Source organism: Meles meles, chromosome 4, assembly GCF_922984935.1.
Source record: "Meles meles chromosome 4, mMelMel3.1 paternal haplotype, whole genome shotgun sequence".
Classification (NCBI taxonomy): Eukaryota; Metazoa; Chordata; class Mammalia; order Carnivora; family Mustelidae; genus Meles; species Meles meles.
Genome location: NC_060069.1, coordinates 44,861,243 through 44,932,122, shown reverse-complemented (window position 1 = coordinate 44,932,122; position 70,880 = coordinate 44,861,243). Strand labels below are relative to the sequence as shown.

The 70,880-nt window shown below is 47.1% G+C and overlaps 1 protein-coding gene across 3 annotated transcripts; it reads left to right on the top strand.

The window, feature by feature from the left end:
• The first annotated feature begins 16,464 nt into the window (after positions 1-16,464).
• Positions 16,465-62,313, top strand: BDH1 (3-hydroxybutyrate dehydrogenase 1). 3 transcript variants are annotated; one of them, XM_046003525.1, is made up of 7 exons: positions 16,465-16,672; positions 30,163-30,289; positions 38,020-38,092; positions 38,763-38,873; positions 54,274-54,415; positions 60,497-60,649; positions 61,798-62,313. In XM_046003525.1, exons 2-7 carry the CDS (start codon positions 30,207-30,209, stop codon positions 62,265-62,267), a joined length of 1,032 nt encoding a protein of 343 aa, XP_045859481.1. In that variant the 5' UTR covers positions 16,465-16,672; positions 30,163-30,206; the 3' UTR covers positions 62,268-62,313. The 3 variants fall into 3 exon arrangements, with proteins under 3 accessions (XP_045859481.1, XP_045859480.1, XP_045859482.1); XM_046003524.1 differs by lacking the exon at positions 16,465-16,672 and adding an exon at positions 20,212-21,903; XM_046003526.1 differs by lacking the exon at positions 16,465-16,672 and adding an exon at positions 22,144-22,397.
• Positions 62,314-70,880: the final 8,567 nt, after the last annotated feature.

Below are 70,880 nucleotides of genomic sequence, written 5' to 3'. Positions count from 1 at the left end.
CAGTGTTACTGCCTTTCCAGGGCTGTCTCAAAGCCCTGTATCCAGCTGGGAGTATCCAAAGGACTTGAGAGATAGAGCAATAGTCAGGAAAGCAAGTTTCTAAACACCCTGTAATTGTTGAGATTGCTGCTGCTTTCAATGCCACTGAGCACTGGGGACCAAAATGATGCATTTTTTAAATGCTAGTTTTGTTAAGGGACTGTGCTATAACTTCATGGTTGTGAAAAAATTTGTTCAACCCCAGATTTGAAAGGAATCTTCCAAAGGCTTATTTTAATTAATTGAAGCCCATTACATTGAATTTCTGAGTGTTTCTGGCCTCAACTAAGTTGTCACACTCAGATTAATTTCTCTTAGAGGAGAAGCAGGCAATTATGATTGTACACATTGTGAGTCACTCATCACTAGTAAAGGCTCTTGATATTTGAAGGACTGTTATTTACCCAACACAGCCAGGAATACACTGTTGAATGATAATATTTAATTAGACCATGAAGTCAACATACAACCGAATTCTTTCTTGACTAAATGGAGAGCTCCACCTCTGGCCAATTGCGGTTTCTCCCAAGTGCTGGAACCCATGCTGGGGAGGGGTGCTGGGCTCTTTTCTGGCTCTCCACCTTGTCTCCTGCTTGAATACCCTGGATCACAGCTCTGAACTTGAAAGGACAGAGAACTTTATGGGGCATCAGGAGGACATCACATTGGATAAAAATAATGGAACCTCAGAACTCTAAGCAATCCTGTGTTACTCAAGCCTACCTTGTCGTTCTATGTACACAGGGATCGACATTCAGGCAGGAGAGGTCTGTTTTTGTCCCCCCTCCCCCCCGTTGTTGTTATTGTTGTTTGTTTGACAGAGAAGAGAGAGAGACAGTGCGCATGCTCGAGTTTGGTGCACATGCAGGGGGGAGGATCAGAGGGAGAGGGAGAAGCAGACTGCTGCTGAGCAGGCTGCCACTTGGATCATGACCTGAGCTGAAGACAGAAGCTTAAGGGACTGAGCCACCCAGGCGAATTTTTTTTTTTTTTGACTTAAGGTTTATATTTTAATTTGGGTATAGTTAATATCCAATGTTATATTAGTTTCAGATGTACAATATAGTGATTCAACAATTCTATACATTACTCAGTGCTCATCATGATAAGTGCACTCTTTAATCCCCGTCACCTGTTTTACCCATCCCCCCTACCTCCCCTCTGGTAACCATTAGTTCCTTCCCTGTAGTTAAGAGTCTGTTTCTTGTTTTTTCTCTCTTTTTTCCCCCTTTGTTCATTTGTTTTTGTTTCTTAAATTCCACATATGAGTGAAATCATATGGTATTTGTCTTTCTCTGACTTATTTTACTTAGCATTATACCATCTAGGTCCGTCCCTCTCAGTGCAAATGGCAAGATTTCCTTATTTTTATGGCTGAGAATATTCCATTATATATATCCATCCATCTATCTATCTATCTATCTATCTATCCCACATCTTCTTTATCCATTCATCCATTGATGGACACTTGGGCTGCTTCCATAATTTAGCCGTTATAAATAATGCTGCAGTAAACACAGAAGAGCATGTATCTCTCTGAATTAGTGTTTTGTATTTTGGGGGGTAGACACCCAGTAATGAAATTATTGGATCCTACGGTAGTTCTATTTTTAACATTTTGAGGAAGCTCCATACTGTTTTCCACAGTGGCTGCACCAGTTTGCATTCCCACCAAGAGTGTGTGAAGGTTCTTTTTCCTCCACATCCTTAACAACACTTGCTGTTTCTTGAGTTTTTGATTTTAGCTATTTTGACAGGTGCAAAATGGTATCTCACTGTGGTTTTGATTTGCATTTCCCTGATGGCAAGTGATGTTGAGCATCTTTTCATGTGTCTGTTGACCATCCAGATATCTTCTTTGGAGAAATGTCTGTTCATGTCTTTTGTCCGTTTTTTAAAATTGGAGTTTTTGGTTTTTGGGTGTTGAGTTATATCGGTTCTTTAAACATTTTGGGTACTAATTCTTTATCGGATATGTCGTTTGTAAATATCTTCTCCCATTCCGTAGGTTGCCTTTTAGTTTTTTTGATTGTTCCTTTTGTTATGCACAAGATTTTTAAGTTGATGTAGTCCTGTAGTTTATTTTTGCTTTTGTTTCCTTTGCCTCAGGAGACGTAACTAGAACAAATGTTGCTACCACCGGTATCAGAGAAATTACTGTTTATGCTCTCATCTAGGATTTTTATGGTTTTAGGTCTCACATTTAGGTCTTTAATCCATTTTTTTTAAACCCAAGAAATAGTCTAATTTCACCAGCAATAAAATGAATTGAAATAAAACATCAGTGTTTAAATTTTATCTGTCATACTAGCAAATATTAAATGATAATACTGCTATCAGCTGGAAAGCAATTTGGTAATATCCTATTTATTAGGAACTTTAAAATATTCATATTGTTTGTCATGGTAAGCCTACTCTTGGAAAATTATATTGACTCCATTAGAGATGTGGTTATAGATGGGGGTACAGGTATATTTATTACATCATTATCAATAAAAAAATTATAAACAACTGAAGTGTCCAATATCAGAACATTTAAGTAAATTATATTCTGTTCATAAAGTGAAATATCATGCTGCTAATGAGTGGTGCTATCATCCTGGAAATTAAAACTCTGATAGCTATAGAAAAGAAATTCAATAGAAGCTTCAGAAGACAAAATGAGGATATTTCTTGGAAAGCAGAAGAAAAGACAAAAATGAGAATGATAAGATCAGAGAGTCTGGTTGGGAAGGCCAACTTCCAACTAATAGGTGTTTCCAAAAAGGAGAATAAATAAGTAAATTAGTGGAAAAGAAAATGATCAGGAGAAAAAAGAAATGCAGGGACATTTCTAGAACTGAAAGACATTTGTTTCTAGAGTGCACAGTCTAACAAGTGTCCAGAATGATGAACATGGAGAAAAACACATCAACATATCATGAAATTTCAGAACACTCTGTAGATCAAAAGTAAGTTATAATGATTCCAGGCAGGGACTCAGGTCTCAGACAAAGGACTGAAACGGGAATGGCAGCAGACTCTCAACAGCAGCAGTGGAAGATAGAAAACAAAGTGCCTTTAAAAATCTAAAGGAAAATGATTTTCAGCTTAGAGTTCCATATCAAACCAACTATCAATCAAGTAGACGAATAAACTAAGGGCATGTTTTGGCAATCAAGAAATGGGGTGCCTGGGTGGCTCAGTGGGTTAAAGCCTCTGCCTTCACCTCAGGTCATGATCCCAGGGTCCTGGGATGGAGCCCTGCATCATCGGACTCTCTGCTCAACAGGGAGCCTGCTTCCCCTCCTCCTCTCTCTGCCTGCCTGTGATCTCTGTCTGTCAAATAAATAAATAAAAATCTTTTAAAAAAACCTCAAAAATATGCCTGCATATAGCCTTGTTCAAATCTTAAGAACCAAAGGAGGATGTTTTCTACCAAAGTGAGAAGTTACAGCGAGAAAGAGGAAAGAATAAGGCTCACTAAGCAAGTGTCTCAAAGAAGAAGGAAGCAAGAGAAACCCAAGTTTGAAAAGCTCAAGGAAAGCTCTGGAGACAGCTGTGCAGGAAGTCTAAAAAGAAGTCCGTCTCAATAAAAGCAGGTGGACAGAGGAGCAGTTGATGGATATCTCCTTTAGTTTACCATAATCTCCACCACTCCTCATAAATCCCCCAGCCCAGAAAGACTACCTGATGGGGTAGATTGTGTGAAAATTTATTAAAAAATGATTTATAGAACTATTGAATGTTTGAAAAAACTGAGAGCCAAAGAAAATGAAGCAAAATTTTTAATGAGACAATATTAACTCTGACGTAAAGAAAAAGTTGAGCAATAATTCTAGCTGAACTTTATTGAGTACTCCTGATATGTCACTTAATATTCTGAGCCCTTTTACACATGTTAACTCCTTTAATTGTTACAAGTACCAAAGCAAGTTGGCACCATTAATATTTCCATTGTAAACTGAGGGGGAAATAGAGCAGTGATTTGTCTATGGTGCCAGAGTGGGGTTCAGACTCCTCTGCCAGGCTCTAACCTACCTCTCTAAGAAAAGAAGTGAAATCACAGCATTTCATTTTGCTCAACAGTGAACAATATATACATAGTTGATATGATAAAGCTACAGAATATAGGTTGACCCCAGAACTGTCATATAACTGTATTGAGAGGACAGGATAGAAGAGTGAGAATAAAAAGGAATGTACAAATAACCAAAGGATAACAAATAACTTCACCTGCAACAATAAAGTCATTAAGTAATTTCTACACATACACACACACACACACACACACACATATATATAGGTGTGTGTGTGTGTGTGTGTGTGTATACGTATGTGTTAAAATATTTATTGACTTGCTGTTATTGCAGGTGGGGTGTATGTGTGCGTGAGTATGTGTGTTTGAAATATATATAGAGAGAAATACTTGGAAAAAAAACAAACAGTTGAGTGATAGCTTCTAGAAGTCCTTTAGTAGCATTTAATTTTTAATTTAAAACTATCTACATGGATTACATGCACATACACATCTATATCTGTGGTAATATATTTTTATGTATATTTGATGCTGATAACGATTTTGAAAGGTATTGGTCATGGTCAATAGCCTGTGCACACAAGAAATATTTACATATTTGTTAATAGTTGCTCTCCAAGAGCCCAAGTGCACTTTTATTCTCCTGCATACTCTGGAACCTCCCCAAATCTCCCAGACCTCCCTGCAGTGAAGCAACTAAGGGCAAAGGCGTGGCAGAGTAGGGAGCTTCAGGACACAACTTCCAGCCCACAGCCAGCTAAGCACTGGCATCATCTGCACTGGGTCTGTGCCTATGTTCTTTCAGTTGTTAAATACTTTAAAAAAATTTTTTTAAATTTATTTTTTGTTTTTTTATAAACATACAATGTATTTTTATCCCCAGGGGTACAGGTCTGTGAATCACCAGGTTTTCACACTTCACAGCACTCACCATAGCACATACCCTCCCCAATGTCTATAACCCCACTCCCCTTCTCCCAATCCCCCCTCCCCCCAGCAACCCTCAGTTTGTTTTGTGAGATTAAGAGTCACTTATGGTTTGTCTCCCTCCCAATCCCATCTGTTTCATTTATTCTTCTCCTATCCCGCAACCCCTCATGTTGCATCTCCACTTCCTCATATCAGGGAGATCATATGATAGTTGTCTTTGTCTGATTGACTTATTTCACTAAGCATGATACCCTCTAGTTCCATCCACGTCGTCGCAAATGGCAAGATTTCATTTCTTTTTTTTTTCTTTTAAATTTTTTTTTTTCTTTTTTACAGATAGAGAGAGAGAGAGATTACAAGTAGGCAGAGCAGCAGCCAGAGAGGGGAGGAAGCAGGCTCCCTGCCAAGCAGAGAGCCCGATACGGGGCTCGATCCCAGAGACCCTGAGATCATGACCTGAGCCGAAGGCAGAGGCTTAACCCACTGAGCCACCCAGGCGCCCCGATTTCATTTCTTTTGATGGCTGCATAGTATTCAATTGTATATATATACCACATCTTCTTTATCCATTCATCTGTTGATGGACATCTAGGTTCTTTCCATAGTTTGGCTATTCTGGACATTGCTGCTATAAACATTCGGGTGCACGTGCCCCTTCGGATCATTACGTTTCTATCTTTGGGGTAAATACCCAGTAGTGCAATTGCTGGATCATAGGCTAGTTCTATTTTCAACATTTTGAGGAACCTCCATGCTGTTTTCCAGAGTGGTTGCACCAGCTTGCATTCCCACCAACAGTGTAGGAGGGTTCCCCTTTCTCCACATCCTCGCCAGCATCTGTCATTTCCTGACTTGTTAATTTTAGCCATTCTGACTGGTGTGAGGTGATATCTCATTGTGGTTTTGATTTGTATTTCCCTGATGCCGAGTGACGTGGAGCACTTTTTCATGTGTCTGTTGGCCATCTGGATGTCTTCTTTGCAGAAATGTGTGTTCATGTCCTCTGCCCATTTCTTGATTGGATTGTTTGTTCTTTGGGTGTTGAGTTTTCTAAGTTCCTTATAGATTTTGGATACTAGCCCTTTATCTGATATGTCATTTGCAAATATCTTCTCCCATTCTGTCAGTTGTCTTTTGGTTTTGTTAACTGTTTCCTTTGCTGTGCAAAAGCTTTTGATCTTGATGAAATCCCAATAGTTCATTTATGCCCTTGCTTCCCTTGCCTTTGGCGATGTTCCTAGGAAGAGAGTGCTGTGGCTGAGGTCGAAGACATTGCTGCCTGTGTTCTCCTCAAGGATTTTGATGGATTCCTTTCTCACATTGAGGTCCTTCATCCATTTTGAGTCTAATTTCGTGTGTGGTGTAAGGAAGTGGTCCAATTTCATTTTTCTGCATGTGGCTGTCCAATTTTCCCAGCACCATTTATTGAAGAGGCTGTCTTTTTTCCATCGGACATTCTTTCCTGCTTTGTCGAAGATGAGTTGACCATAGAGTTGAGGGTCTATTTCTGGGCTCTCTATTCTGTTCCATTGATCTATGTGTCTGTTTTTGTGCCAGTACCATGCTGTCTTGATGATGACAGCTTTGTAATAGAGCTTGAAGTCCGGAATTGTGATGCCACCAACTTTGGCTTTCTTTTTCAATATTCCTTTGGCTATTCGAGGTCTTTTCTGGTTCCATATAAATTTTAGGATTATTTGTTCCATTTCTTTGAAAAAAAAATGGATGGTATTTTGATAGGGATTGCATTAAATGTGTAGATTGCTTTAGGTAGCATAGACATTTTCACAACATTTATTCTTCCAATCCAGGAGCATGGAACATTTTTCCATTTCTTTGTGTCTTCCTCAATTTCTTTCATGAGTACTTTATAGTTTTCTGCATATAGATTCTTAGCCTCTTTGGTTAGGTTTATTTCTAGGTATCTTATAGTTTTGGGTGCAATTGTAAATGGGATTGACTCCTTAATTTCTCTTTCTTCTGTCTTGTTGTTGGTGTAAAGAAATGCAACTGATTTCTGTGCATTGATTTTATATCCTGACACTTTACTGAATTCCTGTACAAGTTCTAGCAGTTTTGGAGTGGAGTCTCTTGGGTTTTCCACATATAGTATCATATCATCTGCAAAGAGTGATAGTTTGGCTTCTTCTTTGCTGATTTGGATGCCTTTAATTTCTTTTTGTTGTCTGATTGATGAGGCTAGGACTTCTAGTACTATGTTGAATAGCAGTGGTGATAATGGACATCCCTGCCGTGTTCCTGACCTTAGCGGAAAAGCTTTCAGTTTTTCTCCATTGAGAATGATATTTGTGGTGGGTTTTTCATAGATGGCTTTGATAATATTGAGGTATGTGCCCTCTATCCCTACACTCTGAAGAGTTTTGATCAGGAAGGGATGCTATACTTTGTCAAATGCTTTTTCAGCATCTATTGAGAGTATCATATGGTTCTTGTTCTTTCTTTTATTAATGTGCTGTATCACATTGATTGATTTGCGGATGTTGAACCAACCTTGCAGCCCTGGAATAAATCCCACTTGGTCGTGGTGAATAATCCTTTTAATGCACTGTTGGATCCTATTGGCTAGTATTTTGGTGAGAATTTTTGCATCTGTGTTCATCAAGGATATTGGTCTGTAGTTCTCTTTTTTGGTGGGATCCTTGTCTGGTTTTGGGATCAAGGTGATGCTTTCCTCATAAAATGAGTTTGGAAGTTTTCCTTCCATTTCCATTTTTTGGAACAGTTTCAGGAGAATAGGAATTAGTTCTTTAAATGTTTGGTAGTATTCCCCTGGTAAGCCGTCTGGCCCTGGGCTTTTGTTTGTTTGGAGATTTTTGATGACTGTTTCAATCTCTTACTGGTTATGGGCCTGTTCAGGGTTTCTATTTCTTCCTGGTTCAGTTGTGGTAGTTTGTATGTCTCTAGGAATGCATCCATTTCTTCCAGATTCTCAAGCTTGTTGGCATAGAGTTGCTCATAGTATGTTCTTATAATTGTCTGTATTTCTTTTTTTTTTTTTAAGATTTTATTTATTTATTTGACAGAGAGAGAGAGAGAGAGATCACAAGTAGGCAGAGAGGCAGGCAGAGAGAGAGGAGGAAGCAGGCTCCCTGCAGAGCAGAGAGCCCAATGCGGGGCTCAATCCCAGGACCCTGAGATCATGACCTGAGCCGAAGGCAGCGGCTTAATCCACTGAGCCACCCAGGCGCCCCTGTCTGTATTTCTTTGGTGTTAGTTGTGATCTCTCCTCTTTCATTCATGATTTTATTTATTTGGGTCCTTTCTCTTTTCTTTTTGATAAGTCTGGCCAGGGGTTTATCAATCTTATTAATTCTTTCAAAGAACCAGCTCCTAGTTTCGTTGATTTGTTCTATTGTTTTTTTGGTTTCTATTTCATTGATTTCTGCTCTGATCTTTATGATTTCTCTTCTCCTGCTGGGTTTAGTATTTCTTTCTTGTTCTTTCTCCAGCTCCTTTACGTGTAGGGTTAGGTTGTGTACTTGAGACCTTTCTTGTTTCTTGAGAAAGGCTTATACCGCTATATATTTTCCTCTCAGGACTGCCTTTGCTGTGTCCCACAGATTTTGAACCATTGTGTTTTCATTATCATTTGTTTCCATGAATTTTTTAAATTCTTCTTTAATTTCCTGGTTGACCCATTCATTCTTTAGAAGGATGCTGTTTAGTCTCCATGTATTTGGGTTCTTTCCAAATTCCCTCTTGTGATTGAGTTCTAACTTCAGAGCATTGTGGTCTGAAAATATGCAGGGAATGATCCCAATCTTTTGATACCGGTTGAGACCTGATTTGTGACCCAGGATGTGATCTATTCTGGAGAATGTTCCATGTGCACTAGAGAAGAATGTGTATTCTGTCGCTTTGGGATGAAATGTTCTGAATATATCCGTGATGTCCATCTGGTCCAGTGTGTCATTTAAGGCCTTTATTTCCTTGTTGATCTTTTGCTTGGATGATCTGTCCATTTCAGTGAGGGGAGTGTTAAAGTCCCCTGCTATTATTGTGTTATTATTGATGTGTTTCTTTAATTTTGTTATTAATTGGTTTATATAGTTGGCTGCTCCCACGTTAGGGGCATAGATATTTAAAATTGTTAGATCTTCTTGTTGGACAGACCCTTTGAGTATGATATAGAGTCCTTCCTCATCCCTTATTATAGTCTTTGGCTTAAAATCTAATTGATCTGATATAAGGATTGCCACCCCAGCTTTCTTCTGATGTCCATTAGTGTGGTAAATTGTTTTCCACCCCCTCACTTTAAATCTGGAGGTGTCTTCGTGTCTAAAATGAGTTTCTTGTAGGCAACATATAGATGGGTTTTGTTTTTTTATCTGTTCTGATACCTTGTGTCTTTTGATTGGGGGAATTTAGCCCATTAACATTCAGGGTAACTATTGAGAGATATGAATTTAGTGCTATTGTATTGCCTGTAAGGTGACTGTTACTGTATATTGTCTCTCTTCCTTTCTGATCTACTACTTTTAGGCTCTTTCTTTGCTTAGAGGACCCCTTTCAATATTTCCTGTAGAGCTGGTTTGGTGTTTGCAAATTCTTTCAGTTTTTGTTTGTCCTGGAAGCTTTTTATCTCTCCTTCTATTTTCAATGATAGCCTAGCTGGATAGAGTATTCTTGGCTGCATGTTTTTCTCGTTTAGTGCTCTGAATATATCATGCCAGCTCTTTCTGGCCTGCCAGGTCTCTATGGATAAGTCTGCTGCCAATCTAATATTTTTACCATTGTATGTTACAGACTTCTTTTCCCGGGCTGCTTTCAGGATTTTCTCTTTGTCACTAAGACTTGTAAATTTTACTATTAGGTGACGGGGTGTGGACCTATTCTTGTTGATTTTGAGGGGGGTTCTCTCCATTTCCTGGATTTTGATGCTTGTTCCCTTTGCCATATTAGGGAAATTCTCTCCAATAATTCTCTCCAATATACCTTCTGCTCCCCTCTCTCTTTCTTCTTCTTCTGGAATCCCAATTATTTTAATGTTGTTTCGTCTTATGGTGTCACTTATCTCTCAAATTCTCCCCTCGTGGTCTGGTAGCTGTTTGTCCCTCTTTTGCTCAGCTTCTTTATTCTCTGTCATTTGGTCTTCTATATCACTAATTCTTTCTTCTGCCTCGTTTATCCTAGCAGTGAGAGCCTCTATTTTTTATTGCACCTCATTAATAGCTTTTTTGATTTCAACTTGGTTAGATTTTAGTTCTTTTATTTCTCCAGAAAGGCCTTTTATATCTCCAGAGAGGGTTTCTCTAATATCTTCCATGCCTTTTTCGAGCCCAGCTAGAATCTTGAGAATCGTCATTCTGAACTCTAGATCTGACATATTACCAATGTCTGCATTGATTAGGTCCCTAGCCTTCGGTACTGCCTCTTGTTCTTTTTTTTTGTGGTGAATTTTTCCGCCTTGTCATTTTGTCCAGATAAGAGTATATGAAGGAGCAAGTAAAATACTAAAATGGTGACAAAGACCCCAGAAAAATGTGCTTTAACCAAATCAGAAGAGACCCCAAATTGTGGGGGGGGGGGGGGGGGAGAAAGGGGATAAAAAGAGGTTCAGAAAAAAAAAGAAAAAATTAAAAAAAGAAAACAAATAAAGAAAAAATATATATATTAGATAAACTAGTTAAAAACATTAAAAAAGAAAAGGGTAAAAGTTAAAAAAATTAGCAGAAGAAAAAAAATTAAAAAAAAAATTAAATTAACCGCAAGACTAAAGAATCATGGGGAGAAAGCCATGAGTTCCATGCTTTGCTTTCTCCTCCTCTGGAATTCCGCTGCCTTCCTTGGTATTGAATCTGCTTTCCCTGGTAGATGAACTTCATCCTGGCTGGATTTTTTGTTGATCTTCTGAGGGAGGGCCCTGTTGTAGTGACTCTCAAGTGTCTTTGCCCAAGGTGGGAATTGCACCGCCCTTACGGGGAGGGGGGGGGCAGACTACGTAATCTGCTTGGGTTTGCTTTTGGGAGCTTTTGTTCCCTGAATGCTTTCTGTAGAGTTCCGGAGGATGGGAATGAAAATGGCGACCTCCCAGTCTCCGGCCCGGAGGAGCCAAGAGCCCGGGGCCCCACTCCTCAGTGCACCCCCAGAGAACAGAGCCCAATCACTCCCGCATCCCCGGCCTCTGGCCTCACTCCTCTGGCTCACCCAGCCTGCGACCGCTTCAAGGTAACCCCAAGCTGAGAGCTCACTCCTTGGCTCTGTCTCTGCAGCCGGCTTCCCGGTTCTAGTACCTGCAACTCTGCGACACTCCGACACCCCCGATCCTTCTGTGACCCTGCGGGTCCTGGGGCCACGCTGACCACCCGTGGGCTTCACCCCGGTTTAGCCACTGAAGCAATGTCCCTCAGTGGAACAGACTTTTAAAAGTCCTGATTTTGTGCTCCGTTGCTCCGCCGCTTGCAGGGAGCCGGCCCCTCCCCCCGCGGTCTATCTTCCCGTTGTTTTGGATTCACTTCTCTGCCAGTCCTACCTTTCAGAAAGTGGTTGATTTTCTGTTTCTAGAATTGCTGTTCTTCTTCTCTTCGATCTCCTGTTGGATTTGTAGGTGTTTGCAGTGTTTAGATAAGCTATCTAGCTGATCTCCTGCTACCTGATGTAGTCTCCACTTGCTATTCTCTGCCATCTTGACTCCTCCCCTTTAATCCATTTAAAAAAAAAGATTTTATTTATTTATTTATTTGAAAGCGGGGGTAGGGGGGTGGGAGGGATGTGAGCAGGAGGAGCAGAGCCAGAGGGATAAGCAGACTCCATGCTGAGACTGAGCCCAGCACAGGCCGTCTCAGGACCCTGAGATCAAGACCTGAGCTGAGATCAAAAGTCAGGTGCTTAACTGACTGAGTCACCCAGGCACCCCTTTAATCCATTTTGAGTTTATTTTTGTGTATAGTGTATAATGTGGATGGTGAAAGAAAGTGGTCCAGTTTCATTTTTTTGCAAGTAGCTGTTCAGTTTTCTCAACACCATTTATTGAATAGACTCTCTTTCCCACTGCATATTCTTGCCTCTTTTGTCAAAGATTAATTAACCATATAATTGTGGGTCTGTATTTGGGCTTTCACTCCTGTCCCATTGATATGTGTCTGTTTGTCCCATCATCATACTGTTTTGATTATTACAGCTTTGTAATATAACTTAAAACCTGTAATTTTGATACTTTCGGTTTTGTTTTTCTTTTTCAAGATCGCCTTGGCTATTTGGGGTTGCATATAAAATTTAGGATTATTTGTTCTAGTTCTGTGAAAAATGCTATTGGCATTTTGATAGAGATTGTATTAAATCTGTAGATTGCTTTGGGAAGTGTGGCTATTTTAACAGTGTCTGTTCTTCCAATCTACAAGCATGGAATATTTTTCTGTTGGTTCATGCCATCTTCAATTTCTTTCATCAGTGTTTTATAGTTTTCATAGTACAGGTCTTTTACCTCCTTGATTAACTTATTCCTAGGTATTTTATTATTTTTTTGTGTAATTGTAAATGGGATCACTTTATTAATTTCTTTCTGGTTCTTCCTGATTAGTTTATAAAAGTCCCACAACCTTACTGAATTCATTTATCAGTTCTAGTAATTTTTTTAGAAGATTTTATTTATTTATTTGAAAGAAAGACAGAACAAGAGCAGGGGGAGGAGCAGAGGGAGAGGGAGAAGCAGATTCCCTGATGAGCAGGGAGCCTAATGTGGGGCTCAATCCCAGGACCCCGAAATCATGACCTAAGCTGAAGGCAGATGCTTAACTGATTGAGCCACCCAGGCATCCCAATTTTAGTAGTTTTTTGGTGTGTGGAGTCTTTAGGATTTTCTGTATATAGTATCATATCACCTGTAAGTAGTGAAAGTTTTACTTCCTCAACAATTCCAATGCTTTTATTCCTTTTTCTTGTCTGATTGCTGTGGCTAGGACTTGCAGTACTATGTTGAATAAAAGTGGTGAGGTGAACATCCTTATCTTATTTCCAGGTAGGAGAGGTTTTAAGGTCATGTGGCAAGATAGTGGCAGAAACTGAATGCTGGTTTTGGCTGTTGAAAAGTGTTCAGACCTGCTGAACAGCTAATTTACAATTAGACTCTAGAACAAGAGTTCTTCCCAGCTTTGTCATTTTAACACAGGCCACTGTTGAAAATCCTGTCTCTTGTAGCACTTTAAGAATGGGGAAAACCAGAACAGGAGCGGACACCATTTTTCAAGACTTCCCTTTGGCGCTCTCCCCTCAGGACAAAGGAAAAGTGGTAAATAAAAGCAAAAAAACTTGTGTTTTGTTCCAGCAAACTCAGGAAGCAGAAACACTCGAGAGACCTTGGAAGATGAAGTAAATATGGGCACAGATGTGAGTGACTGTCCCAGCCTTCTCCACATGAGCTGTTATCACAGCGTCCCTAGGCTAACTACATTGCTATCACCCCAGGGATCAGGTTGCCTGATAGCTCATGGGGGAAGTTCCTTTCACTTTGTTCTCTGCCTCTGTAAACATTGGAACCGGTTTCAGAACAACTCTGCCCACTTGGCCCCCAGTGGAATTAGGGCAAAAGTCTGTACTCCTTCCTGGGTGGAAATGTAAGGGGTAAAGGAGAGTAGCCTTGGGCATACCTAAGAAAGGAGCCCTGGGCAGGAGCTGGGGCTGTGGGGAGCAGCTGCTCTCCAGAATGTTGGATTCTCCCTTCCCTGATTCCCTTGGAAAGTCTTACTGAAGTGTTTTTTGTTGTTGTTGTTTTAAGATTTTATTTATTTATTTGACAGGCAGAGATCACAAGTAGGCAGAAAGGCAGGCAGAGAGAGAGGGAAGCAGGCTCCCCGCTGAGCAGAGAGCCCGATGCGGGGCTCAATCCCAAGACCCCAGGATCACGACCTGAGCCGAAGGCAGAGGCTTTAACCCACTGAACCACCCAGGCGCCCCCTTACTGGAGTTTTTAATGATGAAGCAAGCAAAGGTGAATGTGCCTACTTAATGTTGTTATTCCTTCAATTATTTAGTAAATTTATCTATAGAGTGCCTATTATGTGTCCAGAATTGCGTATAATAGCAATAATAATAGCTTATAATAGCAACTTATAAGAGCCCCTCATACTCCTTCCAGCTGGCTTAGCCCCTTCCACTAAGTCCAGTGTATGACAGGCTTCCCCACGTACTACTGTGCACCGCCATGTGCATTGGCCACACCTCCAGGCTTGCTCCTCCTCTCTCTCCCTTTCTCCTACTTCTCCTTCCTCCTTTGGAGACTGTGTCTTGCCCCTGCCCCACCTCCACTTTAGGTTCCATATCTTAGTTCCTTGGATCCTGGAGGCTTTTGTCTGTTACTTGTTTTTTTAACCTAATGTACATCAGTATTTGTCTAGAATGTGTGCTCCAGAAGGGTAGGAATTTGCTGTGTCCAGTGTCTACATCAGAGATAGCATTCCACATAGCAGGGGCTCAATAAATATTTGTAGAATAAATCAGTTACTATTGTAGCAATTTTTAAAACTGAATAGGGCAGCACCACTGCTCTCAGACGTCTTCTTAATTTAAAATTAATACACTAGGATTAGGAGTGTAATTCCTTCTCCGTGAGCATGAGTTAGACTTAGTGACTTGTCTCCAAAGAATGAATATGGAAACAGAAAAATAGCAACTTTACTGGGTAGGAGTCTGGCAGGCATTTCCTTAACCAAGTGGTAAGATTAATGTCATCTGCATTAAGTTATATGATATGATATGATGAGGAAGGCACTTCACCTCTGTATTATTCTCCCCGCAAGATCAAATGCCAGTCTAACCATGAAAAAAACATCAAACAATTGAGTAGTCCACAGAACACCTGATGTACTTTTTCAAACTATCAAGGTCCTATAAATCAAAGCAAGACTGAGAAGCTATCATAAATTAGAAGAAACTAGGAGACATGACATCTAAATGTGATATGGTATTTTAGATTAGATCCTGGGATGGAAAAAGGACACTAGTGACAAAAAAACTAGTGAAATCCAAGTAAAGCCTGGCGTTCAGGTAGTAGTGATGTGCCAATATTAGTTTCTCAGTTGTGACAAATATACTATGTTTATATAAAATGCTCACATTAGGGAAAATTAGGTGAAGAGAATATGGGAAATTTTTGTACCTCTAAAATTATTCAAAATAAAAGTTTATTAAGGTGGCAAAGAAGCAGTATATATATATTTTAAAGATTTTATGTATGTATTTGTCGAGAGAGAGCGGGATTCCCTCTCCTGAGGGGGTCAGTTTTCCTTTGGAGACAAGTCACTCAGTCTTTCTATTTGGTTGGCTGAGGTCATCCAAGCAATGAAGGGTAATCTGTTTTACTCAAAGTCCACTGATTTAAATATTAATTTTGTCTAAAATCATCTTCACAAAAAGATTCAGAATAATGTTTGACCAAATATGTGGGCATTGTGGACTAGCCAAGCTGACATATAAAATTAAACATCAACAGCCGTTCTGTGTCAACTTGGCCCCCATGCATAGCTCCTTAAACCATACCTACTATCCAAATGAAGGAATTAACAAGGTAATAAATCCACCTAACTTGACACGACTATCCTGTGTATAATTGAAAATGTACTAACCTCTTCCCTAGAAGAGGATGCAAAGTCCTTGGATAATGTTTACTCCTCTCCTTCATATCCCCTAACTGAAAAACTATGTTGTAAAATTAACAATAATAGGATATAAAGTCAAAACATCTTCTGTTACATAAAGGGATAATAAAGGAAAGAAAACAAAGACATTAAACACAGACACACACCACAAAATAAGGAAGAATCTTCATGATCATTACAGTCCTTGTTTTGTATAACTGGTCATGTTATATATTGAAGCTGATATTTATAACTACGTTTTCCTCCTGCCCATTCCATATTCCCTTTATCCTTGTCTGGTTGTGCTTCTTTACCTGGTAGGAGGCCCTGAACCTTCATTCACGGAGGATCAAGGTCATTAGTAGTCCTGCCTGAATTTGATTGTTATAATTTTCCACTGACTTTAATGACAGGGTATGGGAATACTAATACTAAGGGATCTCCTCTACTCCAGACATACTCTTCCTTACCTCCATTGATGATGTTCAAGGAGTATGTTTTGGTCCCACCTTCTGACAACTAACTCTGTCTAAAGCTGTTTGGCCATCTTGAAATCTTTCTCAGGTCCTGATTCTGGGTCATGCTCAGGATGTTCTCTGGATATTTCTGTTCAGGCCAGTTCCTATGTTCATTTATGTCTACATATACCTGGCAGGGGGAGCTTAAGGTGAAGTCTGCTGGAGCTGCCCTTTGGCATAATTTTTTCTTAATGTGTTCCTAATTGGTGGCATTTACTCTTGACTCTCTGCTTGTCAGCGGGCCAAACTCACAGACATTTTAAGCTTAAAACAAACATTTATAAGGCTGAACTTTGCCTATTTAATGACAAACACACAAACATCCAGAACTCTAAATATTGCATTTTATCATTAGTTCATTTTATTTCAAATGAGTGTGAGAATTTCCCTTCCCTGCTAAAGGCTAGCATTAAAATAATACACATACATTTTGGAAGAGATTTCCAGGGCTGTGTATTATACCTTATTATCTGAGCATTAAGAGGATTCCAGGTGTATCTGCCTTATAACTTACCTGGAGAGCACCCCGTGAGCTGTTAGTGCTGAGGGACGTTGTTACCCCACCACCAGCTAAGGTGAGTGAATACTGAATGTGAGAAATATCAACAGAAGGAAAACCTTCAAATCTTGGGAAGAGCCTGGTTGAGGTGAGGGAGTTGGGGAGGAGCAGATACGCCTTGGGAAAGAAGTTCTGGCAACCCAAAATAGAGAGGCAGCAGCCTGGCAATTTGATTTCTCTTCGGAATTAGTAGGCTCTGTCCTTGGTACAAGAAGCAGTAAATGGTTTAAAAAATACATATTCGTTTGAAAAAAAATTGCAAAGATATGAATCAAAATAAGCATGTGTTTTGTTATCCTGATTTTCAAGAGTTTATTGTAACAAGTATTCTTTGAAAAAACAGAATTTGAAGGTCAGAAAATTAAATCAGATTTCAGGTTTGAGAATCTTGTCCCATATTTTTCTCTTTCAAAGTGTATGTGGTCAATTAGAACCTATAATTACTTTTCCTAGCTGAGGGCATCAGATCTTGGCATCTGTATTGTATTTGTTGAAAGAAATTTCCATGTAATAAGGCATTTGAGCTTCTGTTAGATCATTCACAGAAAGAATACCCAACAGGTTATAAAAAATTCTTGTAAGACCCTTGTAAACTGGAATTTTCAGCCTTTTTTAAAGCAAGATCCTTAGGACAGTTGGTGGTAGGCTTAAAGAAAGTCTCTGAAGGGCACCTGGGTGGCTCAGTCTATTGAGCATTCAACTTGATTTCAGTTCAGGTCATGATCTCAGGGTCGTGAGGTTGAGCCCCGCATCAGTCTCCGAGCAAAGCATGGAGCCTGCTTGAGATTCTCTCTCTCTCTCTATCCTGCTTCCCTGCCTCCAGCTTTTGGACATTTTCTCTCTCTAAAAAAAGAAAGAGAGTGTTTGGAATATGATGGACTTATGTGGCATCTGTCTCTGTCACTTGATAGTTGTGTTGCTTCAACTTCCTTAGATGCAAAATGGGGATAATCTTAGGTCGCTTTTAAGATTGTTAGAGATTAAATGAAATAATGCAGACAAAACTCTTGACATAGTGTCTGGTACATAGCAATTAACTGCTAAGTGGTGTTGTTGAAAACAGGGACCCAGCATTTGGTTATCACTGCATTCTGAGAACAAAGCACAATGCCTGTGATACATAATAAGGCTCAGATGTAAACTGAAAGAAGGAAGGAAGGGGATTTATGGGTTGCTCTAGCTTGGGGTGAGTGGTCAGAGGTGGGGACACTGTTTTTTACCTTCTGGTTGCGGAAAATCTGGGGTGACCGAGGAAACTCAACCACCACACAGGAGAGCAGGGAAAGCTTAGCTTTATTAACGCCAGCGGGCTCAGTGGGATTCCTTCCCAAAGACTGAGCACCCGACAGGGTTAGGAGTGAGTTTTTATGATTACAGGCAATGGGGGATGGTAACAGGGTGTTTTTGAGGTCTCTCAAGGCCTGAAAGCTTTCCCAGTGTCTCAAGGCCAAATGGCCCTTTCGCCTGGAATTATAATCTATGTGGATGGAGGTGTCTCAGCAGAGTGCTGAATCACCCCCCCCCCCCCACCTCCGTTTCTTTTTCTTTTCTTATTCAACAGGACCCGGAGTCTGGTCTTTTTCTTCTGTCTCAGCAGAAGCAACAACTTGTTATCTTATCTTATCTTAGTCAAACCCGCTGGCTCCTAGGTCTTTTCTTGGCTTTATCAGGAGCAAAGGGGAGCCAGGGACTGGAAGGGGCTGGAGCTAGGAGTCTATCTGCCTCATTCTCATACTCTCCCTCTTCAAAGATCCCAATTACTGCAAAGATACTTTGCTTACATTTCCAAACTACTGGGCACCTGGCTGGCTCACTTGGTAGAGCATGTGACTTTTGATCTCAGGGTTCTGAGTTCAAGCCCCTTCCTGGGCACAGAGCCCACTTAAAAAGAAAAAAAACTCCTCATGCCAAACTGTGGTTAAAAGAAAACAAAAACCCCACAAATTTTAGTTAAATATATTGGAGTCAAAAGACAGAAAGGGGGTGAGGATGCGGGTGCCTGACACGGCCCCTCTTTCTCCAGAAAGGTCCAAGCTCTTGTTTTACTTGCTCATTCACTGCAGGGAAAAGACTGGGCCTCCAGTTCTCATTCATGAGCAGAATTCAGTATTATGGTCACGTCGGGATCTAGGGCTCTTTTCAGCGCATTAAATTCTGAGCACCACCAATTTTAGAAAAATCCACTGAGCTTTTTCTTCATTTAACTGTCAATTACAGAAAAAAAAAGGGCTGTTTGATACTTCTCAAATTCTGCAGAATTAATGGCATGATATCTAGTCTCCCTCCCCCCCTTTTAAAGAAAATTCAATTGTATCAAAACAAAGAGAAGCCCTGTAGGGTTTGGATTAGTAAATGGTGTTATTCTTCTCTCTTCCCCAGCAACGCTCAGTGCTGAGGGCTGCACAGGTGGGCTCCTGGAGGGCTTCAAGGTGGCTGGCCAAGGGCAGGATTTAACCTGTACCATTTGACATTCAACACTTAACACTGAGGGCAGAGAAGACCAAGGGCATTCAGAGATGGGGCAGGCTAGGTCTAGAAGAGGAAGACTGGGGCCTCGGAAGATGAGGGAATGGTTAGCTTGACTGGGATTCAGGAAGCGTGTGAGTGAGGAGGCAATTAGGAACAGATATGGACGGGAGCCAAAACTGTAGCCCCTCTGGGCAGTGGGATTTCTTCAGGGGGCTTCGTTCCAACTGGGTCTTTAAGGATGCTACCTTTTCTACAAAGCCTGTCCTAAAGGCCTACTGGAAGTCCCACTACACTTACATGTCCCTCTTTTAGAAGACTTAGAAGACTTCTAACGATTCATTAACTTATGTACATGTCTCATCTACTTCTTTGAAGGCAGAGGGGAAGGGCGGCGTCCCTCCCAGACTAGCTGCATAATTTGCAACAGCACCACTGGTGTTGAAATGAAACATGCTAGGTGCCACAAACCCCGGCCTGAGACCTTGTATATGGGTAGAGGAACTGCTTTTACAAGGGGGTGAGAGGAAGAGGAGGGCAGAAAGGAGACAGCATCTTGGCACATGCTGCACTGGGAGTGAACTGGGTCTCACATTGTCTCTGCTTCCATGTTCAACCCCAGAGCTGAGAGTTTTTCAGTTCAAAGTCAGCAGCCAGAATCTTGGAAACGGGAGAGATTTAGGGGGTGCTGAGAATGACTTTGTCAGACTCTCATTTCGACCCAGGCCTTCAGCTGGTCCTATCCCTTGGGAGTCACCATTAGTCCTGCCTTTCTCTGAGAGCTTATTGGGGATTCCCTAGAAGGCAGGGCAACTGGGAGATAAAATGAGCAAAAGCTCAGGCTGAAAAATTCCTTATTAGCAGACTTGGGAAAGGTCTGCCGAGAATGACCCTGAAAGGTGGGCAGAGATGCCTCTTTTGGGTTAATGTCTGGCTTGGTCGGGGTTCCCCAGAAAAACGCTCTGAGCAAGAAGCCTCTTTTGGGTTAATGACTGGCTTAGTCAGGTTCCCCAGAAAAACACTCTGAGCAAGCATTTCCATACAGTTAGTTTATTTTGGGAACAAATCCCAAGGAACAGGAGTGGAAGGGTAGGAAGATCAGGCAAGCAAGGAAGAACAGAAAAAAGCAATCCACGTGTGCAGTACTGAACTGATAAAGTTGAGCACCACCGTGGGCAACCGGGGCTCTGTCCTTTTAGGAGCTACACAGAATGCACCTCAGAACTACCCACCGGAAGAATGGAAGAGGGGAATATTTCTCCACCAGTTCCCTTCTGCCTTAAAGCAAGTCTCTAGCAGTGTTAGTTCTTTTGCATTTGCAGTTATGCGCATGCGTCAGAATGGGCAGGGCTTTCCCACAGGGGTCCTTGGCTGCTTTGACAGCGAAGACCAGAGCTGCAGACCAGAGCTGCGAAGGTGCAGACCAGCGAAGGGGCAGCTGAGGCAAGGTGCTCTCAGGTAACAACAACTGTATTCAGTCATTTGTCATAGCAAAGCTGGAATAAAAATATAGGCTGGGAAGCTGTGAGGTCAGCCACAGGTGCAGTCTGATATAACTTCAGGTCCAATGTCCTTTCCTTGTTTTCTATTACTAGAACCACGTTTCCATTTACTTCTCAGTCCAAAGTCAAGACCTCTGATTTTTCTAGGTGGAAACGGTAATTCTTCCTTTCATTAAATGCTTTTCTAGCCATGCATAACCCTCAAAGTGTAACCAGCAACCCAGTGTAACGATTTGTTATGGCTGTGGCATGGCGTACAGAGCCAGTATTCTGAAACACAACACTGAAGAAAAGTACGCTGGCTTCAGTTTGTCTGTAAAATGGGTACAGAGAATCAAGTGTGTTCTGCCTTTGTGATCCTCCCATTCTTCAAGACACTATTGTGTCAGGAGCTGGGGATAAAGAAGAAACAGTAACTCTCAAGAAGCCTGTGGAATGGAACTGACAGGTGTCTTCTAAAGTCCCACCAGGCCAGCACTTCATCTGCGTGGCCCCTTTCCAATCAGCGCTTCTGTAATTTGACGTTAACATAGCCCCTGTCACTAATTTGTCGATAGTTTCCTTCTCTCCGCAGGCGGCTTTTCATCCTAGAAACTTGGCGCGGTCATCCTGCTCTGTGGCCAGTTCCCCTGACGTTCTATTGTTTAAACTCTGGGACCTGTGCTTAAATTCCCTTTAAAGATTCATAGGAGCAATTCTTTAAATGCATTCCATCCGATCAAAAGACAAATATAAAAACCACCCAACTAACTCCGATGAGTTCGAAAATCAGCAAACACGCACAGAAGCTGGAAGAAGCCTCACTCCTCACAAGGTTCCCTCAGTTCCTGGTGCGGCACCTGCTTCTCCCAGCTCGAGAGCCCTAGACTCTCCAGAACGCGGCTGGCGGTGGATCTCAGCGCCTGGCAAGGGGTTTATCTTGGGCTGGGAACCAGATTGGGGGTACCCTCCGCGGGAGGAGGGCTGGGCGGGACGCCGGAGGAGGAAGGAGAACGCGCAGGAGCGCTCTCCGCCCCGGCGACGCCCGCGGCCCGGCCCGCCCCGCCCCGCGCCGCCAGACAGCTCGCACCCACTGTGTCTAGACTCGGCCGCCTCCGGGAGCCGAAGTAGGAAGCCGCACTAGGGGGAGCGTGTAGAGGGGCTTCGAGAAGGAAACGGCGGCAGCGCCCCCACTGGGCCGTCCAAGCCAGGAGCAGGGGTACCCGCGAAGCGCTGGGCTCAGGGGAACGCGCCGGCTGGGCCCTCCGCGGCCGGAGCCCCTCCACCCATTTGGTCTGGGGTAAGAGGAGGGGTCCGCATCTCTGCAGCTCCGGCGGGATGCGCCGACGCCCCCTGCTCAGTTTGGTTTGGCCTTGCGCGGCCCCTGGGTGGGGATGTGGCACGGATTCCTGTAGGTCTGGCCCTGCAGCTGCGGCCGGGGTAAGGGTGGGAAGATGGACGGATCCTGCCCAGATCCGCCGCAGTCCCAGGCGGGAGGAGTCCCAGGTTGAACGCGCAGCCCCGAGGCGCCCAGGGGAAACCCTCGGGCCTCCTTGCCCGCCTCCGCGTTTTACAGAAGACCACCCCGGCCCACCAGTAGGGAAGGAAGCGGCCCAAGGTCGTTTCATAGTCGGAAGCCGAGCCAGTACCGAAGCTGGTCGTTCCAGCCCTTCTTCACCGCGTCTCCCTCCTCCTGCCCCACGTTGCGTCCTCCGCGAAGCCCTGCCCTCAGGACTTGGGGAGTCTCCCACCCCCTCAACACCTCCCGCCCGCCGCCGCGCCCAGGGAAGGAAGGTAGAGAGCGGTTAGGCTGCCGGTCCAACCGCCTTGAGCACGAGCTGAGCCTCGGCTGCTGTTGGACCGAACAGGCAGCGGGACGGGGACGGGGACAGGGGTGGGGAGCACCGTGGAGGCGCCGCGGGGGCAGCCGGGGGATGGGATGCGGAGGTGGTGGTAGGCCGGGTCACGCCCAGTCTCCGGCGCAGACTGCGGGGCTTTGTCTGGGCGGTTCCGTCTCAGCCAATGGGAGCGCGGCTCAAGCCGAGCCCCTTGGCTCCCGCCTCCGGCCGGCGGGAAGGAACTGCGGCCCTGCGATTGGCTGCGCGGCCCTCCGCGCGATGTGGAGCTGGGTGGCGCGGGCGCCTTGCGGGCCGCCGGGCTTCTGCTTGAGTCCCAGAGCGTGCGAGAGAAGGCGTCCTCCTGGCTGTCGGTCCGCAGCCGCTTCGGGCCGGATTTGGCCCTGCTCGTGTCGGGTTTGGCCCTGCTCGTGTCGTTGAGCCCTGCGCATGTCGTTGAGCCCTGCGCGTTTTTTTCCGGCGGGTCGGCCAGAATCGGCCTCGAGTCAGCTGATGCAGTCACAGGCTAGCCCGGGTTGAGGAGGGTAGTCGCAGAGGCACGTCTTTCATTACCGAGGGCTGCCCGCAGGCCTCCTGCCGCCGGAATCTTTCAGGACGGAGCACAGGTCCTACTTTCTACCTGAGCTTTGGAGCCCGACTTTGCAGGGGTTTAAATACACCGCTGGCGGGCGTGGAAGCTGACCTTTGGAATTGCTGCAGATTCATACTCTCTCCATACACGTGTGCATAGAATCTGTTTCCTGTCAGACACCAGAGTAGATATTTTGGAGAAGGCGTAAATCAGTGCTATAACACGTGGACCCTGTCTGTGGGGAGCGCACAGTCCAGGTGGGAGTTGGTGGATAGGGGCTATGAGTGCTTATAAGCAGAAATACCTCTAGTACTTCTTGCTTAGGTAAGTGCTGTTCTAAGTGCTATTACAGAGGCACAGAAGGAAAGGATGGAATGGAACTGTAGGCGAGAGATTGACTTTTTAAAGTCAGGCTATCAGGAAAGGCATCTTGGAGGAGTGTTCTTTGAATCAGGACTTGGTATTAGAAACAAGTCAGATGTGGTATGGAATGAGCAAAACATAGAAACTGGAGAGTACAGGGCTTCTTGAGCGATGGTATAGCAAATGGTAATGAGTAGATGAGAAAATTATAGTGATTTGGAGGCCCAGGTGAGGCCCGGCTTGTATACCCTGATTTGAAATGAACTTATGAATAGAATGGCTCTTTAATTTGTCAGTTGTGCTGATATAATAATAATGATTATTATTATTATTTGACATCTGCACCAAAAATCTTGGAAATACCTTTGATTTTTCGTTCTTGCACATTCTCCATTAAATTTGTTCATTAAATCATATGCGGCTCTACCTTCAAAAGGTAGCCAGACTCTGAGCACTTCTAGTTACCTTCATGGTTTCCACCAGGGCCTGCAGTCCTTCTGTGTATCTCCACAGAGTACCTTCCCACATTTCACTGGACTTGTGCAGTGCACAACCTTTATAGCTATAAATTGTGGCCCTGAATTACTGCCTCAGCATGTAAATGGTCTCCTTGCTTTTGCCTTTGTTCATCCTCAGTTTATTCTTAACCCAGTGAGGCTTATTGTATTAAAAAGTAAGTCTGATCATTGTATACCTCTGTCTAAAACCCCCCTAAATAATTCACATATTATGTGCCTACTGTGGGCAGTGTTAGGTGTTGGGGGTATGACAGTGACCAAAGCAGACGAAATCCCCTGCTCTCAGTTTACATTCTAATGGGACTGAAAGATAACAAATAAGATAAATAGTACAGTGTTTATAATGTTAAAGTGTAGTAAGTCAAGGGGGGGGGAATGGAAGCAGGGGAGGGGGGATAGAAAATATCATGGTGGGGGTGGGATTGATGGGGTAGCCAGGGAATGTCTTACTGGGGAAACATTTGAGTAAAAGACTGAAGTGTGAGAAGGAGCCCTGTGGATAATGAGGGGGAAGAATGTTCCAAGTAGAGGGAAAAGTAAGGGCAAAGTTTCCGAAGCAGGAGCTTACTAGTCATGTTCTAAGTATAGCAGGAAGGCCATTGTAACCAAGGCACAGAATGGTGGGGGCAGGGATGACAAACCAGATCGTGGAGGGTCTTGGGGGCAATCTACAGTGATTTTGGCTTTTACTGCCAGCAAGAGTTTGGTGCCTGAGTGACACGATCTGAGTTACATTTCATAGAATCCTGCAGGCCCATGTCGAGCAGTGTCTGAAAGGGGACAAGGGTAGAAACAGGGAGCCAAGTTGGGTGGCGATTGCAATAATCCGGGCAAGAAGTGAAGACTGCTTAGTCAAAGGTGATAGCAGAGGGCTCTAGACACACTGTGAAAGTGGAGTCAGGATTTGCCGACAGCTTGACTGAGGAGTGCAAAATAAAGAGGGATTAAGAATGAAGAAGACGTAGAGAAACAGGTAGTCAGTGCCATAGCACAAGCTCGATTTTGGACAGGTTGTTTTTTTTTTTTTTTTAAGATTTTTAATTTATTTATTTGACAGAGATCACAAGTAGGCAGAGAGGCAGGCAGAGGGGGTGGGGGGGAAGCAGGCTCCCTGATGCGGGGCTCGATCCCAGGACCCTGAGATCATGACCTGGGCCGAAGGCAGAGGCTTTAACCCACCGAGCCCCCCAGGCGCCCCTGGACAGGTTATTATAAGTTATAATAGATTGCCTATTAAACATTCCAGTGCAGTTGTTGGATGGGCAGGTGGCTATGTAAGTCTGGAGTTTGGAGGAGAAGGCTGGTTGGAGATAAACATGTAGGAGTTGGCAGCATATAAATCCTGTTTAAAGTTCTGAGCATTCACAATGGGTGTGGGAAGAGCCCACCAGAGGAGCCCTGAGAGTCCCATCGTTTAGGGGTCTGACTTGAATTTGATAGGCGATCCCTGTTATCCTAGGGGTGGAGTGCCTGCTTAAGCTGGCACTTATGGCAATTTTGACAGCTCTAATACTTTCTCTCCGGGCAGGACAGATGAGAAGTGGAGAGGGGGAGACACGGTTTCCTATTATCACTGCCAAGATCTATTGGGATTCTCAAGATGGGGCAAGTTTAAGAATTATTAATAATGTTCTCTCTGCTTCTGTGCGTTGTCGCTGGTATTGTTTTGGCCACAAGGAACAGAGACTTTAAGCTTATTTAAATTCCATGGAGAATAAAGACCTCGAGTGCCTTACAGAGCTGGAGGACAGGAGGGCAAACGGGTCTCAGAAGCAGCTCTTTCAGGAGGAGGCTCTGCTGTTGTGTTTCTCTTGTTTCTCCCTGTCCATCTCTCCTCCTCGCTGCATGTGTGCCTGACTCTTCTCTCTGCAGGTTGGGTTTCTCCATCCTCTCTGGCTTCAGGGGCAGTGTAGCACGGCTGCCCGCCACCCCCCACTGCTGATCACTTATCCCTGCTCCCCACCCCCAGGCTGATTTGCATTCTTTCACAGCCCCAGGGGACAGAATGATAGGTTCTCTCCCTGACCCAGTCCTCACTGACCAGAGGGGAGGTCTCACTGGCCAACTGTAGCTGCGAAGGCCAAATCCTATGGGCGAGAGACAGGTCTGAGAGGGCAGGGTTCGGGTGAGCAGGACAGACACCGGAAAGATCACCACTTCAGAGAGTGTTGGTGCTGTGTTATCTGAGGAGAGCTGACGTCACCTGAGTTGAATCAGGTGATTGGACTGTCTCTCAGACTAAGGGAAGTGCCTGCGTTAGGTTTGTCTTCACTGAACTGGGCTGAATAGGTAAATCCTTGGCTTTTACTGAAGGTCTCTGTCACAGACAGCTGTATGAGTCGCCTCTGCATTTGTGATAAAATGGTAGTGAGACCATTGTCTGCTTTATCATTTAATGTTCCTCTATAATGCTTTTACTTTGGTTCCAGAATAGTCCTCTCTCTAAGGAATAATGGTCATCTTTTTTGAATTAGGGCTTTAAGCCTTGGCAGGTTTTCGCTTTTGCATGGCCTTAAGGAAGCCATGTTAACTATACAGTTAGCATGTGTAGCTGAGCTGGCCTGGAACTTTCAGGCAAGCCTGTGCTAAGTAACAAGAAGGGAAATGGCCAAAGGAAAAAATATCTCTCTCTGAGTAGGGATTTCAAACTCAAATGCCCACAGAATCCAGGAAGTTAACAAAGGTGATTGTGGGGAGGCTTCAGATAGATAGTAGGTGTAAACTTTGTGTTGTGTTAAAGCATAACTTAGCTGCCTGGTTACATTGTCTTTTAAAACACTAGGCTGGCCAAACGGAAACAGCCAGGTAGAACACACTGGAGGCAGGCTGACCGTTGTCAGACGTTCGAATCTCACACAGAAGCTCACAGGTCTTAATCTCCTTAGTGTGGGGTTCCTACATAGGAACATTTCTTGCCTAAACCCATCCTGTCCTCCTCAGTAGGACAGGGGCTACTTTTCCCACGTGGTAGTGCCAAGACCCATTCAGACTTCATGTCTAAAGACACATACATTCTCTTTCCTGCCTAAGGCCTGCCTCCTGTGTTCCTGTTGCCTGCTGATGACTTCACTTTTAACAAGGATTTCAGGATGGGGAATGTCTCTCCCTTGCAAGAGAGACCTTGATCCTAACCCACAGGAATGCAGCCAGCTTCATCCTCCGAGAGTTAGTCCTGTCAGCATGCCACAGGGGAGCCCAGCACTGGGGTGAGGATGCACACACTATTTTTTTGGAGAGAAGGTACATTCCACAGGTTATGTGTGGGTGCCACATTGAGAATGGAAAGAGGGTGCCCTGAAGAGTAGACCCAGGTGCTCTTAGTATCAGAAAAGTTTCTCCCTTGGGATGCCTGGTGGTTCATCAGTTAAGTGGAGAGTCTCTTCTCCCTCTCCCTCTGCCCTTCCCTCTGCTCGTGCTCTCTCTCTCTCTCACTCTCTCAAATAAAAAAATAAAATCTTTAAAAAGAAAAGAGAAGAAAAGAAAATTTCCTCCTAGATTGCAGATTGGTATGTAAGCATCTTGATTTCTTGACAGTATCTTATAAGTTTGGTCCCTGGCAGTCAAGTCCTCTGTGCCAAGTTCCCCTGGGGCCAGCTGACTGGGTTCAAGGCCCAGGAGACTGCCACCCACGCATTGCCCCCAAAGGTGCTCTGCCCTCTTGCCACACGCACCTCTCCCAGCCACCTCTGTTTCCAAACCAAAAGGCAAGTGAGGGCTTTTCAAGTTTGAGAATTTCGTATTTACAGAGAAGAAAGCCCAGCACCAGGCATTAAGATGACAAACATCCCCGAAGCCTGCATGGGAGTCCCATGGCCTGTAGCACTGTGTTTGCCGTGGGGAAAGCAACATGTTTTAGAAACTTAAAAAGGAAGAAGAGATCTAAAATCCTACTGTTCTGTGTGTCAGAGACAACGTCACCAACAGTGCATTATTCAAAGGGCCGAGTTTTCATGTATTTTAAGCTATTTTTACTCGAGCACTTTCCCATAGGACTGACTTGAGGGAAAATTAAATTGAAAGCAGCCCTCTGTGTGGAGATAATACTGAAGTCGTCTCTGCCACAGGCACTGAGCAGAAGGGATGAAGGGCTTTAATTATAGGCTGCTGAATTTGGAGTGCCCCACTGCCAGTGAGCTGACTCTAGTCCTGAGGAGAGAGGCTGAGGTGCCTGAGCTAGGCCCGCTCAGCCGCTGGGGCGGGGGTGTGCCACACTGCGGCGCCTCTGTGCCCGTGGCCTTGTGCCTTCTCTGAAGGGCTGGTTTGGGCTCTGTGTTGCTGTTGCCTGCCGAGTGCTTGCTGTGGTAACTCCAGTTTTGGCTGCAGGCCGACTTTCTACACACAGCTCATTCCCACTCGCAGAGACCACTGAGCGCCTCCTTTGTGTCAGGCTTCTTCCGGGCATGAGGGATGTAGACAAGGCTCCTGTCCCCTCTTACGATCCAGAAGAGGAGGATAAAGTAAAGAAACACGGTGGTTTGGGATTGAAGAATGATCTTACAGAGAGCAGGCTCTGTGTGCTACCTGGGAGATCTGGGACAGCCTCCCTGAAGTCCAAAGAGTCAGAAGGGCTCAGCTACCTAGAGTGAGGGTGGAGCAAAGACTGGGGCCCTGAGGCAGGAAAGAGCTTGGCACACATACCAGAAGCTTTCAGAAGGTCAGCGTGGCCCAGGGTAGCGTGGTACCAGAGGAGGTTGGGAAGGGAGGCAGAGGCCTGTGCCCAGCAGGCGTGAAGAGGATTTTAGGCAAAGAAGTCAGATAAGTTGACTGATTTTATATATATATATATACACACACACACACACATACACATATATAGATTATATACATATATGTTATATAGTATAAGTATATGATATTATATTATATTTTAAATATATATATTATATATATATATATATTTAAGATATTATTTATCTGAGAGAGAGGCAGAGAGCATGAGTAGGGGAACGGAAAAGCAGACTCCCCATGGAGCAGGGAGCCTGATCGGAGGCTCAATCTGAGGATCCTGGGATCATGACCTGAGCCGACGTTTAACCGACCAAGCCACCCAGACCCCCACTTGATGGATCTATAGGATCTTTCTGAGTACAGTGCTGAGAATACTGTGGTGAGGAGGGACAGGAGTGGAAGCAAGAGCCTGCTGCATAGTCCAGGAAGGATCACACAGGCCAAGAGATCCCTATTTGTTTCCCTTTCTTGAGGATTGAACAGATCAGACACCTCCACCTGCCGCCCACAATGAACCGTGCGGTGGTTGGCTAGATAACAAATTGATTCTCAACCAAGTGGCCGTGGTGGCTGGTCATCAGCTGGGTTCAGGTGGCAGCACGAGGGCGGGAGGAGCTGCCTCCCAGGCACAGCCCCGTTCCCAATAACAATGGTGTAACAAACCACAGGCAGATGTGCAAACGAGAGGCTAGGATGGTCTGCCAGGAAAAGACCAGCAGCTCCTCTGGCTGTGGTTGCCTTGCTCAGCTCCCTCCTGGCCTCGCCTTCCTTCCCCAACCCTCCCCCCCAACCAGGAGGGCCACTAGGCACACAGCAGTCAACAGTTAATTGTGCACAACTAGTCCTGGTGCTGAGTAGCCTTAAGGTAACTTAAGGTGACACCCTGTGGTACATGGCCTTGTTGCAATAAGGTTGATGTGACTTCAGAAGAGGGTGGTGGTGGAGGGTGTGAGACTCAGTGTGTGTGTTTTGAGGTTGACGGAAGTGTGTCTCACCTTCTAGCTCCAGTCTCCAGGCTCCAGAGCTACTGCTGAGCTGAGCGTCAGAGCCAGACCCTGCATGTGGCCGGCTGGGGGAGAAAAGGGCTGGGTGGAGCCCAGTGATTTGTGCGGGACTGGAAGAGCTGCACTTGGAGGCCTGTGGCCAAACAGCGTGCATGCTGATGCCCGGGGTCACCACAGACTGATGATCTGCTGGTTACGGGGAACACAGACGAGAATGGGGCTCCGTGAGGCTCCATGACCCATGGGGTGGGTCCTCAAGTGTCCCCTGTGGTTGCTACTTCACTTGGTTGTTGGATTACCTGTCCGGTCGTACCTTTTCACGTTACAGGTGGGTGACAGCCCACCCACATTTGCCCAAGAGGGTGGTGGCACAGCCAGAACTAGAAGGCAATTCCTGACTCTTTCCATCATAGGAAGCAGCAGCTTCATGAGGGATGTACGGGAGGACCCTGCCTCAGTCCCAAAGGGTACGCCCATGGAGGCAACAAGGCAATGCTGAGGGTGCATTTTGTGTTTCAGAACCCACCAGAAGGAGATCCACCATTCTACCTCTCGTGGCCGCCATGCTGTCCACCCGCCTCTTCAGACCCCTGTCACAGCTGCCGAGGAGAACCCTGAGTTGCTATGACAGAGAAAATGGAACAAGGTAAGAAGCGAAAGGCTGGAGGTGCCCTTGAGGGTCACAGTTTGTGAGCAAAACAGAGTTTGTCACATATGGATGCTGCAGGAGACAAGAAGGTCTGACTTTCAAAAGAAGTCTGTCAGTTCCTGCTGTCACCAGCAGAGGAAAAAACGTGTCCTCAGAAGACAAAGACCTTCACAGGACACAGAAGAAGATCTTTCATCCCTGCTTTGTGTTTTTCAGCTTTTTCTTTTGAAATAATTGCCTTTATATGAAAGCTGCAGAAGGAGTACAGAGAGTTCCTGTATCTCCTTCACCTCACTTTCCTGTATGTTGACCTCTCACAAACCGTAGCGTGACCATCTAAACTGGGAAGTGACCGCTGCGGTAATACCGGTGAACTAATCTGCTGGTGCAGATTTCACCAAGTGGCCTACTAATGGACCTTTACTGGTCCCAGATACAAACCAGGCTCCCACAGTACCTTTAGTTGTCATGGGTCCTCAAACTCTTCCTACTGGTTCTTCAGTCTTGGGTGTTCATGACGTTGCCACTTTAGAAGAATGTCAGTTAGGGTTTGTGTGGTGTTTCTTTGTATGTACATTCTATGTGTGTGTTTGGAAGGATCCCCCTTAAGTGAGGTGATGCCCCACTTGGAACATTGCTTCAGGAGGCATAGAGGTTTTTTTTTTTTTTTAAGATTTTATTTATTTGACACAGAGAGAGAGAGAGAGAACATGCAACAGGAGTGGCAGGCAGAGGGAGAGGGAGAAGCAGACTCCCTGATGAGCAAGGAGCCTGATGCAGGACTCAATCCCAGGATCATGACCTGAGCCAAAGGCGGATGCTTAACCGACTGAGCCACCCAGGTGCCCCAGAAGGCATAGAATGTGGATGTGTCTCAGTCCTTTGATCACTTGGATAATTGCTCTATTTAAATCTTACACATGAAACCAGTTAATTAAAATGTCCCAAGGCTTCCCGGAATGGTTTGAGTGATTTAGAGGAGGCATTAAGTACAAATTAAATAAGTAGCTCTTCTTTGAGAACTTCTGGAATTGCCTTTTCCAAGGGCATTCAGATTGCTCTGTTACCCCATTTTCTTCTTTTGCAGCCAGAGCAAGGAAAAAAACAATATGCTTTCCATTCTTTTATATTTGAGAGGAGTGAAATTAAGGGTCAGGTTAAATGTAAAGTCTCAGCAGCTAGAAAATCAGTGGATATTTTCTCTGCCAATAAATAAGTCTGTCTGGAAGAACATACATTTAGGCTTTTAGGACCATTTGCTTAAAAGCATTTCCATGGGCTACAGAGGCTTGGTTGGAAACAGGCTTCAACTAGCAGAGGACATCATAGAAGAGGAGTATGAAATGGCCTTTCCCACAAGGGCCGCATCCCCTGGAAGGGGGAATGGAGCCCAGCTCTCTTGAAGGACTCTGATCTGACAGCCTGCCCTACTTACTGGCTCTGCACAACCCTCGGATTTTGAGTTTCTGGCTTTGGTGGAAGGCTCTGGTGCTGGCCCCGGAGAGGTGAGTTACTGATCATTTCCCACCTCCTGGTTATACAAACCAGCTGGGCCAGTGCTCAGCTCCACCTGCTTGGGCCTGAGATGCAATATTCCAGGAGAGCCTGATCTGGGCAGAGCGGAGAAGGGCTCCTTTATCCCTCCAGCCTTGGCTCCTGTAGATTCCGTTGGCAGTCACATCCCTTGTGATTCGTGGTTGACTGGACTGTATTGTTTTTGCATATGCTGCCGCGTGAGGCTATATTTCTCCCAGGCTGCACTCTGTCACTGACATTTGTCCCTCCTAGACCCCATCATCTTGGTATAGTCTGCCTGTCCAATTACTTAATCATGACTCCTCGCTGCAGAAAGCTGGGTTATTGTGGCTGATTCATGACGGAAGAGACACAGATTGGTAAGATGGAGAAGAAGCCAGAATTGATGCCCTGTCCAGCATGGGGTGGTGTCTCAGATCTGGCAAGTTCTTGGATGCTCTGGGGACCAGGAGGTTCTTCCACAGGCCCTTGGGGGAAGTGTCGGGTTGTACCTTCTCTGCCCCATCTGATTGCACTTGTAGGTTAGGAGAGCAGTCGGTGAGGTCTTCTCTGAATGTGGCTGCTGCCTCTTTGGGGTTCCACCCTGCAGAAAACTGACTGTCCTGAGCTGAACTTGTACCACCTGCAAGACGAGCATGGTGGCTGGAGTAAGGGATGGGTTGACCTGCAGCTTGCTGCCACCTCTTCCTGCTGAATCAGAGTGTCAATGGGAGGGACCTAGGTCTGCATTTTAACATGTTTCCCAGATGCCTGTCAACTGAAGTTAGAGAATGGAGGTAGCGAGGCCTTCCCCGGCCCAGGGACCCTCCAGACTGAGAAGCAATCCCAAGCTGGGGATCCTACTGTGTCTGCAATGGCCATGGGGCAAAGGCTGGAAGGCCAAGCAGTCCCCAGCAGGGTACTCTGGTGTTGTGGGAGCTTCCCCTGCTAACACTGGCTCCATTCACTCACCTTGTTAGGGTTCTGCCTCTTAGTGGTGGGTGTGGAGGGGTGGAGCCTTGTGTTCTCTGGAGAGGAGGAATCTCCACTGACAGCTGGGTTTGAGCTATAGAGCTTACTGTAAGACACCCAAAGAGAGTCAAGTTTGGGCCTGAAAAATATTTGAGAATGGGGAGGTTTATTAGAAAAAATCTGGCAGCAAGTCAGTTTGAAATAAATTCTTTCTCTTGCTGTGGCCTTTCTGTTGCTTTTTATAGTATCAAGTAGCACAAAGGGAACTTGCAGGGAAAGAACACATAAAATCTGGTCCAGGAGAGACACGTTCTTTTTACAGATTAATCCCTGGAGTCTTGGAGAAAACAGTGATTCTCTTTGAATAAAGTCATTTAACTACCTTTGGGTGTACTAACCATACCATTCTGCTCACACTTAAGACCTCCATGCTCCAGAACTTAAAATCCAAAGAGACTCTGCTGTGGCAATTCAAAAGGACAGGAGTTTACTTTGGCTGACTTTCTTAGTGGACCCTTGTTTCTGTCTAGTGAACCCGCTGTTCTTTAAGAATCTTGGATAACACATTAAAAAAAAAAGTTTTTTTTTTTTAGGGGCAGAGAGAGTGGGAGAAGCAGACTCCCCTGCTGAGCAGGGAGCCTGACACGGGGCTCGATCTCAGGACACTGAGATCAAGACCTGAGCTGAAGGCAGCTGCTTAACTGACTGAGCCACCCAGGCACCCTGGGATAACACATTTTTAATGAATATTTTAAAAGCTTTGTGTTTTGAATAGGTAATATATTCACATAGTACAAAATAGTACATGGTAAAAAGCAAATTTATCTCCTATCTCCTCTCCCCTGTTCACCAGCTGCTCAGGTGAACCTGCCACCTGCATTTACTGTTTCTGGTTTAGTATTCGTTTAAAAATTAACAGTACTTTGGAGCACCTGGGCGGCTCACTTGGTTAAGCGTCTGCCTTGGGCTCAGGTCATGATCTCATGTCCTGGGACTGAGCCCCATGTCAGGCTTCCTGCTCAGCTAGGTGTCTGTTTCTCCCTCTCCCTCTGCCCCTTCCCCCTCTCTTGCTCTCTCTCTCTCTCTCCTTCTCCAGGAAAGATGGAGTAGATGTAATCCTCCCATTGGATACAACTAAAGCCCCCAGGTTATATAAAAAAGCATAACAAGGGGCGCCTGGGTGGCTCAGTGGATTAAGCCGCTGCCTTCGGCTCAGGTCATGATCTCAGGGTCCTGGGATCAAGCCCCGCATCGGGCTCTCTGCTCTGCAGGGAGCCTGCTTCCTCCTCTCTCTCTGCCTGCCTCTCTGCCTACTTGTGATCTCTCTCTCTGTCAAATAAATAAATAAAATCTTAAAAAAAAAAAAAAAGCATAACAAGACTCTAGAAGATGGGGAGAAGAAGATGGATCAGCTACGGACCTCAGGGCCCAAGAAACAACACAGTGATGAGCTCTTTAGGTTTCCTTTGCCCTTCATCTACCGTACACCTGGAGCTGAAGTGCTGATAGCCCAGAAATGACAGTGACCTCAGGACAAAAAGCCCCAGTAGGAGCCTGCTCTCTCTACCGCAAAGACCGGACTAGCAAGATAGAAAACTGGAGACAGTAACTGCTCTACTCCAGCCAAACACCACAGGAAGTGCTGTGGCCCCACCTCTCCCTTTACCTGCAAAAGCTGTACTGAGCCTCGACTTCCAGTTCACGCCAGCTGTAGTGGGGTACCCCAGTTCCTTTAGTAGAGGTAGTATCCGAGAACGCCAAGGAGGAGCCAGGGCTTTTGTTCCCACCCAGCAGTAATCAGGCACCCTGCCTGCTTGGGTGGGAGTCCAGGAGAGTCAGGACTTCACCAGTCTCCCAGCAGTAATGAGACCCCAGGCTCCCATGCACGTTGGGAGCAGTAGTGAGACCCTCCAGCCCCTACCAGCCAGGCAGTAGGAATGGAGACCTCGTAGGGAACTCCATCCCTACCCAGCACTAACACTTCCCAGTTTAGTTTATGAAAGTAGTTCTACCCTGATTCCCTAGCCAGACAAAGACTACACAAAAAAAGAGACCCGCGCACCAATATTCCTCATGAATAGAGATGCGAAAATCTTAAAATATTAGCAAATAGAATTCAGCAATACATAAAAATAGAAACTGTGAAAAATAGGTTTGTTCCAGGAATTGAGATAACACACAAAAACAATGTATTTATATAGCCTGGCAATGAACTTGAGGATGTCAAAATTTAAAACAATACCATTTAAAATGCTCAAAAAAATGAGATACAGAGGTATAAATACAGAAAGCGTGTACAGAATTTGTATTGCAGAAAACCGTACCGTGCTGATGAAAGAAATCAATGATCTAAATAAATGGAGACCCATACTAAGTTCAGGGATTGAAGAACTCGAAAAAGTAAAAATATCAGTTTCACCCAAATTGATATATGAGTTTAGCACAATCTCTATCAAAATCACAGTCAGATTTTTGTGGATAAGGACAAGATTGTTTGAAAATTTATAGGACTAAACAAGGAAAATAAAATAGCAAAAACAGTTTTGAAAAAGAAAAATAAGATGGTAGCAGATAACTCAAAGAAATCTAAGAGAGAATCCAGAAACAGACCCGCACAAATATCCCCAACTGATGTTTGACGAAGGCGCAAAAGCAATTCAAGGCAGAAAAGTGTACATTTCCAAAAAAACCCCCAAAATCCAAAAAAACAAAACCCAAAACAAAAACGTTCTGGAGCAGTTGGACATTTATAAGCAAAAAAATAAACTTTTACCTAAGTCTTACATTGTATACAAAACTCAAAATGGATCATGGACCTAAAATGTCAAACATAAAACTATCAAACTTTTAGAAAAAATTCAAGAGAAAATCTCGGGTTCTGGGATAAGCAGAGAATTCTAAAACTTGACACCAAAAGCGTGACCCATAAAAGGAAACATCGCTAAATCAGAATTCATCAAAATGAAACACGTTCCCTCTGCAAAAGACCCTGTGAAGAGGAAGAAAAGACAGCTTGCCCAATAGGAGAAAATATTTGCATTCTGCATATGTAACAGAGGACTAGCCTCTAAAACCTGTAAAGAACTCTCAGAGCTCAATTGTGAAAGAACAATACAATACAATTAGAAAATGGAGAAAAGAGGCACACCTGGTTGGCTCAGACAGTAGAGCTTTCATCTCTTGATCTCAGGGTTTTAAGATCAAGCCCCACACTGGGTGTGGAGATTATTTGAAGATAAAATCTTTTCTTTCTTTTTTTTTTTTTTAAAAGAAGAATATGGACAAAAGACACGAAGAGACATTTTACCAAAGAGGATATACAGAGGGCAAATAAGCACAGGCAAAGGTGTTCAATGTCGGGGTGCCTGGGTGGCTCAGTGGGTTAAGCCTCCGCCTTCTGCTCAGGTCATGATCTCAGGGTCCTGGGATAGAGCCCTGCATCGGGCTCTCTGCTCAGTGGGGAGCCTGCTTCCCCACTCCCACCCCCCGCCCCTGCTTACTTGTGATTTCTGTCTGTCAAATAAATAAATAAAATCTTAAAAAAAAAGATGTTCAATGTCATTAACCATTTGAGAAATGCACATTGAAACCACCATAATCAACATGGCTAAAATAAAAAAAAATAGTGACACCACCAAATGCTGGTGAGGATATGGAGAAAGTGGATCACTCATGCCTTGGGGCTGGGAATGTAGAATGCTACACCGCTCTGGAAAGCAGTTTGACAGTTTCTTAAAAACTACACATTTGGGGGCACCTGGGTGGCTCAGTGGGTTAAAGCCTCTGCCTTCGGCTCAGGTCATGGTCCCAGGGTCCTGGGATCGAGCCCCACATCGGGCTCTCTGCTCCACGGGGAGCCTGCTTCCTCCTCTCTCTCTGCCTGCCTCTCTGCCTAGTTGTGATTTCTCTCTGTCAAGTAAATAAAATATTAAAAAAACAAACAAACAAAAAACTACACATTTGCCATATGACCCAGCAGTGGTTCCCCTGGGTACTTACTCAAGAGAACAGACTTGTACAAGAACTTAAACAGGAATGTTCATAGCAGATCTACTTGTAATAACCCTAAACCGGAAACAGCATGGATGCCCTTGAATAGTTGAATGGTTAGGGGTGACTGACGGGCTTAGTTGGTAGAGTTTGCGACTCAATCTCAGAGTTGAACGCAAGCCCCACATTGGACACGGAGCCTACCTGAAAACAAAAATGAACCAACAAAGATAGGTGATAGTTTAAAAAAACTGTGTTATACTCATACCATCGGAAAACAATTTAGCAATAAAAAACCAAATTATTGATACGTGCAACGATCTGGTTGAATCTCCAGAAAATTACATTGAGTGAAAAGGCAATCCCAAAAGGTTATATACTGTGTGACTCCATTTATATAACATTGTTGAAAGGACAGAATGATAGAGATGGACAACAGATTAGTGGTTAAGGAGGACGTGGGGTGGACAGGAATGGGTGTGGCTCTAAAAGGGTAACAGGAGGGATCCTTGTGGTGACAGAAATGTGCTGTATTTTCAGTGCGTCTGTTCCAATATCCTGATTGTGATATGGTGCTATAGGTTTGCAAAATGTTACCGCTGGGGGAAATTGGGTAATAAGTTACAGGGCGTCTTTCTGTGTTATTTCTTAACTGCATTTGAATCTATAATTATTTCAAAACAAAAGTTTAGTTGAAAAAAACTATCAGGGGGTGCCTGGGTGGCTCAGTGGGTTAAAGCCTCTGCCTTCGGCTAAGGTCATGATCTCAGGGACCTGGGATTGAGCCCTGCACTGGGCTCTCTGGTCAGCGGGGGACCAGCTTCCCCCCTCCCTCTGCCCTTCCCCCCACTCATGTTTTCTCTCTGTCTTTCTCCAGTGAATAATATCTTAAAAAAAAAAAAAAAAAAAGGAAAGAAAAAAAACTATCAGGAAGCAGCGTAAAACCCAGAGGTGAAGACATTGAATTTGCAGAAGGCTCTGGTAACAAAGCTGTATTGCCGGAGGGTGATTCCTACACAGTGGCAAAAATGGCCACTGCACCTGCTGGCTGACTTTGTCCCAGCCTAGCAAGCCTGGTGGACAGAGTTAGGACCATCTTCCCCAGTAGTACCAGCAGATTGTCCTCAGAGGCTTGGGGTGGGGAGCCATGGGGGCCACACTGGTGGCTGAGGGTCCTCTGAGTTGTTTGTCCCGGGAGCAAGGCGCAGGTAGGAGCACAACCTTTGCTCACAGCTCCTCTTCTCCCACAGGCGCTCGCTGCTGTTTTACTCCGCCTCTCTGGTCCCTAGCAGCCATCGTGCTTATTCCGACGAGGTGAAGCCGGTGAGTGGCAGCCCTGCTACAGTGGTCACAGCCCTTCCTTAGGGGCCCCCAGCCCTGGGCCACCTCAGAGTGGGGCTTCAGTGCCCCTGGGATGCTTGGAACCACTTTCTCACTCTCTCAAGCGCCCCACCCCTCCATCAGATGAAGTTAGGGGTTAAGAGTTCAGATTTGGGATTCTCTCAGTCCAGCTGTCAGTTCCAGCTGTCAGTTCCACGGGCTGACTGCTTTGGGCATTTAGAAAATATGTCTCCTCACTTGTAACCTGGTGTAATAATGCTACTTACTGTGTAGAGTTACTATGGGGTATTAAATAAGAAAAATGTGTACAGATTGCCTTGCACAGAGTAAGAAATGATAAATACCGTGGTGATGGGGGTGGTGATGCTGGGGGTTGTAGATGAGGAAACTGAGGTCCAGAAGAGGCAGTGACTTCTCCAGGTAACATTGTCAGTTGGTGGCAGAATTTGGGTTAGAACCTCATCTCCTGATTTGGAGTGCCAAGCACTTTCTGGTCTATTCTGGTGCTTCTCTAAGAGTTAGGGACTGGTGGGCAGGGCTGGGACTGGCCTACTCAGGAAGCACTAATTGCTACTGCCCAGAGGAGGCTTGCTTGGTCACTGTGCTCTTGGGATCCTGGGTTCCTAATGTGGGGTCTGATCTTCTGAAACAGGTTGGCAGCAAAGCCGTCCTGGTCACAGGCTGTGACTCGGGATTTGGGTTCTCTTTGGCCAAGCATCTGCATTCAAAGGGCTTCCTTGTGTTTGCTGGCTGCTTGATGAAGGTAAGAGAAGGGTCATTTTTGTCACCATTGTCCTTCACATAGTTACTATTTTGTACAGTTTTAAAAATTGTAGTAAAATACACAAAACATAAAATTTACCTTAACTTTTTTTTTTTTTTTTTTTTTGAGAGAGAGTGGGATTGGGAGGAGCTCAGAGGGGGAGGAAGAGAGTGAGAATCTTAAGCAGGCTCCACACCTGGTGTAGAGGCCAGTGGTGAGCTTGATCTCATGACCCTGAGGTCATAACCTGAGCCAAAATCATGAGTCAGAAACTTAACCAACTGCCACCCAGGTGCCCCTACTGTCTTAACCATTTTTAGGTATACTGTTCAGTGGTATTAAATACATTCACCTTGTTGTACAACCATTACTCCCATCCATCCCCATAACCTTTTTCATCTTGTAAAACTGAAAGACTGTACCCCAATAACAATAACTGTCCATTTTCCCTTCTGTCCACCTCCTGGCAACCACCACTACAATTTCTGTTCTTATGAATTAGTCTGCTATAAGTATGTCATATAAGTAGAATTTTATAGTATTTGTCTTTTTTGTGACTGGCTTATTTCACTTGGCATAATGTCCTCGAAGTTTTCCCTGTTGTAGCATATTACAGAATGTTTCCTTTTAAACATTTTATGTTTAAATGTTTCCTTTTGAAGGCTGACTAATAGTCCATTACATGTTTATATCACATTTTGCTTATCCATTCATCTGTCATTGGACACTTGGGTTGCTTCCAACTTTCAGCTGTTGTGGATAAGGATGCTACAAACATGGGTGTACGAATATCTCTTTAAGACCCTGCTTTCAATTCTTCTCGGTATACACCCAGAAGCGGAATTGCTAGATCTCATGGTAATTCTGTTTTTAACTGAGGAACTGCCATACTGTTTTCCACAGAGGCTGTACATTTTACATTCTGACAGTGTACAAGGGTTCCAGTTTTTCCACATCCTTACCAATACTTGTTTTGTTTTTATTTTTTTTGTAGCTATTTTAAGGCCATGAGGTTAGTATCTCATTGTAGTTTTGATTTGCATTCCCCTAATGATTAGATATGTTGAGCATCTTTTCATGTGCTTATTGGCCATTCATATATCTTCTTTGGAGAAATGTCTATTCAATTTCTTTGCCCAGTTTTAAACTGGATTGTTTGTTTGTTATTGTTGTTGAGTTTTAGGACTTACATATTCTGGTTATAAATTCCTTATCAGATATATGATTTGTATATATCGTCTCCTATTCTACGGGTTGCTTTTTTATTCCATGGGTAGTGTGTCTTGATGTACAAAATTTTAAACTTTTTATGAAGTCTGATCTTCCAATTTCTTCTTTTGTTACCTGTGCCTTTGATGTCGTATCCAAAAAATCATTGCCAAATCCAAAGTTGTGACACTTCTGCCCTGTTTCTTTGAAGCACTTTATTTTGGGGGTCTTATATTTAGGCCTTGATCCATTTCAAATTAATTTCTGTATGCGGTATTAGGTAAGGGCCCAGCTTCTTTCTTTTGCATGTGGACACCCAGTTTTCCCAGCACCATTTGTTGAAAATACTGTCTTTTCCCCCTCATTGAATAGTCTTGGCACTCTTGTTAAAAGTCATTTGACCATCTCTGTGAATTCTTCTATTCCATTGTTCTATATGTCTGTCTTTATGCCAGTTTTAGACTGTTGATTAGTGTAACTTTGTGATTAAGTTTTGAAATTAGTAAGTCTGTATCATCCAGGTTTTCTTCTTTTTCAAGATTGTTTTGACTCTTTGGGCTCCCCTTGAGATTTCCTATGATTTTAGGACGTGTTTTTTGGCAAAAGCTACCCTTAAGATTTTGACAGGTATGGGATTAAAACTGTAGATCACTTTCAGTAGTACCTACATTTTAACAATACTAAGTCTTCTGATCCATGAATGGGGGATGTGTTTCCATTTATTTCTGCCTTCTTTTATTTCTTTCAGAAATGTTTCATAGATTTCATTGTACAAATCTTTTACCTCCTTGGTTAGGTTAATTCCTAAGTATTTTATTCCTTTGGATGGTACCATAAGTGGGATAATTTTTGTAATTTCCTTTTCAGGTTGTGTGTTGTTTGTGTACAGAAATGCAGCTGATTTTTTTTAATTAATTAATTTATTTTTTTTCAGCGTAACAGTATTCATTGTTTTTGCACCACACCCAGTGCTCCCTGCAATACGTGCCCTTCCTATTACCCACCACCTGGTTCCCCCAACCTCCCACCCCTGCCCCTTCAAAACCCTCAGGTTGTTTTTCAGAGTCCATAGTCTCTTATGGTTCGCCTCCCCTTCCAATTTCCCTCAACTTCCTTCTCCTCTCCATCTCCCAATGTCCTCCATGTCATTTGTTATGCTCCACAAATAAGTGAAGCCATATGATACTTGATTCTCTCTGCTTGACTTATTTCACTCAGCATAATCACTTCCAGTCCCGTCCATGTTGCTACAAAAGTTGGGTATTCATCCTTTCTTTCTTTTTTTTTTTAATACACATATAATGTATTTTTATCCCCAGGGGTACAGGTCTGTGAATCACCAGGTTTACACACTTCAGAGCACTCACGATAGCACATACCCTCCCCAATGTCCATAACCCGCTCCCCCTCTCCCAACCCCACCTCCCCCCAGCAACCCCCAGTTTGTTTTGTGAGATTAAGAGTCATTTATGGTTTGTCTCCCTCCCAATCCCATCTTGTTTCATTTATTCTTCTCCCATCCCCCTAACCCCCCATGTTGCATCTCCACGTCCTCATATCAGGGAGATCATATGATAGTTGTCTTTCCCCGATTGACTTATTTCACTAAGCATGATACCCTCTAATTCCATCCACGTCGTTGCAAGTGGCAAGATTTCATTTCTTTTGATGGCTGCATAGTATTCCATTGTGTATATATACCACATCTTCTTTATCCATTCATCTGTTGATGGACATCTAGGTTCTTTCCATAGTTTGGCTATTCTAGACATTGCTGCTATAAACATTCGGGTACACATGCCCCTTCGGATCACTATGTTTGTATCTTTAGGGTAAATATCCAGTAGTGCAATTGCTGGGTCATAGGGTAGTTCTATTTTCAACATTTTGAGGAACCTCCATGCTGTTTTCCAGAGTGGTTGCACCAGCTTGCATTCCCACCAACAGTGTAGGAGGGTTCCCCTTTCACCGCATCCTCGCCAGCATCTGTCATTTCCTGACTTGTTAATTTTAGCCATTCTGACTGGTGTGAGGTGATATTTCATTGTGGTTTTGATTTGTATTTCCCTGATGCCAAGTGACGTGGAGCACCTTTTCATGTGTCTGTTGGCCATCTGGATGTCTTCTTTGCAGAAATGTGTGTTCATGTCCTCTGCCCATTTCTTGATTGGATTGTTTGTTCTTTGGGTGTTGAGTTTGCTAAGTTCCTTATAGATTTTGGACACTAGCCCTTTATCTGATATGTCGTTTGCAAATATCTTCTCCCATTCTGTCAGTTGTCTTTTGGTTTTGTTAACTGTTTCCTTTGCTGTGCAAAAGCTTTTGATCTTGATGAAATCCCAATAGTTCACTTATGCCCTTGCTTCCCTTGCCTTTGCCGATGTTCCTAGGAAGATGTTGCTGCAGCTGAGGTCGAAGAGGTTGCTGCCTGTGTTCCCCTCAAGGATTTTGATGGATTCCTTTCTCACATTGAGGTCCTTCATCCATTTTGAGTCTAATTTCGTGTGTGGTGTAAGGAAGTGGTCCAATTTCATTTTTCTGCATGTGGCTGTCCAATTTTCCCAGCACCATTTATTGAAGAGGCTGTCTTTTTTCCATTGGACATTCTTTCCTGCTTTGTCGAAGATGAGTTGACCATAGAGTTGAGGGTCTATTTCTGGGCTCTCTATTCTGTTCCATTGATCTATGTGTCTGTTTTTGTGCCAGTACCATGCTGTCTTGATGATGACAGCTTTGTAATAGAGCTTGAAGTCTGGAATTGTGATGCCACCAACTCTGGCTTTCTTTTTCAATATTCCTTTGGCTATTCGAGGTCTTTTCTGGTTCCATATAAATTTTAGGATTATTTGTTCCATTTCTTTGAAAAAAAAATGGATGGTATTTTGATAGGGATTGCATTAAATGTGTAGATTGCTTTAGGTTGCATAGACATTTTCACAATATTTATTCTTCCAATCCAGGAGCATGGAACATTTTTCCATTTCTTTGTGTCTTCCTCAATTTCTTTCATGAGTACTTTATAGTTTTCTGCATATAGATTCTTAGCCTCTTTGGTTAGGTTTATTCCTAGGTATCTTATGGTTTTGGGTGCAATTGTAAATGGGATTGACTCCTTAATTTCTCTTTCTTCTGTCTTGTTGTTGGTGTAAAGAAATGCAACTGATTTCTGTGCATTGATTTTATATCCTGACACTTTACTGAATTCCTGTACAAGTTCTAGCAGTTTTGGAGTGGAGTCTCTTGGGTTTTCCACATATAGTATCATATCATCTGCAAAGAGTGATGGTTTGACTTCTTCTTTGCCGATTTGGATGCCTTTAATTTCTTTTTGTTGTCTGATTGATGAGGCTAGGACTTCTAGTACTATGTTGAATAGCAGTGGTGATAATGGACATCCCTGCCGTGTTCCTGACCTTAGCGGAAAAGCTTTCAGTTTTTCTCCATTGAGAATGATATTTGTGGTGGGTTTTTCATAGATGGCTTTGATAATATTGAGGTATGTGCCCTCTGTCCCTACACTCTGAAGAGTTTTGATCAGGAAGGGATGCTATACTTTGTCAAATGCTTTTTCAGCATCTATTGAGAGTATCATATGGTTCTTGTTCTTTCTTTTATTAATGTGCTGTATCACATTGATTGATTTGCGGATGTTGAACCAACCTTGCAGTCCTGGAATAAATCCCACTTAGTCGTGGTGAATAATCCTTTTAATGTACTGTTGAATCCTATTGGCTAGTATTTTGGTGAGAATTTTTGCATCTGTGTTCATCAAGGATATTGGTCTGTAGTTCTCTTTTTTGGTGGGATCCTTGTCTGGTTTTGGGATCAAGGTGATGCTGGCCTCATAAAATGAGTTTGGAAGTTTTCCTTCCATTTCCATTTTTTGGAACAGTTTCAGGAGAATAGGAATTAGTTCTTCTTTAAATGTTTGGTAGAATTCCCCTGGGAAGCCGTCTGGCCCTGGGCTTTTGTTTGTTTGGAGATTTTTGATGACTGTTTCAATCTCCTTACTGGTTATGGGCCTGTTCAGGTTTTCTATTTCTTCCTGGTTCAGTTGTGATAGTTTATATGTCTCTAGGAATGCATCCATTTCTTCCAGATTGTCAAACTTATTGGCGTATAGTTGCTCATAGTATGTTCTTATAATTGTCTGTATTTCTTTGGTGTTAGTTGTGATCTCTCCTCTTTCATTCATGATTTTGTTTATTTGGGTCCTTTCTCTTTTCTTTTTGATAAGTCTGGCCAGGGGTTTATCAATCTTATTGATTCTTTCAAAGAACCAGCTCCTAGTTTCATTGATTTTTTTCTGTTGTTTTTTTGGTTTCTATTTCATTGATTTCTGCTCTGATCTTTATGATTTCTCTTCTCCTGCTGGGTTTAGGGTTTCTTTCTTGGCCCCTCCCCCCGCGGTCTATCTTCCCGTCCTTTTAGATTCACTTCTCCGCCAGTCCTACCTTTCAGAGAGTGGTTGATTTTCTGTTTCTAGAATTGCTATTCTTCTCTTCGATCTCCCGTTGGATTTGTAGGTGTTTGCAATGTTTGGATAAGCTATCGAGCTGATCTCCTGCTACCTGATATAGTCTCAGCCTGCTACTTCTCTGCCATCTTGACTCCTCCCCCAGAAATGCAGCTGATTTTTGTGTGTTGACTTGATATCCTGCTTCTTTGCTGAATTCATTTATTAGTTCCAATAAGTTCTCTGGGGGAATCTTTAGGGTTTTCTACATATGAAGTCATGTCATCTGAAAACACAATTTTCCTTCTTCCTTTCCAATTTGGATGCCTTTCATCTCTTCAGCAGACTCCAGAGTTCCAAAATAGTGCACCTGTCTAGGTGTGGGAAGAGATTCCTGGTGCTTCCTACTTCCCTGTCTTCCCAGAATCCCACTTCAAGCTGATTATTTAATACTAGGACTACCCAGGACTTGGGCCAGGGTTGGTAGTTGTTTTTTCATTGCTTTCTTAACGATTGGTTCATCTGTCGCTTTAGACAGCCCATACCTTTTCTTTTCACTTCCATCTCACTTGTTCTTCATAGCTTTGTTCATTTGTTCATTTACTCGTCCTTTTGGCAAATGTTCCTGATGTGCCTGCCCCTTTGATAGGTGCTGTAGAAGATGATCCCCCGGTCCCTGCATTTAGGAAGCTCCATGTCCAGTGGTGAAGGACAGCCATGCACAGACTTATCTGGAAGAGTTAGAGTGAAGAGGGTTCTCAGAATTGTGTGGAGTGTTTAACAAGAGTGTGTAGAAGGAAGGGGTTGATCCTGGCTTGACAGAGGAGGGGACATCCGTTCTGGACCATGGAGAATAACGCTGTCCCAGGTAGCGACTGAGAATCCTTTGCAATTCATCAAGTAGAATTTAGGGTGTCTGAAGGGAAGCCCTAGGCTGTGAGGCTCCAAAAGGGAGAGGGGATGGTTCTTCCAATTTGGAAAATTGTGCAACCTCACCACAGTCTGTCACTCGGAAATTTCCCTCTTGACTGTCTATACTTGAAGCCCCACACCAACCTCTGGTCCTAGGTAGCACGGATTCCTGTCTTTTTATATTGGGTTTTTTTGGACTATTCCTGCATGGAATCATACAACGCATAGGCTCTTGTGGCAGGCTTTTTTCACTCAGCATAACGTTTTTGAGATTCTTCATGTTGTAGAAAGTATCAGTAGTTCCTTTCTTTTTATTATGGGATAGCAATAAAATAAAATAAAATGGATGGATATACTACATTTAAAAAATTAATTCACTAGTGGATATTTGGATGAAATGTTTGGGTTTTTGGCCATTATGAATTATGCAGCTATGAATATTCGCATACATGTCTCTGTGTAGATATGTTTTTACCTAATTCCTTTTAACAGAATTTAGAAACCAACATCAGTGCTCTTTGTCTCTCTCCGTGGACAGAGGTAGATGATGTACAGATAATCACACGCATATACATGCACACATGATATTTATTTATATTTATCTCCTACGTGAATTTCCTGTAAATACTGCATGCTCTCACACACACACACACGCACATATAATTCATGAGGTTATATTGACCTTCTAGTCCTCTTCAACACAACAGCATTCTTCCTTGCTTCCCTCATTCCATGTTTGTTTCTTCCTTTTTCTGCCACTAGAATCTTGATTCCCAGCTACATCAATATATTTACTCATTTGGTCAGTCCTATAATACACACACACAATTGCTTCAGAATTGCTATGTTGATACCATCACAAACACGAAACTCCTAAATTGTGTCAGTTTGGTTCCTCCAAGAAACAGATACCAAAATAGGATAGAATGTGCAAGAGATTCATTCAGGAAGAGCCTGTGATGGCTAAAGGGGAATAGGGCAGGAAAAGGCACGAAAATCCTGTAGATTTTCAGTGTTATTCTGGGGCGCCTGGCTGGCTTATAGGGACTGTGTAATTTCACATTCCCACCAGTAATGTATGAGAGTATCTGTTTCCACACGATTTCCCCAATAGTGTACTTGAAGCTTATGGTTTTTGCCAGTCTGATAGGTGAGAAATATACCCCAGTACAGTTTTAATTTTCATTTCTTCTGTTGTGAGTGCATGCCCTGGTCTTTAAAGGCATGAATGACTCAGAAGCTGCCATATAGCAACCTGTGGTCTCCCTCTATTGGCCAGAACTTAGTCACATGGTCTTACCTGGCTACGCTAGGGAAGCTGGGAAATGTAGTTCATATTCCGAGAAATGTACCTTGCTTGAAGTCAGGGGTTCTACCGCTATAGAAGAAGGGAAGAATGGGGCGTTTGGGACAATTTGCTGTCTCTACTCTGTAGATGAGATATTTTTCTTTATATTGAAGGCAGTAAGAATCCAGATAAAGAATTATTTTTATACCAGGTTTAATATCTATAAAAACAACACCCGTTCAATGTAAAAGTTTCAATAATATAAACAAAAATAATAAAGTCATTTGCATTGCCACAGTTTGAACATATATTCAGATCAGAGAGGGTTTATTTGTCCTTTTAATTTTTCCTTCTTTTGAATTATGAAAGTAGCATATATTTATAATAGATTCAAACTCGACAGAAGTGGATGATGGAAACAAGTGGAGTCTTTTTACTGCAGTCTCTTGCCGCAGAGTAACTAAAATGTATGTGTGCACATTATTTATGACCTTTGCTATTAAACTCCAAGCCACAATGAATCGTCTTACACATATCTTTGCTTGCTTTCATTAGTAACTCTTAGAAAAATTTTCTAGATGTGAAAATACTGGGTAGAAAGGTGTGCAGTTTTTAGGTTTCATTCGAGTCTGTCAAACTGCTGCTCCCAAAAGCCACACCAATGCCTGCTCCCTCTGACATGCATGCAAAAACCTGTTTCAGGACGGATTTGGGGGTGATGGGTGTGGCATGCTGGAGTTGGGTTCTCTGCATAATGTGGACCTGCTTCAGCATGTCCTCACAGGTGCTGGGATGCCACAGAACGTTTCGTGCCTTTGCAGTTCCTTCTCCATGTTTCCAGCACCTGTGCCATCGTGCTGGCTTGTCCTGTCCAGTGGTGCAGGGACTGTATCTCGACTCCACAGTCCAGGGCAGAGGCTGCTGAGTGCTGACGAGGGTGAGAGAGAGAGTCAGGGCCTTGGATTCTAGTCCCCTATCAGCCACTAGCCCAGGGACTAGGCAGACGCTTCCCCTCCCCAAGCCCCTTACTTACAATAATGGGGTTGGACTGGGTGCTCTGATGTCCTTCCAACGGCCACAGCCATGATCCTGATTTAGTGACTGGTGTTTTCTTCAAAATACCAGACAAGGTCACTGCCAGCTCATGCCTGTTGGTGTTACTTGTTGACTGTTTTAGCGTCATGGTGTGTCTCTGCTGGTCAAAAGCTAGAGGAGGCAGAAGTCACTAGAGGTTTGAGTTAACAATGCAAATCAGAAAGCAGTCGGAGCTACTGGGGACCATGGTAAAGTCCTCCAGCCCGCTGCTGAGATGTTAAGCCACATGGTGGATTCTGACTACATCTGTCCCCCAAAACTCTGCCTGTTCCTCCTTAGACTTACCCCTCCTCTCCTGCTTCAGGTCTTGGTGCCTTGGGCCAACTCAAGGGCTTGGCTCCAGCAGATGTCTCTCATCTCCCGCATCATTAACCCCTCACGCTCTGCTGGGTTGTTTTGGCGCATGCGTGTCTGCACGCACACACGCCCACACACGCAGACTGACAGCCTCCCATCCCATGTGCACTACTGGCTCACTTCTCGGCACCCCCAGAGGGTTGTTTGTACTAGATGGTTTCTCCTGTTTACTTCCCATGTTCCTTTCAGCCCACATGGGGCTTTTGGGCCCCTCCCGTCTGTTTATTTGTTCTTTCAACCAACAGGTATCTCTTGAGCACCTACAAGAGCCCACAATATTCTCCTTTGGAGATACAGCCTACACTGATTCAGTGAGAAGTTCTTGCCCTTGCGGCACTTACACGGGGGGGGGGGGGGGTGTGACACAAAAGAAGATCGATAAATAAGTACATTGCTTTTCTGTGGGATATGGAAGCTTTTGGGAAAAAGAAAGCATGAAAAGGAGATGGAGAGTGAATGTGGTAGAGGGGCAGTTGGGTTTTAAAGAGGAAAGAAAGAGTTTACTGAGAAAGTGACATTGGAAGGAGGTAAGGGGTTAGGGAGCAAGTCCTAAAGATAGAAGGGGTGGGAAGGGACAGCCAAGCCAGAGCTCCAAGCATGGTGTGTGCCTTTGTGTTAGAGACCAGCAGGGGGCCACTGTGGTTGCAGCAAGGGAGGGAGGTGGGAGAGTGGAGTTGGGGGGCAGATCTTGTATCATAGAAGGGACAGACTACCTCTCTCTGGGTGCAAGGGAAGGCTCGATAGACCAAGGTGGCATCTTGCTGCCATCTGGAAGGACGGACAGGAGTTCCCTGTGGTGGGTGCTGATAGTGTATTTGGACACCATCAGCAGTCTAGGGAAGCTGAAGCCCAGAGCCGTCATGGAGTAAGAGGAGACCAGCTGGGCAGAGAAGTCAGAGCCAGACCGGGGAGGGGGTGGTGCCAGGGTGCCTCTAACATGGTTTTTATCGAGGATGCCAGCAGTCCCCATTTTGCCGGATCGAGTGGCCCCTTCTCAGACCAGAGCATACTGAACCTATACACAGCTTTAACCAAACAAACCATTCTTGCGTGTTACCCTTTGTTGCATGACTTTTGGATACCCCGCTCTCTTGTTTTGCTCCCCCTCCCTTGCTAGTGCTCCCACTGCTCAGCCTGTGACGGTTACAAGGCCCCAGGCTTGTTCCTCTTCACCGTTCCTTGTGCGTGTGATAGACACTTCCGCTTTACCTGGTGAGCGTCTTCATCCGGCCTGGAGGTGCTGGACCTCCTAGCAGAACAGGCCGAGAGTCTGTAAAACCCTGCTGCCAGGTTCAGTCCGTCATCTGGCTCAGTGTGGTAGAAATGGAGGTGGAGAAGGTTGGAGAAGGTTGAGAGGTTGGACGGAGTTGTTACCGAGCTGTGATATTTTCCCTCTGGTCTCAGTGGGGTGGGCTTCAAGAACACTACTTGGAGAAACAGACTCTTAACTACGGAGGACAGACTGATGGGCACCAGAGGGGAGGCAGGTGGGGGGATGGCAGAAACGGGGGATGGCGAGGAAGGAGCACTTGTCCTGATGAGCGCCGGCTGGGGTAAGGAAGTGTGAGATTACTGAATTGTACACCTGAAACTGATAGAACACTGGATGTTAACTAATTGGAATTAAAATAAAAACTTAAAGAACTACTAGTGGGGCACTTGAGTGGCTCAGCTGTTACAAGTCTGCCTTAGGTCAGGTTATGATCCCAGGGTCTCAGGATCGAGCCTGCATCGGGCCCCCTGCTCGGCGGGAAGCCTGCTTCTACCTCTCCTGCTCCCCCTGCTTATGGTCCCTCTCTCACTGTGTCTCTCTCTGTCTAAAAAAAAATAAATTCTTTATTTATTTTAAAGAAGCGGGGATAAATAATCATGTAAGCATGGAGAGGGATTTTTTTTTGAGATTTTAAAAATTTATTTATTTGACAGAGATCACAAGTAGGCAGAGAGGCAGGCAGAGAGAGAGGAGGAAGCAGGCTCCCTGCTGAGCAGAGAGCCCGATGCGGGGCTCGATCCCAGGACCCTGGGATCATGACCTGAGCCAAAGGCAGAGGCTTTAACCCACTGAGCCACCCAGGCGCCCCATAAATAAATAAATTATTTAAAAAAAAAAAAAAGAACTCATAGAGAGCTTACCATTAATGCCCTGGAGTCCTCGGCCACAGAAGGGTATGTTAATTCGACCAAAAGATGTCTGGAGGCCTAAGAATGAGGCCGGAGTGCCTCATCTGGAAGCAGAGCAGAGAGAGCTCCACCAGGAGAGGGCTGTGCTGCCTGGGTCGGACACTCTGGCCTGGACGTGATGTGGACGAAGGGGAGAGCTCCTGGAGTCATCGTAAGGGCGCCCATCCAGTGAGACTCCTAGGACCGCCCGTATTTCCCCAGCTGAAGGGGTGCCTCACTGAAGCCCAGGTGGAGGGAGAAGAGGCCCGACTGGAGGTATCTGGGGGACGGATCTCTTCAGAACCCATGAAAGCACTCCTGGCAGGGAGGGCCAGCGCTCATGCACCTGCTGTTCCTGGACACCAATAGCAGACAACAGGACCAGCCTCAGAAGACTACAGTCTTGCCCCTTAATTTGCCAGCCCCTGGATCCAACCCTGGAAGGGTCAGAGACTAAGGAAGAGGTGAGGAGGAGCTAGAAAATAAGGAGAAAGGCAGTCTTCACCCCTGTTTGGCGCCCATGGGCTTCCCACACTCCCCAGGCCTGGATCAGGACAGGCTTTAAATTGCATAGAAGCTGGAGGACTTGGGTTTTCAAACCGGGCTGCGCTGGGGTTCCTTGATTAGTAAACTGAACTGGACCCTTGAAGTTGAACAAAGAGGCTATTATCTGAGAATGTGTGGAAACACTATAAGAATTGCCTAACTTGTCATGCAAGGGTAGAAAAGAGCTCACTGATGAAATGGAAAGGGATAATGATAAAAGTGGGTTTATCAGTCAGCCAGTTCCATAGTCACCAACACAGCAGGACTCAAAGCTTGTCCCCGAGCAGCAAGACACATGAAGACGAGGACAGAAACCCTGGAGCCAGGGAGGTGGTGGGGCCCAAGCAGTGTGGCCTTGGACTGAGGACAGGTGGATCTGGAAGGGGACCGGCCACCGTGCTCTGTGGCCCCGGGGCCAAGGGTGGTCAGCAAAGGTTTTCTCTGAACAGTGAAGGCAAGCTGACTGTCTCTGTTCCCACTGACAAGGCCATCGGAGCGGGATGTGGAGGCCGTTCAGAGTGAGGAGGACTGCTGGGGAAACCTGGCAGGGGAAGGGAGGAGGTGGGGTTCACTCCTGGGATCCTGAATGCTGAGCCTGAAGCTGTGAGCCGTGGAATGAACCCCTGGTTTCCTCCGAGAGCAGGGTCTCAGCTGCCATACTCCAAACCGAGTTCACGTGGCGACCCTGAGCCAGGTGAAGAGCCTCCCCGGGGGGACCTTGGAGACGTGGGCTTAGGGCTGCCTGGAGGCTCAAGGAGACGTCTGGTGTGGAGTCTGAGAGTTGCCAACATGTGGTGGCAGGGTTCACAAAGGCCAGAGGACAGGGTGCTCAGGGGCCTGTCTGTAGGCGTCAGCACCCGCTCAGGGACGCAGGCCGCCTGGGCTCCCCTCTGAGGGGCATTTGAGGAGGCACAACATGAAGACTGCATTCAAACAAGATGCATGTTTTCTTGGTGTCTGTGGGCACCAGCCCCTCCCTCCTCGGGACTGGAAGCTGTCATCTCTGGGAGTTATTTGCTGGCAGACCCTCTTCAGGAACAGTAGCAGAAGCTCTAGGCCTGTAAATGAGACACCTGTCATGTTGTCCGGGAGGTGGGCACTGCCAGGGAGTTTCAGCGCCAAACCTTAGACTAACCAAGCCTCACACATGGCTGCCTTGGGCAGAGGGGACTCCGGGTGTCACTGGCATGTCTGGTGCTGCTCAGGCAGAGACTCAGAGGGCCACACGTGCTGCTGCTTTTCAGGCCCAGAGCAGAGGCTCCCTGTAGAGGCTGACTGTTTTTTTTTTATTTTATTTTTTATTTTTTATTTTTTCCATTTTATTTATTTTTTCAGCGTAACAGTATTCATTCTTTTTGCACAACACCCAGTGCTCCATGGAGGCTGACTGTTTAAGAGTGGAAGAGCTCTTGGCGGGCAGTGGGGACCAGCCTGACCTCCTGTCTGGTGCCTGGGTTTTCTCCACACCGTGTTCCCCACCCTGCCCCAACCCTGTCCTCCACCTTCATTGTCCAGACTCCTCTGGGGCAGTCTTGCCATCTGGATGGTGAAAATCATTCCTCATTTTGGGCTGAACTTGACTTTTTGGCCCTGCTTCTGTTTGGTGGGCTCCATGGGACCAGAGTGCTCCCTCACTCTTCTGTTCTTCCCAGGTCCCTCTCCAGAGTGATTATCTCCAGCCCCTCTGGCCCCACTGGACACAGTCCATTCACTATTCTCTCCTATGTCTCTCTGATGTGGTGTGATGTGAACGTCTTGTTCTGGGGTTAGGGTTCTCCTGGTTCAGATCACTTAGCCAGCTGAGCCTAATTCCTAGAAAGCTTTTCACCATGGATATATGTGGACATCCATATGCTTCGTACTCTTGGCCTTGCCAGGGAGGTTAGCATCAATACCACCTGTATCCCGCGCGCGTCCTTGGCTGAGAGTAGGCATTTCCTTCTCACTGCAGCCCCTGACAGCTCCTGCTGTCCTCCCACTAGATGCCTTCCTATTTCCTGCACCGCTGAGAAAGTCACTGCCAATTACATTGTAACTGACAGTATTTGCTTTTCACAACGGTGTAGCTCATCCCTAAGGTGGAGAAGATGCGGGTCGTGGAAAGGATGAAATATGGTAATAGAACCCGCCTCACGGTGTGCAGACTAATGAGAAGTGTATGTCAAGTGCTTAGCACGGTGGGAAGCACCGTCAGCACTCAGTAAATGATGCTGGCTTTTATTCACGCCCTCCAGCAGCTCTCCACCGCACCCCAAGAAGACCCCCGCCCACCTCCCCAGCTTCCTGTGCAACAACTTCCTTATGCATCTGCTCTGCCTGCAGAGGCCTCACCGCTGTCTGAAATGTCCCATTTCCCAGGGCCCCTCTGGTCCTTGGCCTCGGCTATCACTGCTCCTGAAAGGCCTGTCCCACCTTCTGGGCAGCCTCTCCCCTCCTGCCAGCTTTCATGCCACAAACGCTGCCCAGATTGTTCCCTTATGCACCTGCCCCCTTCCCAAAAATGTGCCTCTTTGAGAACAGGGGCTGAGTTACTTATTTTTGTGTCTCTAGTTCTTAGCGTAGGGCTGGGACATGATGGAGGCCCAGGAAATATTTGCTGAATGAGTGACCCTTTCTCATGTTTAATAATGCTTGGATTTAGCTTGACAGTTTAACAGGTTTTTATTAAAGATGACTCCATCTTTCCAGTAACCTGAGCAGGTCAGGACAGGTGGCGTTGTCCTTATTTCTTATTTCGAAGCTGGAAAAACTGGGCACCTGTTAAGGGTTGCACCTGAGGACACAGAGCCTGGGGAGTGATGGGACTGGAATGAGAGCTGCTCTGGCTTCTGACCATCTTGGTAGTGACAGGACTGTGGCTTAGATCAGAGGTGACACACTGGCAGCCTCCAGTCACATGTGGCCTGTGAATGTGCTTTGCTTTACACAGTGTTTAGTTTTTTTTTAAACGTGAGTAAGTTGCCAACACTTAAAAAACTGGGAAGTCCTAATTACTAGCTTAAACATCGGAGCAGCTGGCAGGCCTGGGTTACACCCATACCATGCTGGCAGCAGCTGGCAGGGGTGGAGAGGTAGGCATGTACTTCATTCCCAAGTCCCCACCCTTCCCATTGTTGGACACCCACATGCCTAGCCCTGGTGGGTCCTCACTTCGAAACCTTGGCTTAGAGAGAGGCTCCTTCCAGGAAAGCCTTGGGGGCTTGTGTCTGTGGCACTAGGTTTGGCTTGACACGTGGTCAGTCCTGGGGTTGAAGAGAACCACCTGCCAGATGAGCAGCCCCAGTGGGTCTCCAGAGACTCTCCAGAGTTGTTAGTAAGCCCCAGGCTCTGGCAGGGTGGGAAGGAGGTGGTCGAAGCAGCTCCGCTCTCCTCCCCAGGACAAAGGAGACGATGGGGTCAAGGAGCTGGATAGCTTGAAGAGTGATCGACTAAGAACTGTCCAGCTCAATGTCTGCAAGAACGAGGAGGTGGAGAAGGTGGTGGAGATCGTCCGCTCGAGCCTGGAGGACCCTGAGAAAGGTAGGGGTCCTGTTGGGGCCGCAGGGGGTAGTGCACCCAGCTGTTCTGAGGGCCCCTTTCCTAAACACTACCCCCCATTTACCGGTATCTTGCAATAGCCTGCTTGCCCTGCTGTTGAAACTCTTCCTCTCACACAGCGGGAGGAAGTGGGTTAAATTAAACACACCTGTGCAATAAGTCAATGGGAAATAAAGCCAGAGGTGCTTTCAAAACCTCTAGGAGTGGTGAACAGATGAGCACGGGGGCGGGTCGGTTCAGACTGTGTTCATCGAATGCCCACTCTGGGCCAAGTGTTGGGGACACAGAGATGGCCAAGACACAGTCCTTGTTCCCAAGGACCTCTCCAAGGTTCACTGGGGGGCTAATCTGAATGATCTCCACACCCCCTCTCAGGAAGCAGCACAGGACAAAGGGTCACAGCCCAGTCCGGGGTGGGGTGGGGAGCCCGTTAGGGAGAGCAGATTGTGGCAGGGTGCAAGAAGGGCATTCCAGAGGCGGGGAGAGAAGGAACAATGGTGGGAAGCACACAGGATATGCGGGGGGCCAAGTCCGTGGTCAAGTCTGGTGGAGGTGGTGGCAGTAAATGGGGTTGAGGACAGAGGTCCTCCAGGGTCTCGGCCCATAGCTGCGCTCCTGAGGACACCGGGGCCCACTGTTGATGTCCCAGGGGGAATGAACTATCAGTCTGGGGCCTGGGGCAGCAGTGTGGAGGGTAGTTTTAGAGGGAGAGCATGAGTGCTGGAGTACTGAACAAGGGCAGCAGGTGTTTGGGGATGTGGAGGGATTGGATTCGGGAAGGCATAGCTGGCAGGACTTGATGGATACATGTGGGGATGAGGGAGGAGCATGAGGCCTCTCCTGATGCCCTGTTCCCCCAACCCACTGCAGGAGCATGACGACGGATGGGGAGTGCCCATGGGATGCCTTGCGGGAATGTCTGGTGGAGACCAGATGTCCAGGCCTGGAGGTGAGGCTAGAGTAGGCAAGATGCAAGGTGAGCAATCAGGGGGTAAAGGGGAGAGGTAGCTGGCAGAGAGGTTGGGGACTGTGCCCCCAGAACCTGGAGGAACAAAAAGTTTGAGGGCCAGTTGCTCACGGGGTCACCTGCTGCCGAAAGTTCCCGTAACATAAGGACTTGGGTGTTCTCTCCCAGTTCAGCCCAGGGAGGGATCTTGGTGGGAGGGGCTCTGTCCGACAGAAGGGAGGAGACCCCGTTCATGGAGCACACAGCCATGGTGCATTCTGGGCTCCTCGCTTCCTCTAAGGTATTTACCTTTGAGCTTCCTGGCCGACCAGGCAGAGGGGCTTCTCTCTTTCCCACAGACAGGGTGAGGGCATCTCTCCTGAGTGGTGACTTCAGGCCCTAGGAGGGAGAAAGGGAGGAGAGGGGACCGCCCAGGGGCGGGGCTGGGCTCTGTCGAGCCTTTATGAGCCAAGCGGAGATGCTGCTGTCAGCCAGCAGCTTCCTCAGAGCTCCTGGGCCATGTGGCTGTCAGGGAAGCTGTGCTCAGGCTGCCGCCTGTCCCTGACACATCCCCTTGGCAGCCCTGGGCCACCCCCACCCCCCCACCTCCAAAGAGGGCCATTCCCAGGCTGGTCTGCTCTCAGAGGAGAGGCCTATGAGTTCCCTAACTCACTGAACATCTGTTTCATAATGAACAGGCAGAGCCAGGGCTCCTGTCCCATTAAGAAGAGGCAGGATGTGTCCCCCTGGGGTGATTCCCTGCTCTGGAGGTACAGCCCGCCTCAAGGAGTCCGTGCCGTGGGGCTACTTCATGGCAGCCTGAGGGTTTGTGGTGACCCACAGCGCCCATGGAAAGAACTCATCGCTGTAGACCTGAGAACAGAGTAGGGCTGCACCCGAGCTGGGGGCTGCTCAGGACCCTGGTCCCTGTCCCCCACTGCCAGGACAGAGTCACCTCCATTCCCTGTATTGGTCTGGGCCAGTTCGCTTGACCGGCAAGGCAGGGCAGACCCGGAACCACAGGGAGAGGCACTCACCCCCCTACCCTGGGACTGAGTTCAAATCCTCGTCCCACCCTGATGTATAAACTTTTCCCTGCTGCCTTTTTCCAAATGACACATTCCAGTGAGGATTGATAAACCACAGCATGAGCTTACTTACCTAATACTGCATTTTCTGGCAAAAGATTTGAAGATTTTTTTTGGTATGAAAACGATGAGAAATCTGTTGGACATGTGGTTGTCCTGGTTTCTCTGTCCCCACTTCTCCCTCCCCGTCTCTGTCTTCCCGGTGGCCCCCACCCCTGCCCCACCCAGGGCTGTCTTTCCTGGTAAAGCCTCTGCCCTTCTCCCCTTCTCTGGCAATGCTATCTCTGAACTCTAGGTGGCGCCCTTCTAGATCTTTCAGATCAGCCCCGGGGTCCCTAAGCCTGTGCGCGCTTCCGACTCACTCTACCTAGGCAGGATCCTTTCAGGAGACAAGTGCCTTTCATCCTGGCTCTGTGGAACAGGGGAGCCAGCCTCGGGGGGTGAGATGAAGGGGATTGTCTGATTAGAACAGATGAGCCATCTGCCACAGCCAGCGGAGCTCCGAGGGACTGGATGGACATCTGGAGCCTGGAGACAGCACTGCCCACCTCATCCCAGCAAAAGGCTGAGTGAGCCAACTGGCAGGCTGTATGTTGAACCCGTCACTTAACCTCACAGTCAGGAGATAGTTATTGAGTACCTGCTGTGTGCTTGGTAGTGTGCTGAGCACCAATGAGGGTATGACCTGGCAGGAGGATTGTGGTTGGACACCAGCCAGATGTAAGTTGGTGGCTTCATGGCAGGACCTCTTCGGAGCCATTACAGCACTGGGGACATTATGCCATGGATAGAGAAGCCCCAGTTCTACATCTGGAACACCCTCAGTCTGAGAGTGGGAAGTCTGGAGTTACGGTGGGCTTCACTCTTACTAGAAATGTGACCTTGGGCTCACACCTTCCCCTGTGTGGCCCTCAGCTTACCTATCTGTGAAGAGGGAGAAATGCTCTGCTCACACAGCCAGTGCTCATGCCTAGATCTGACCACTGCAGGCACGTGGGCAGAATAACACGGGGTGAGGGTTGGGGAGCTAGGTGGAGCCAGGGAGCAGCAGAGGCAGGAGGGACCACGAGGCAGGGGAGGGGCCGGCTGTTCAGGCTTCCAGAGGGCAGAACAAGAAACCCGGCAAAGGAAGCCTCACAAACCTGCTGCGAGAGGGAATCATCAGAGCAAGAAGTGACGGACAGAGGAGGGTCTAGCTGAGGGGCTGGCCAGGATGGAAGTGGAGGACAGAAGCTGTGACAGGGAGACCTGGGAGAAGTTCTCTAGTGATACAGGATAGAGACGACAAGGCCCCAGACTAATGCTGTGAAAAGAGGAAAAAAGGCACAGATTCAATGAGATGGCAGAGGAAGCCGACAGTGGCACAGGGTCAAGCATGAGGGCTGTGTCTTCACACAGACCAGGGTCCAAATTATCTTGTCCCCCTCTTAGCTGAGTGACACTGAGTAAGGTGCTTAACCTCCTGGAGCCCCAGCTGTGTCCTCCAGACCTGGGATAGCTTAGCTTTGGAATGAATGCATGCAGAGTGCTTAGCTCAGGGCTGGGCCTCTGTCCTTTTGATCTTGATCAGTGGTATTAATATTTCTCATCATATTGGGGAGAAGAGGTCCAGGGGTCTGTTAGCAAAGAGGAAAGTAAGGCACGAGCTGGGACAGCTGGAGCTTGCCATGCTGGTGTGTGGGGAGGGGATGCTGGGGACCTGTGTGCCGGACACTGAGGTGAGAGTGACCGTCAGGAGGAGGAGACCGCAGTCTCCTGCGGAGGAGAGCCATGAGTCTGAGGGGTACACAGGAGCCCTTGATGTGGTGACATGCTGGGGCTGTTGCAGGGAAACAGCTGTCCCCGGAACGAGCAGCAGTGTTCATTTTGAGTTTATGTGGAGTGTTGGCTGAGGACTCCTAGCTCCACAGACTGTTGCTGCTTATCAAGTCAGTGGAGTTATAATCCAGGAGCCATGTGCTTTCACAGGTCAAGGTCAATGACACTTTTTTGGATATCAGTGTCAGCTGTAATTAGTTTTTCGCTAGGGAAAAAATATGCATTTTAGGTGGGACACGGTTTTGTGTGAACCAAACACAAAGCAGCTGCAAATTTCCATGGACATAAAGAAGACAAGGCTGCCTAGGTACAGAGCACAATTCGAGAGCCGGTGATCTAGGACAGGACACTGGCGGATGCCTGTGTTTAGGGGCCGGGTAGAAGAAGGCCGGCAGGGAGGATAGAAGAGATGCTCCAAGGGAGGAATGAGTGTCGAGAACCATGAGTAGAGCTCGTACTGGGGAGAGGTTGAGGGGAGTGAAGATGGGAGGCGAGGGTGATGGGGCGCCCTTACCATGTTGCACCCCAGACACCGTGGGGCAGCAGCAGGGCTGGGACCCAGCATGGCAGGGAAATGGGGTCTGGAGGGTGTGGCTTGTGTTCTCAGAAGCCTGGTCGTGGAGGGAAGGAGAACAGACGGCGGTGTGAGGATGTAGCATGGTAAAGAGGAGGTTCTTTGGGATCTTAGGACATGGTATTTATAGACCTTCATTCATCTGAGAAATCTTTATTGAGCATCTAATGTGTACAACATCGGAGGGAGGGAGGCAGGGGCGAGAGAAAGGTTAACGTTGCATAAAAAATGAACAAGGAGTGACAGCTTATGGTTTGGAAGGTGGAGGGTGAAAGGTCAGCCTTGGCAGGTGGTGGGAGGCCTCTGGCTCTTCCTGGGAAGAAGAGAGGGGTGAAGACCTCGGCGGAGGAGGGGCTGTGGTGGCCGCATCACTGCTGGGTCCCTGGTGAGACCTGAGAGCCCGTGGCTGCCGCTCATCCACTGTGGGGAGTGAGTGAGAGCTTCACGAGCACTTTGTTAACTAGCGGTTTCCTTCCCTGATAAATGTTTTTAATTCTCCATAATTGAAGGAGAAGACACCAGAGGTCAGTTGAAGCTTTAATTTGGATAACACGGAAGGAACGCAGCTAGAGACCAATCACTCTGTCATGCATACAAACTCGTTTCCATGATTAACTTGGAAAGCGAGGTGGGGCCAGGGCTCCCATAAGCAGGAGGATAGCTCTGTCCTGAGGCTGCGGCCCATGCAGTCCTCACGCCCCACAGATGGAACTCAGAGGCCCTGCAAAGCAAGGCGGCTCCTTGGGGCCTCCTTCCCTCATTCTGCTCTGCGTCTGACTGGCTGCACATGTTGAAGGGCCTCTGCTTCCCTGGTGACAAAAGTAGCTGTCAGAGCTCCAAGGATCCTTCTAGCACCAGGGTTCCCGGGTCTGTGGAAGCCAGCTGTCCCCTCTCTGGTCTTATAGGAAACAGTCAACCCAGGTTACTCGGAGAGTGTCTGTTTGCTCTAGCTCTGTCCTCTGCCTGGGACCACATGAGGCTGAGGGGTGTTCTCAACCTGCAGAGACCAGGCGTATACACACGGGCGGTGAGGCTCACCAGTGACAACCAGCAAACAGTGCAGTGTGTGTTGTGGGAGGGGAAGATCCGAGGTCATAGTCAGGGGCTCAGGATGGATTAGGACTGGGGCTGGACCTGAGGTGAAGTCTTAGCTGAGCCACTAACTGCTATGAGACCCTGGGTACTGGGTCCCCTCCCTGGGCCTCCAGAGAAGGCTTGGCCTGGAAGACTCCTGGGGTTCTCCAGGCTTTTGGCCAGATGTGAAAGGCAAGCGAAGGGGCAGGGGCAGGAATGGAGACAGTGCAGGCTGCGGGGAGGTGACCATGTGGAGCCAGTGGGAGTGACCCCAGGCTGCGGACATCTGGCAGGGCTGGGTCATCGTGGGCCCAGAGAGGCCATGCAAGGAGAAGTGAGATGGTAATTGGATGTTTTAGACTTAAGAGAGGGTCCCAGCCCGTACCGTAGGCCTCTCTGTCTTCTATTATTCTTGGTGATTCTAGGAAGTGTCCCAAGAGCCTTGTAAGTGGCAAGTTTGGAGGGAAAGGAACAAAAGCGAGGAGAGGCATGGCTGCAGGCTGATGGGTGGTGTCTGAGGCCAAGGCTGCGTGGTGACGGTGGTTCTGTTCCATCCTGTCCAGGCTTGTGGGGCCTCGTTAACAATGCGGGCATCTCGACTTTCGGAGAAGTGGAGTTCACCAGCATGGAGACCTACAAGGAAGTGGCAGAAGTGAACCTCTGGGGCACCGTGCGGATGACAAAATCCTTTCTCCCCCTCATCCGAAGGGCCAAAGGTGAGTTGGAAAGGGTTTTCCTCCCATCCTGTCTTCTCATCTTTGCCTAGACTGGAAAGAGGTCTCTGCAGATCCAGCCTCCGTACCCCAGTGAGGCTGAGTACAGGACTTCCCAGGGGCCGTGCAGGTCTCGTGGATAAGGGGAGCTGTCTTGGCCAGGCAGGTGGAAAGGGATGTGTGGTTTTCAGAAAGGAAGGTGGATGAGAGGTCCGCAGTCTCAAAGGCTTAAAGATTACAGCAGCCGTCCCACTCTGGGGACCTAATCTAGAGAAATAACCACCTTGTACTTGGGGCTGTGTCTATATAGAGCAACTACCAAGAGAGGCACGGAGAAGTCAGTGTTGGTAGATCCGTTCTTTGGGTCACTAGGCCGCAGTTACAAAATAAGACAGTTGTGGTAGAATGTAAAATAGAGTAATAATAATGTTCGAGATTAGGAATTTGGAAAGCAGACAGAGCACTCAGGCCATGTTAGGTAGCCAAAGAAGTCACTGATTTGGATGTTCTCTCTAGATAGCAAACAATGATGGCAAAAAGGGGGTGATCCCATAGGATCTCTCCCAAAGTCTCAGCAATGATAGGATGAACCTGAGAGCTTCTGTAGGGTGGTAGAAGAAAACCCCAACCCTCCAGAGACTTCCAACTTAGAGGTTTCTTAAAGGCAGCTCCCCGAGGCGCCCAGGTTGGGGCTGGGTCTTAACTTCCCGAGGGCATTCTCAGGACAAGCATGTCCCAGGTCCGCTTGGGCTTGCTTGGACGGGCTCCACCTCCATCCCACTTCCCGAGGCCAGGCCTGTGGGAAAGCCTCTTGAGGTCCCCACCGTCTTCTAGTACCGAAGACTCCGTCCTTCTGTCCTAGCACTAAAATCAGGTTCAGAACCCTGGCCTGGGCTGCCTGCCGTGAGTGCTCTAGCATCCATTACGCATTACCCACACCCTCCTGGATGCAGGATGGCTCATTTCTTTTGGCCTGTCCTGCCTGGCATAGTCAGGGAAAAGCTGGACATGTGGCCTGAGCTGGCCTCGGCTGTGTATTAGAAGTCCCCAGGCATTAGAAGTTCAGGCATCAAAGCAGCCTGACTGGCCCCAGGCTCTCTGCCCTACCAGTTAGCGTCTCGTGAGCAGGGCTCTGCCGTCTTCCTCCGCAGGCCGTGTCGTCAACATCAGCAGCATGCTGGGCCGCATGGCCAACCCGGCCCGCTCGCCCTACTGCATCACCAAGTTCGGGGTGGAGGCCTTCTCCGACTGCCTGCGCTACGAGATGCACCCGCTGGGCGTGAAGGTCAGCGTGGTGGAACCTGGCAACTTCATCGCCGCCACCAGCCTCTACAGCCCCGAGCGCATACAGGCCATTGCCAATAAGATGTGGGACGAGCTGCCCGAGGTGGTGCGCCAGGACTACGGCAGGAAATACTTTGACGAGAAGATCGCCAAGATGGAGACCTACTGCAACAGCGGCTCCACAGACACGTCCCCCGTCATCAATGCTGTCACCCACGCCCTGACCTCCGCCAGCCCCTACACTCGCTACCACCCCATGGACTACTACTGGTGGCTTCGAATGCAGGTCATGACCCACTTGCCCGCAGCGGTGTCCGACCGAATCTACATACACTGAAGAGTTTCGCATCGGCCTCTGCTTAGAGGGGCCTGGTGGGAGGGAGGGAGGGAGGGAGGAAGCCCAGAGGGTGGGAGGGAGGGTCTGCTGTCGGCTTTCTCAGTGACCTGCTTGTGCACTATCCACAGTCCCAGGAGCACCTACTGCCAGTTGTCGCATTAACCAGAGGGGCTAGCTCAGCTCTACCTGGGGGGACCGTGAGGGGTGTGGGCTTCTTGGTGGGGTCCTTGCACTTTGAAACATGGTACGTCCATCTTTCTGAAGCTGATTTCATACAAAGACTTTGGGAAGATATGCTTATATTCAACACGGTTTTATTATAAAATACAATACAGATCCTTTACATTTTAAAGCTGAACGACAGTTCAGAAATCTCTCTCATTTGATCCTGAAACCAGCCTCATGGTTTAAGGTAAAAAGGACAGGTATTTTTTTCTTTTGTACACGAAGAATCTGTGGCCCAGAGAGGAAAGGTGAGTAACCGTCTGTGGTTTGTACATGGTCCAGGCTGTGTGTTTCTGCCACCGCGGTAGAAGCGCTTCACATTTTGTGTTCCTGCCTGCTCTGGATCCAGTTATCTGAGGATCCTGTGATGGGCTCTGTACCCTCGCCTGAGCCAGACTCCCTGCATGTCCACTGTGCACCCCTGTACATGTCCATGCCTGTGTGTGTGGCCCAGAGCCAGCAATTCCAAGGGGTGGGGACATTCTGTAAATTTCTATTTGGGATTTCTGCAGCCTTTCAGGACTTGTGTAGAGGGGCTTGTTGGCTGAGAGGTTGGTTTGTTTCTGGTTTGAGTCTGCGTAGTTTTGCCTGGGGTAGGACCATGTTGATGGGGTACCCTTGGCAGAAGCCATGGTACACAGGCCTGTGCCGGGGGTAGGTGTAGGTTCCCGGCCTGTCTCATGTGGTACACACACACACACACACACACACACACCCACCCACCCACCTACACACCCACCCACCCACCCACCTACACACCCTTCGCCATATGCCTGCCTTCCTGCTGTGGCCTTATTTTTAATTAAGCCAGGTTACTGATAGGTAGAGTCTGTGTTATCACTTCTTGGGTTGGGGTTTGAATGCTGCTATCCCTGCAATTGCCCAGAGCCTGGATGTTTGGACCCAAACCAGGCACCACGCCCTCTCCCAGGTGGCTGCAGGTGGCTGCAGGTGGCTGCAGGTGGCTGCAGGCAGTCCGCCCCAGGAACCAAACTAGCACTTCCGCCTTCTCTCTGGAAGGGCCAGGCCTGCCGCTAGAGGGCGCTCTGCCTCTTTCGCTGCCTGAGCGGCCTCTGCTCCGGACTTGGTTGCTTCCTCCAAACCTGAGGTCTCAGAGTGTTCCAGATCGACCTTCCGGTCTGGGCACAAACAGCAAGACCCCTTTAGAAACAGCGTTCCTTTCTTGGGGTGGGAGGTTGAGGAACCAGGTGGTGGGTAATAGGGAGGGCACGTACTGCATGGAGCACTGGGTGTGATGCCAAAACAATGAACACTGTTATGCTGTAAATAAGCAAATAAAAATAAATAAATAAATTAAAAAATAAATAAATAAAGAAAGAAAGAAAGAAAGAAAGAAACAGCGTTCCTGCTCTGCAAGTAGCTGTTTGTAATAAACGTGGAACTTGGTGCCAGGAGAAGGCAGAAGAACAGCTGAACAGCCAGGCGTGGCCTTCGGGGTCAGGCAGTGCTAAGGAACAGGGTGTCTCACAAGGAGGAAATTCAGCCTGCCTTTTGGGCTTTGGTTCCCTCTGTCTTGAATCAGGGATGCCCTGCCCAGCCATCTGTCTGCAAGGTGAGGCCAAGAGGGCTGGTGGGGATGACAGGGTGGGTGGTCAGGGCTGACGCCGTCTGGAGTCAGACATCCCATGGCCATCGTATTCACATTACGGCCACATCCTTTTGAATTCCAGAACTGACCTTTCAGAGTTGCATTTCTACAGCTCGGGAGATTTTGTTATCATGCTCGATTTTATGAGAGCTGGATGGATGCAACGCTTGGAGTTACACGTGTGCATGGACATCCAGGAATTAGAGGGAAGGGGAATCAGGCTCCTGAGCGCTGGATAAGCCATGTCTTCCCCTGCGGGGGTCTCTGGGACTAGGACAAGACAGTTAGGCTGGCCAGGAGGCCGCCCTGAGATTTTATTTTTACCCCAATGACCGAAAAGCCCAGAGCACCATCTTTCCAGATAATCTCACTGCTAATCAAAAGCTCACAGTGACCAAATTCACTCTGGTGGCCTAGAGCCTCCCTGGGAGCAGGTCTGGTTCTGATCCCCGCAAGAGATGCAGAGGTAGGCAGAACAGAGGTGGCTGTTCCCATCTTACAGATGACATAACTCAGACCCAAAGAGGGAAAGTGACTCACCCCGTGTCACGGTGGATCTGTGACAAAAGTCTCCTGAGCGGTGCTCTTCACCTTCACCTCACCCCAACGGTCCTGGGAACTAACCCGACACCCAGACCCTCCCTGCTTGCCTGTCAGCAGAGAGCTGCCCCTTCTTGGGGTGAAGATTGGTTGTGGGGGACATTGAGGGGAGACAGAAGGCTCCCCTTCTGCGGGGTACAGATGGCGCCCATGGGGGCAGCCTCGGGGAGGAGCGTGATCACTAGGGTGCCCTCATTGATGGCTGGAGGCTGGCTGAGAGCTCCCTGCAGGTCGCTTCTGACAGGGGGCGCTTACCATGCCACGTGGGGCCAAGAGGCTTCTAAGCAGTCTCGAGGCCAGCCTGGCCCTGCTGGCCTGGGGCCTGTCTCGGCTGCCCTTGCCAGGGGTCCACCAGACTCCCCACTTATGTGGCTCATGCCCTTCCCACATCTCAAACAGGGCCTGGCTCTGCGGAGCTATGTGGAGCTCGGCGGAGCTCGGCTGGGACAGGTGCAGAAAGGAGCGGGCAGAGGCTCCCTCACTTGGGTGACACCAGTCTCAGGCTGCCAGATGACAACAGGCACATCTGTGCGGGGCTGGCCGCCTTACCCAGCCGATTCGCGGCCTCTCCCCTGCGTCCCGCAGCGGCCCTGCTAGGGAGGCAGCGTGGGGTTACTATCTCACGGTACACAGAAGGAAATGATGACCCAGAGTCTCTTGCCAAGGGAGGGCTAGAACTGGGTGGCCGAGCCAGATCTAACCTCCAGTCCGGAGCTAGTGATGCATGAAAAGCAGGGCAGATGGCACCAGGATCTAAAATAAGGAGGGGAAAAAATACCTCAATTATGTAACAGTGAGAAAAGTCTGTAAGCATATACACAGTAACAAGCACAGAGTCCTGCCACATGAGCCAGCACCTCCCTCCCCGCCCCCTGTGGGAGAGCCGGTGCTGGGGGAGCCCATCTGCATCTCTCCAGGAGGAAATGTGCCTGGATGGGGCCAATGCTGCCCCCCTGTAAGGGACCTTTCTGAGGGCATGCTCTAGGAACACCGAGACCCAACCTTGGGCAGAGACAGAGTCTGCAGGTGCTTGCAGAGTGCTTGAGGGCTCTAGGAGCCTGCGGCTGGAGGGTCCTCAGATGAAGCTGTGGAACAAGGAGAGCCGTGGGGCCTGGTGCTCTGCTGGAGACCACAAAGGCAAGCCCAGAGCATCCCAAGGCCCTCCTGGTGTGTGTGCACCCTAAGGAAGCTGGTCTGTGAGTGGCAGCTTCTGATGGACTGGGTGAGCCCTTGCTGGGCTATGGACCAGGGACCAGGGCTTGGACTAGGGCTGGGAGGGCCTGCTAGGATCCCCAGAACCTCAGAGAGGGAAAGGGGATTCAACCACCACCAAGCCTGACTCTCAGCCCCCAGGGAGCTGGCCAAGCCTTGAAGCCTTGAAGCCTTGAAGCAAGGAACTCATTACTTCCTGAGAGAGCATGTCCTTGGGGAGAGGTTGGGGAGAACTGATCCAAAGACTGGGCTGAAATCTACCACCTCCGAACATAAGTCTTCTGGCAAGGAGCACGGAGCTCATTACCTCCTGAGACAGCATGTCCTTGGGGGGAGGTGGAGGAGAACAGATCCAAAGACTGAGCTCAAATCTACCACCTCGAACATAAGTCCTCTGGCACTTGCCCGTGACCCAGAACTGCACAGCATCAGGTGTTTGGAAACAGCCAGGTCAGGTGCAAGAGCCCAGGTCCCTCATTTGACAAGGTTTCCATATCCCTCGCTGTCTGAGCAGGAGGTCTTGGCTGTGGTTATCCCATCTCTTGTTCTTGATGACACACCAGGCTGAATGACTACCCGTGTCCCTTCCAGTTGCAAGGACTTGGACACAGGTTTTAATACTTTTGGTGAGAAATGCTGACGTCTCACACATGGGCCCCCTTGCTACTAAGTACACTCATGACTCCTCTTACATCTGTTCCTCACAAACAGCTTATGAGTTAGGTTGGACCACCACTGCCATTTTATAAAGAAACTGAGTCTTGGGGAGGTGAAGTGATTCACCTGAGATCATAGGGTCAGGAAGTGGGAGAGCCTGGCTTCCATCCTTGGGGCCCCTTCCTTTACCCCTAGGCTGCCTCAGTCTCCCCATCAGGGCCCTTGACCCCACTCAGTCAGAGGCTGGCCAGGTAGCGCATGAAGGAGGGATGAGGGGAGCACTGAACTCAATTTCTCCTAGCCCACAGTTTTGTAGAGAGCAGTGTGGAAGGGAGCCTGGGCCCTGGGTCTCATTGAAGCTGTGGCCGTTTTTCTGTGGGACCTGCCAGTGGCCTGGGCCCTGGTGGGGTGGGGCTGAAGGGTGGAGACAGCAGGGCCAGGAAGTGTTCCCAGGGCCAGGTGAGCACCATCGTGACTCACCACCGAAGGACGTGTGTTAGAGGGGAGAGAGCGCAAATGGGGACCCACCTCAGGGGATGCTGGGGCCCAGAAACGCCCTGTCCTGCTCTCGCAGACTTAGTCTGTAAAATGTTAGGCTGCTCCCCTTATCAAATTATGGATGAGCTTAATTACAGCGCACTGAGTAACCACAGCGGGCTCCTGACCGCTCCTCTCAGCTTCAGCTGCAGCCACCCCGGCTTCTGGGGGAGCTGCTCGTTGTTCTCAGGGCCTCAGCGTGGCTCAACTCTGCTCTCCCACAACAAGAGTGGGCTTGACGGACCGTTCTGTGGGCCATCCAGCCTTGTCTTCCATTATTGGGTTGTTTACACTGCGGGGGCCTCTCTCTCTCCGATGTCTCTTGTGTTCTGGCCAGAGGCTTTGGTTCATCGTGTCTGACCAAAGGTCTACAAAGTAGCGTGGGGCCTGCCATGACAAACGAAGAAACAGCATGGCGCTGGGTGGATGAGAGCGCATGCGCTCTGTGAGGCTCTGAGGGCACCTTCAAGGAAACGGGGTGAAGAGCAGCAGGCCGCGAAGCACTAGTGATGTAACGAAGGACATTGTAAACGTCCCTGCAGCTGGCAGCATCCACAGACTTGTTCCAATGGAAGGAACTGGTGGAAGGCATGATGTGATTCCAGGGGGCTTTGGTGGGAATGGAGGAGCGATTGTTGGTCATCATCCAAATGCCCCTTGTGTTCCCATATTCAGAGGATCGGACCCGTGGTCAGTAGTATCTGTTCCCTCTCCTCCTGCTGCCCCCATAAGACTTGAACCTCTTCTTTGTGCCAGGCCCTGTACTGGGCACAGTGGGTCCAATGGCAGGCAGCCCACTGCAATCCCAGAACCCCTGGGCTAGCCCAGAAAGCAAGAAACTTTAACCCAGGGTGACAGGTGTCATGATTTGGAGGAAGCAGTGTAATACTTTGTTTTACCAGAAATGAATAAAAGTATAGCCATTTTTAACCCACACACAACCTAATTTGGCTTCTTCCTTGCATAACTTTGGAGCCTCGGGCAACAGTAGATTGGGGGGTGGGGATGAAAGGACACAGGGGCCCTTCCCTACTTGGGGAGTCCCCAACTTTCCCAAAGGAAACAGAAAAGTGAATGTCCCTGGAAAAGCACGACTGGGCCTTGTCCAAATGCCAAAAACGTAAGGTAGCCAAGCCAACAGTGCTGGGGGGTTCAGACACACGGGGCTGGGCACGTGATCTGGAGGCTGAAGGCAGAACCAGACCAGGTGCTCAGGCTGAGCACAGACATGGAAGAGGGGACACCACCTGAAGGAACGTGACGAATTGGAGTTTTCGGCTTTGGGTGTTTATCTTCTGTGAAGCTAAGTGTACAACAAAATACAGTAGGGCACTAAAGAGAATCTCTTGGGAAAGCAGAGAGAGAAGGAGCAAATCTGGGGGTCCCGGAGCTGGCAACCCCTCGGGAAGGGAGCCTGCTGGTGGCGTCCCGTTGGAGATGGAAGGAGTTCGGAGATACTGCAGTCAGAGGGTGGGAAGGAAAGGCCTTGTTGGAAATTTCATTCTCGTGAGGTTGGGTAGAAAGAACTCAAGTCTTAGAGCCAGACAGACCTGACTTTGAATCCTATTCAGCAACTGTCCGATAGTACAGTGTTGTCAAGTAATCCAGCCTCTCCCAGCTTCGGGCTCTTTCTGTCTACGGTCGGGATCATAGTGGGTCTCCTGCAGGTCTGTTACATAGATTGGGTGAGTGTGGAGACTCCCAAGCCCAGTGCCTGGCACACGGGGAGAGACTCAGGAGAGTCACCAGTCAGAATAGCTGGTGCCCAAATAACCCTCTCCCATCCCCACCCACCCCACCTTGGCCTTTCTGAGGAATACATAGGCCTTTGTCTATGGGTGGTTCAGGGCCAGAGACAGAAATTGGAACACACTTAAGGCTGAGCCATGGCGGCCAGAGCCCACCTTCCTGCTCACCCTGCTCCTTCTGGGGGCCCAGGGGAGAGGAGGTAACTTCCTCCTCCCAGTACCCCTTTCCAATTGCTAAACACAGAGCCTCCTTGCCTCCTTGCCACAAATCCCTGAAGGGGATGCTAGGTGTGGATCTCAGGTAGAGAAGGGAGTGTTTTCCTAAGCACCCACTCTATCCACTGTGCAGAGGACCACCCCAATTATTCTTCTTAGGGGAGGAAAGTCCAGTTCCTCTTGCCCCCAGCTGTCTGGGTTTGGGCTCTTCCTGTTGCCTCCCCGTTGTGCCTTAGCCAGGCCCGGCTTCCTTTTCATCTTTTCTTTCTCAGCATCCACGTTCTGAGGGTTAAGCCCTATCTAGAATCCGGCTGCAGAAGATCTGTGGTAAGATCTCATTCCTATCCTGGAGGGGCTCCCAGCTGCAGGGGGCAGGTGGGTTGTGCACCAGTCTAGGGGAGCTGACCATCACTCAGGACGGCCTGTGCTGCCCTAGATGTGTGGGAGCCCAGGAAAGGGACAGGGGACTTCTGATGGGGCCGGTTATAGGCGCTGTCTGGAAGAGGTCGCGTGAAGAGGATTTTGGCAGGATCAGGATGCAGGGCACTTGACTGGGCACTCACACCAGAGGGAGCAGCACAGTTCAGGCCCTTGGGCTTGCTGGGCTGCTCTGCCCCTCAGAACCCGAGCTTTGCCCAGGGTCCTCTCCTTAGCCAGGAGGGGGCAGTCAGAGGCCCTCCTGGAGCCTTCCTGCCTTTGGAGTGGAGGTCAGGGAGGGTGTGGGAGGTCATTAAACAGGGCAGGACTTTCTCCGACCAGCGGCAGGAGGGGTAAGTTTCAGTTCCCGGTTCTCAGGGGCAGAAGGAGCCACTGGGAGTGGCCGAGGAAAATCAGCAGGCTCCCATCCCCCTGTTTTAGTGCTTAGGAACCTGGCTTTCGGCTGCCTGGCTGGCCTGGACAAACCAAGAGGCTTGGAGCAGAGACAGTTAAGAGTCTCTGCTCTCCATTCTTCCCTTCTATAGGAACATATCCACAAATGTTTAGCTGGGCACATGGTTACCCATATTAAAGACTTCATTTCCCAGCTTCCTTTGCAGTTAGAAGTGGTCATATGACCATGTTCTGGCCAATGGTAGTACAACAGCTTTCAGGAACCTTCCTTAAGTGATCCACCAGTAGGCATGCTTTGGCTCCTTTATCTCTTCACTTGACTGTCCGGTTGGAACCTGGATGCTGCCATCTTGAATCATGAGGTCAAGGCCATGTGTGATATTACAAGATAGTGTCTCAATCCCAGACACTGGTGAACTACTTTCCTCCCTTGACCACCCATTTAGATTTTATGTGAGAAGAAATAAACTTCTATTTTTTCTGCATTACCACTATTTTGAGATTATTTCTTTGCAAGCAAACCAGATCTTAACTATTGTAGGTCCTTGATGGACAGAAGATAGGGAAGCCATTGCACACACACGTGGGCAGGAAGCCACACTTGATAATAATAGTGATGAGCATTTATTGAACACTTCCTACTTGCCAGGCCCTGGGATAAGCACTTTATACGCAGTATCCCATTTGATCCTCCCAGTGATACTATGAGGCAAGATTTATAATCCCAATTTTATAGATGATTAAACTGAAGCTTAGGTTTAAATACCTTGCCCAGTCAGTCAGAAAGTGACAGGATTCAGAACCAGACTCTCTTTAACTGCTGGGTGCCAGCACTGACTATTTCTCAGGCAATGATGAGGGTCCCTGATAGCTGGCTTTGGCCTCCCTGACCTTGCCTGGGCCACTGCGGCCTGTGGCTCAACTTAGATTGAGAGGACAGATTCATGAAGTTGTGACTGCATTGAACTTGACCATAAA

What these genes read in the sequence shown, in the direction of transcription:
- BDH1 (XM_046003525.1), top strand. Translation starts at nt 30,207, where the DNA reads ATGCTGTCCACCCGCCTCTTCAGACCCCTGTCACAGCTGCCGAGGAGA. An exon ending in ATTCCGACGAGGTGAAGCCG is followed by an intron (nt 38,093 to 38,762) that starts GTGAGTGGCAGC and finishes CTTCTGAAACAG; the next exon opens with GTTGGCAGCAAAGCCGTCCT. An exon ending in CCTCATCCGAAGGGCCAAAG is followed by an intron (nt 60,650 to 61,797) that starts GTGAGTTGGAAA and finishes CTTCCTCCGCAG; the next exon opens with GCCGTGTCGTCAACATCAGC.